Source organism: Nomascus leucogenys, chromosome 19 (genome assembly GCF_006542625.1).
Source record: "Nomascus leucogenys isolate Asia chromosome 19, Asia_NLE_v1, whole genome shotgun sequence".
In the NCBI taxonomy this organism is placed as follows: Eukaryota; Metazoa; Chordata; class Mammalia; order Primates; family Hylobatidae; genus Nomascus; species Nomascus leucogenys.
The window spans coordinates 35,129,407-35,201,495 of record NC_044399.1 but is presented as its reverse complement, the minus strand read 5'-3'; positions in this window follow the sequence as shown (position 1 = coordinate 35,201,495).

Genomic DNA, 72,089 nt, shown 5'->3' with positions numbered 1-72,089 from the left:
TAATAAGGAGAATGTGGTCATTTCTAGTAAAATGACATATGCAATTGCACTTTGACCAGCATTCCTGTTACCAGAAAGGGGTCCTGATCCAGACCCCAAGAGAGTGTTCTTGGATCTCACACAAGAAAGAATTCAGGGCAATTCCATAAAGTGAAAGCAAGTTTATTAGGAAGGAATAAAAGAATGGCTATTCCATAGACAGAGCAGTCCCAAGGGCTGCTGTTTGCCCATTTTTATGGTTATTTCTTGAAGACATGCTAAACAAGGAGTGGATTATTCATGCCTCCCCTTTTTAGACCATATAGAGTAACTTCCTGTTGTTGCCATGGCATTTGTAAACTGTCATGGCACTGGTGGGAGTGCAGGATGACCTAAGGTCACTCTTGTCACCATCTTGGTTTTGGTGGGTTTTGGCCAGTTTCTTTACTACCTTGTTTTATTAGCAAGGTCTTTATGACCTGTATCTTGTGCCGACCTCCTATCTCATTCTATGATTAAGAATGCCTTAACTTACTAGGAATGCAGCCCAGCAGGTCTTAGCCTTATTTTACGTAGCCCCTATTCAAGATGGAGTTACTCTGGTTCAAATGCCTCTGACAATCCTACCCTCTAAGAATCTATCCCAAATCCACAATGGCAAAAATACAAAACATATATACTCAGTCTATTTGATACAGCATGATCTGTACTAGAAAAAGGCTGGGCTGGGCACAGTGGCTCAAGCCTATAATCCCAGCACTTTGGGAGGCCAAGGCAGGTGGATCACCTGAGGTCAGGAGTTCAAGACCAGCCTGGCCAACAAGGTGAAACTCCTTCTCTACTAAAAATATAAAAATTAGCCAGGTGCAGTGGTGGGCTCCTGTAATCCCAGCTACTAGGGAGGCTGAGGCAGGAGAATTGCTTAAACCTGGGAGGCAGGGGTCGCAGTGAGCCAAGATCATGCCACTGCACTCCAGCCTGGGCAGGAGAGTAAGACTCTGTCTAAAAAAAAAAAAAAAAAAAAAAGAAGGAAAGAAAGAAAGACAAAGGCTGGAAACAACCAAAATATCCATCAATCAGGCTGATTGAATAAGCTGTGATCCACCTATATAATGGAGTACTATGCAGCTGCTAAAAGGAACAAGGATTATTTCTATGTGTTGCTTTGGGGCGATTGCCAGGATACAGTGTTACATGAAAAAAGTAAGATGGAGAAAATATGTTTAGTATACAGCCATTTATCCAAGAAAGGAGGGAGGGAACACACACACACACACACACACACACACACCCCACAGAACTTTTTAATCGGGAGGATATTTTTAACTGGTTACCTATAAGCAAGGGGAGGTAGAGAATGAGGTGGAAGGGCAAAGATAGAGTCTAGATTTCTCTGCAAGTGGTTCACAATACCATTCCCTCTGTAAATATTTGGAATCTTTCATAATGCAACTTTTTATTTTTAAATGATTTTAAAATAATGATTTTTAAATGATTTTTTTCATAATGCAACTTTTTATTTTTAAATGATTTTCCTTTCTTTACACTGGCCAGTGGACCAAATGGCATGGAGCAGAGCCACCACCAACCTAAAGCCTTACTATGGACTTTTCTGTGAGAAATAGCAAGCCTTTTCTTATTTCTTGTTTCTGTGACTGACTGACATCTATTTGTTCTGCAGCTTCGCTCACTCTAACTAACACACAACCCCACCATTTATCTTCCAGGTCTTACCTTGGCCTTTCCTTCCTGGCTCAAAACCTGTGGATTCACCTCACAGGTGAGCAACCTCCAGCTTGACCTCAAGTCCTTCTTTTACAATATGTTCTCAAGGAGACAGAAGCCAAGAGTCTGGGCCCTGCCTCTTCCTTAGCTCCGGCCCCAGGCTCACAAAGGAGTTGGAGGTACACTGGCAGTTCTATATGAATGCTGTCCACTTATTCTATGAGCAAGGCGACACTTGTTTTGGCCCAGTGGTTTTCAGTATTCTCCTTCTCCTCCTCTCCCTCCTCCTTCTCCTCTCCTTTCTCCTGCCACCTCCCTCCCCTCCTCACCCTCCTGCCTCCCCAACCTGCTGTTATATGTGACTTCTAGTAAGTCTCCTTAAAAGGAAGAGAGGATTTCCTTCTTTTCCCCTACCCCATCTCACTGCCTGAAATGTGGATGCAATGACTGGAGCTCTAGTAGCCATTTTGGACCCTGAGGACAAGAGTCACATCCTAGAAGTGACAGAGCAGAGAGCTGGAGAAAGCCTGAATCCCTGATAATTCTGTGGCGTCACCACACCACACCAGGCTCAGGCCACCTACTTCTGAACTTCATAAAAGATGTGATTGTGTGGTCGGGCGTGGTGGCTTGTGCCCATAATCTCAGCACTTTGGGAGGCCAAGGCAGGTGGATCACTTGAGGTCAGGAATTCGAGACCAGCCTGGCCAACATGGCGATATCCTGTGTCTATTAAAAATACAAAAATTAGCAGGGTGTAGTGGTGCATGCCTGTAATCCCAACTACTTGGAGGCTGAGGCAGAAGAATCGCTTGAACCCAGCAGTTGGAGGCTGCAGTGAGCTGAAATCAAGCCACTCCACTTCAGCCTAGGTGACAGAGTGAGACTCTGCCTAAGAAAATAAATAAATAAAAATAAAAGATATGATAATATTAGAGAAATTAACTGCTATTTAAGCCATTGTTATTTTATGATTAAAAAAACCCAAACAGTTTAATCTATCCTAATTGATAAGTCTTTACTCCCCAACATCAGCTCAGGTGTGCCTCTGCAGGGCCCCAGACTACACTGAATACTGTTCTGGCCATAGGAAAGTCAGCTGGTTATTGTGAACTGTGCTGACTCTTAGAGCTTCTGCCCAGAATGAAACGTGTCGACTCTGCTCACATCGTGTTGACCAAAGCAAGTCATGTGGCCAAATCTTATGGCAATGGGGTGGGGATATAGAATCCCCTCAAGGGGAAGGACAGGGAATATTTAGAAATAATAATATGATCCATCCTAACAGTGAACAAAACCAAGGCCCAAAGAAGTAAAGTGGCTTACCTGAGGTTTTACAGACTAGTAGCAGGCAGAGTTAGAATCCTGATTGAGGCCTAGTATGGTGGCTCATGCCTGTAATCCTAGCACTTTGGGAGGCCAAGTTGGGTGGATCACCTGAGGTCAGGAGTTCGAGACCAGCCTGGCCAACATGGTGAAACCCCGTCTCTACTAAAAATACAAAAATTAGCCAGGACTGGTGGCAGGTGCCTGTAATCCCAGCTAGTTGGGAGGCTGAGGCAGGAGAATCGCTTGAACCCGGGAGACGGAGGTTGCAGTGAGCCGAGACTGCGCCATTGCACTGCAGCCTGGGCAACAAGAGCAAAACTCCGTCTCAAAAAAAAGAAAAAGAAAAAAAAAAAAGAAGAATCCTGGTTGGGCTGATTTCAACTCTAATGCTCTTTCCTTTACACTTTACCATGTCTCAAAAGGAACACTTGATTTGGGAACACACAATGGCTTCCAAGAAGGCAGTGCTTGGTGAAATCAGGCTCACCTACCAGGTCTTATTTCTATGATTTATCCCTTTCCTGTAGTCTTCTTTGGGGCAGCAGTTATAATCGCCCTCTCTTCTCTTCCCCTCTTTTGAAGTCCAAGGTATCAAAATTTATTACTACAGTGGAGACTAGGAAGTGCACCCCTGCCCAACTTGAGGAAGGATAACAAAATGTGTGGAGGAATGTGTGAAATAGCCTTCACATGCGAACACAGATATTCCCAGAGGCAAAGGCAACACAGTGTGACCATATTGGGACCTTTCCAATGAATTCAGATATTTTAAGGATATAGACAAAAGTCAGGAGGAAAGGCATATTCCTAAGTGGTATGCAGGAAAGAATTATGGGATATTGTGGGTCTTTACATTTTTCTCTTGTGTTGTGAGCTCTTCTGGCTCCTTCATCTTCCAAACCACTAATTCGATTTTCCACATAACCAATCCACCTTTCAGTAGTCAATGTATTTTAAATATTTAAATTTGTACAGTATTTTTTACTCCCAGAAACTTTTTAAATGCTCTAACTGTATCTCCTCAAGAGTTTTTTTTTTCCCTTTTCAGTTAACTTTCTTGTGTAATTCTTCCATTAGTTCAATAGGAGCCACTTGTTCAACTAACAAAAAATGAGAAAAGGAAAAAGAAGGGAAAGTAAGTAATAAAAACTGTAATAAAGAAAAAGCATAAAATAAAATTGGTAGGAATAAAATTGAGAATATCAGTTATAATACCAAAAGACTGTCAAAGTAAATTTATAAAACAAAATATCATATATACAAGCATATACTTATAGAACAGTAAAAAGTGTAGAAAATAAAGGGATGGAAGAAAAATAAGGTAGTAGTGGTGATGTTTGTATCAGATAAAATGAAATTTAGGATCAAAGACATTCAATTGGTCAAAAAGGAACATTACATAATGATAAGATAATATTCTTTATAAAGAAGAGGTAGTAAACATAAAGCCTTATGAAGCAAACAATATAGCAGGTAAATATAATATTTAAGGCAAATACTCCTAATGATACTAAGAGAATTTAATACAAATTTAAGTATGGTGGAAAAATTTTAAATATTCCTTTAAGAATTTGACAAGTCAAGTAGTTAAAATATGAGCAAGGACTTATAGAATATGAGTGTTCTCATTGATAAGCTTGGTTTAATATGCTAAAATGTTTTAGTCTTTTTTTTTTCTTTGAGACAGAGTTTCGCTCTTGTTGCCCAGGCTGGAGTGCAGTGGCATAGTTTCGGCTCACCGCAACCTCTGCTTCCCGGGTTCAAGCGATTCTCTTGCCCCAGCCTGCCGAGTAGCTGGAATTACAGGCATGCACCACCACGCCTGGCTAATTTTGTATTTTTAGTAGAGATAGGGTTTCTCCATGTTGGTCATACTGGTCTCGAACTCCCGACCGCAGGTGACCCACCTGCCTTGGCCTCCCAAAGTGCTGGGATTACAGGCATGAGCCACTGCACCTGGCCTTTTTAGTCTATTATGAATTTTTTTATATTAATGACACAGCTACCAAAGTCAATTCTAAACAACTAAAAATATAATGGAAGCCTTGATAGCATAAAACCATCAATTCTTCCAAATTAATTTATAAATTTAATGCAATTTCAATGGTATCTTCAACAGTCTTTTGAAGAGGGAAGGAGTGATTTTAAAGAATAAATGTTCCAGAATAACCAACCAAATTATGAAGATGAAGAGTAGTAAAAGGAGACTTGTCTTACTACATGTTAAAAACTACTGTAATTGGCCAGGTGCGGTGGCTCGTGCCTGTAATCCCAGCACTTTGGGAGGCCGAGGCAGGCGGATCACGAGGTCAGGAGATCGAGACCATCCTGGCAAACACGGTGAAACCCCGTCTCTGCTAAAAATACAAAAAATTAGCCGGGCGTGGTGGTGGGCGCCTGTACTCCCAGCTACTCGGGAGGCTGAGGCAGGAGAATGGCTTGAACCCAGGGGGCGGAGCCTGCAGCGAGCCGAGATCGCGCCACTGCACTCCAGCCTGGGCAACAGCAAGACTCCAAAAAAAAAAAACAAAAAAACTACTGTAATTAAGCTGGGCATGGTGGCTCACACCTGTAATCCCAGCACTTTGGGAGCCTGAGGTGGGTGGATCACTGGAGGCCAGGAGTTCGAGACCAGCCTGGCCAACACTGTGAAGCCCCTTCGCTACTAAAAATACAAAAAAATTAACTGGGCCTGGGGGGCGCATGCCTGCGGTCCCAGCTACTCGGGAGGCTGAGGCAGGAGAATCACTTGAGCTCAGGAGGCAGAGGCTGCAGTGATCCAAGATCACGTCACTTCATTCCAGCCTGGGTGACAGAGTGAGACCCTGTCTTAAAAAAAAAAAACCTACTGTAATCGAAACAGTTTGATATAGGGATAGACCTACAGGTCAATGGAAGAGAACAGTCTAGAAATAAAACCAAATATACGAGAACTTAAAGTATGTCAAAGGTGATATTTCAATTTGGTGCGGAAAAGATTGTTTAGTTAATGAATGGTGCTGGCACAATTGGTTACTCATCTGGAAAAATTGCAAAAAGAACCCCTTACTATATTTGGAAAAACTAAATTCCAGTCAGATTAAAATGCAAATGTAAACAATATTATTTTAAAATTTAGCAGCAAATTTAAACATTTTGTGTAACTTTAGCAAGATAAGAAATCTGAATGTTGTAAAGAAAAAGATTATATTTGACTATGCAAAAATAAACTTTGTTCAAAAACATCACAAAAAAAGTCAATGATAGCACTTGGGAAAACTACTTTCAATATATATGATGAGTAAAGTATTAAATCGGTAACATTTCAAGTACTCCAAGAATTGATATGAAAAAGCCTGGGCATGGTGGCTCATGCCTGTAATCCCAGCACTTTGGGAGGCTGAGGCCGGCGGATCACGAGGTCAGGAGTTCGAGACCAGCCTGGCCAATCTGGTGAAACTACTAAAAAAAAAAAAATACAAAAATTAGCCGGGCTAATTCCCATGGCCTGGAGAGCAGCTGAGAGGATCCTGTGGGTCACTCTGTACTAGAATGGACTCCGTCTCAAAAAAAAAAAAAAAAAAAAAGAAAGAAAAAGACAAATACTCTGATAGAATAAATGGATGCAAATAGGCAAGTCTTAGAAGAGGAGCTCTAAATGGCCAATAAAAATGATGTTCAAGCTCTCTTGGAGTGAGGAAATGAAAATGAAAGGAACAAAGAAATAAAATCAGATTGGTAAAACAAACAAACAAGAACCCCAAATGATAAACTTCAATCTTGGTAAGGATGAGGAAAATTGGGTACTCAACATTGCTGGTGGGGAATGTTAATTGCTACAGCCTTTTTAGAGGGTGATCTGAATTGTGTATCTAATAAAATACACAATGCATATTCCACATGCCATGTTTGTATATACATGCTATCTCTGAAAGCATATCCGAAAAATTGGCATCAATGATCAGTCATCTCTGGTAAGGGGAACCATGTACTGGAAAACAGGGATGGGAGGGCAACCTGTATATCATGAATAGTCTTTTTACCTTTGGAACTTTATGTTGTATTTGTGTATATTTTTTAGCTAACAAATAAAGAAAATATTTGTAACATTTCGATTTGAGGTCTTTCCTCTCTTAAACATAGGCCATCTGCAGCTATAAATTTCCCTCTAGCAACTGCTTTCACTGCATTTCATAAACTTCAGTATGTTGTGTTTTTATTTTCATTCATCTCAAAATATTTTCTAATTTCCCTTGTGAATTCATCTTTGACCCATTAGTTATTTAGGACTGTGTTCATGTCCATATATTTGTAAGTTTCTCCAATTTTCTTCTATCATTGATCTCTAATTTCATTCTATTGCAGTTGAAGAAAATACTTTGTATAATTTCAATACTTTTAAATTTGTTAAATCTTGCATTATGGCCCAACATATAGTCTATCTTGGAGAATGTTCCATGTGTATTTGAGAAGAATGTGTATTCTGTTGTTGTTTGGTGGAGTGTTTTATAGATATCTGTTAGATATAATTGGTTTTAGTGTTGTTCAAGTCCATCTCTTTGTTGATCTTCTAGTTTAAGATCTAATTGTTCTACCTATTGTTTACAGTGGATAATTGAAGTCTCCAACTATTATTTTTGAATTGTCTATTTTTCTCTTTGAATACTACCAGTTTTTGCTTTAGTATTTTGGAGCTCAATTGTTAGGTGCAAATATGTTTATAATTGTAATATTTTCTTAATGGATTGACCCTTTTTAAAATTATTTAAAATTTCCTTTGTATCAAGAAACAATTTTTGTCATAAAGTCTATTTTGTCTGATGTTAGTATAGCCATTCTGGATTTTTTAAACTGTTTGTCGCCTTTTTACTTTTTTCATCCTTTTACTTTAAACCTTTTTGTGTCTTTGAATAACAGATGTATTTCTTGTAAACAGCATAGTTAGATAATTCTGCCAATCTCTACCTTTTGATTGAAGTGTTTTGTGCACTTATATTTAATGTAATTACTGATAAGGTAGGATCTACATCTACCATTTTGCTATTTGTTTTCTATATGTCATGTCTTTTTAATTAATTTATTTTTAATTTTTGTGGGTACATAGTAGGTATATATATTTATGGAGTACATGAGATGTTTTGATATGGGCATGCAATGTGCACCAATCACATCATGGAGAATGGGATATCTGTCCCCGAAAGCATTTACCTATTCATTCCTTTATTATCGCCTTTTGTATTAAATAAATTTTTTTTTTTTTGAAACAGAGACTTGCTCTGTCGCCAGGCTGGAGTGCAGTGGTGTGATCTCGGCTCACTGCAACCTCCGCCTCCCAGGTTCAAGCGATTCTCTTGCCTCCGCCTCCCAAGTAATTGGGACTACAGGCACGTACCACCATGCCTGGCTAATTTTTGTATTTTTAGTAAAGACGGGGTTTCACCATGTTGGCCAGGATGGTCTCGATCTCCTGACATCGTGATCCACCCGCCTTGGCCTCCCAAAGTGCTGGGATTACAGGTGTAAGTCACTGCGCCTGGCCTTAAATATTTTCTAGTGTACCATTTTAATTCCCTTGTCACTTCTTTGACTATTTTTTGAAAAATTATTTTCTTAGTGGTTGCCCTGGGGATTACAATGAAAGCTTTGCCCCTGTATATTCCCACTTCCTCTCCCCTCTTGTGCAAAAATTTAGACTATTAAAAATCTGTGTGAAAAGTTTTTACTCTTTGTGTAAAAATTACATCTTTTTATACTGTATGCCCATCAACACCAATTTTTAATTATTGTTTTATGCTGTCTTTGAAATCAGGACAAAAATGAGTTTCAAACAAAAAAATTTATACTGCCTTTTCTATTTACTTGTGTAGTTACCTTTACAAGTGTTCTTTATTTCTTTATGTTGATTTGACTTACTGCTCTGTCCTTTCATTTTAGCCTGAAGGAGTCCCCTTAGTATTTCATGTAGGCAAGTTCTGCTAGTGATGAATTCTCAGTTTTTATTTACCGGGGAGTGTTTTCATTTCTGCTTCATTTTTGAAGGATAGTTTTAGTAGATATAAAATTCTCAGTTGTTTTTTAAATTTCAGCATTTTGAATATGTTGTCCCACTGCCTTCTGTCCTCCATGGTTTCTGATGAGAAATAGTTGTCAATTTTATTCAGGATCGCTTGTATGTAATGAGTCATTTCTCTCTTGCTGCTTTGAAGATGCTCTCTTTGTCTTTGTTTTTCAACAGTTTTGTTATGATATATCTTCAAGTGTATCTTTTTTACTTAATCCTACTTGTAGTTTATTGAGTTTCCTGGAAGTCCAGATTAATGTTTTTCATCAAATTTAGGAAGTTTTCATCTATTCTTTCTTCAAAATTCTTTCTCTTCTATCCCCTTTATCTGAGATTCCCATGGGACCTTGAAGCTCTATTCATTTTTTTTTTGGAGACACAGTCTCGCTCTGTCACCAAGGCTGGAGAGCAGTAACATGATCTCCACTCACTGCAACCTCCACCTCCTGGGTTCAAGCAATTCTTGTGCCTCAGCCTGCTGAGTAGCTGAAATTACACACATGCACCACCACACCTGGCTTATTTTTGTATTTTTAGCAGAGATGGGGTTTTGCCATGTTGGCCAAGCTGGTGGTGAATTCCTGGCCTCATGTGATCCACCCATCACCACCTTCCAAAGTGCTGGGATTACAGGCCTGAGCCACTGCACCTGGCCAAAGAATTGAAATTAATTGGAAAAGCTGAGTGTGCTTTGGCTGGGAATCTTTTTCTTTCTGTCCCTCAGACTGGATAACCTCAATTGACATATCTTTAAAGTTCACTGATGTTTTCTTCTGCCTGCTCAAATCTGCTGTTAAACTCCTCTTAGTAAATTTTTCATTTCAATTGTAATTTTCAACTCCAGCATTTAGTTATTTTTAATATATAATTTGTTTCTTTATTGAAATCCTTTGTTTATTATCATACTTTCCTTTAGTTCTTTAGGTGTGGTTTCCTTTAGTTGTTGAGCATGTTAAAAATAGCTAATTTAGGCCAGGCACGATGGCTCACAGCTGTAATCCCAGCACTTTGGGAGGCCGAGGTGGGTGGATCGCTTGAGCCCAGGAGTTTAAGATCAGCCAGGGCAACGTAGTGGGACCCTGTCTCCAAAAAATATATATAATAATTAGCCAGGCATGGTGGTGCATGTCTGTAGTCCCAACTGCTCAGGAGGCTGAGGTGGGAGGATCGCTTGAGCCCAGGAGGTTGAGGCTGCCAGGAGCTGTGATTGCACCACTGCACTCCAGCCTGGGCAACAAAGCAAGACCCAGTCTCAAAAAATAATAAAATATAATAAAATAGCTGATGTAAAGTTTTTATCTAGTAAGTGCAATATGTGGGCCTCCTCAGGGAATGTTTCCATTAATGACTTCTCTCGTGTGTATGGGCCATGCTTTCTTATTTCTTTGCATGTCTCATGATTTTTATTGAAAATGGACATTTGATACAATGTAATGTGGCAACCCTGGAAATCAGATTCCCCTTTCCAGGGTTTGTTATTATTACTATTTCTTTAATGAATTTCTTGACCTAATTTTATAAAGTCTGCTTGTATTCTCTGTTAGGTGTGGCCACCAAACTTTCTGATCAGTTAACTTACTGGTCAGCTAATGACTGGACAGATATTTCATTAAATGCTTGGAACCAGAAAGTCTCCCAATCTTTGCCAAGGACTCTGTGTGAGTTTGGGGCATGCGTCAGTGCTCAGCCAAACAGTTTAGAATCCTACCTTAATCTTTACTTTCTGTTTGCACAGTTTCAAGGCCAGCCAGAGGTGAGGGCTCAGGGCCTTCTCAGGTCTTCCTTGAGCATGTGCATAGCCCTGGGCATGCACACAGTCCTGGGCACATGCATGGCCTTTTAGAGTCCCAGGAATCTATCAGAGCTTTTCCTAACCCTTGAGGATACCTCTTTCCTCAAATTTTCCTTTTAAGTTTTTTGGTTACTTTGTTGTTTGTCCTGTAATTACTGCCTCAGACAGCTATGATATTAAACAATAGCTACTGGGCCGGATGCAGTGGCTCACGCCTGTAATCCCAGCACTTTGGGAGGCCGAGGCAGGTGGATCACCTGAGGTCAGGAGTTTGAGGCCAGCCTGACCAACATGGTGAAACTCCCGTCTCTACTAAAAAACTACAAAAAAAATTAGCCAGGCATGGTGGTGCACACCTGTAATTCCAGCTACTTGGGAGGCTGAGGCAGGAGAATCACTTGAACATAGGAGCCAGAGGTTGCAGTGAGCCAAGATGGTGCCACTGTACTCCAGCCTGGGCGACAGAGTGAGACTCTGTCTCAAAATAATAATAATAATAAACAATAGCTACTGATTACTTTTGACAAATGTCCTCAGGAAAAAGGCTTTTTGTATTGAGCAAGTTCTACTTCAGGTCAAATAAAGAGAGCCTTGCAAATGGGGTTTTCCAGGGCACTGAGATACAGTTCAAGTAGGATAATTTTCTGGGAATGGGGCTTTGAAAGAGTGCCATTCCTGGCGTTATTTCTGAGGGGTGTGTTCTGTTCCATTGATCTATAGCTCTGTTTTGGTACCAGTACCATGCTGTTTTGGTTACTGTAACCTTGTAGTATAGTTTGAAGTCAGGTAGTGTGATGCCTCCAGCTTTGTTCTTTTGGCTTAGGATTGACTTGGCGATGCAAGCTCTTTTTTGGTTCCATATGAACTTTAAAGTAGTTTTTTCCAATTCTGTGAAGAAAGTCATTGGTAGCTTGATGGGGATGGCATTGAATATAAATTACCTTGGGCAGTATGGCCATTTTCACGATATTGATTCTTCCAACCCATGAGCGTGGAATGTTCTTCCATTCATTTGTATCCTCTTTTATTTCATTGAGCAGTGGTTTGTAGTTCTCCTTGAAGAGGTCTTTCACGTCCCTTGTAAGTTGGATTCCTAGGTATTTTATTCTCTTTGAAGCAATTGTGAATGGTAGTTCACTCATGATTTGGCTCTCTGTTTGTCTGTTATTGGTGTATAAGAATGCTTGTGATTTTTGTACATTGATTTTGTATCCTGAGACTTTGCTGAAGTTGCTTATCAGCTTAAGGAGATTTTGGGCTGAGACAATGGGGTTTTCTAGATATACAATCATGTCATCTGCAAACAGGGACAATTTGACTTCTTCTTTTCCTAACTGAATACCCTTTATTTCCTTCTCCTACCTGATTGCCCTGGCCAGAACTTCCAACACTATGTTGAATAGGAGTGGTGAGAGAGGGCATCCCCGTCTTGCGCCAGTTTTCAGAGGGAATGCTTCCAGTTTTTGCCCATTCAATATGATATTGGCTGTGGGTTTGTCATAGATAGCTCTTATTATTTTGAGATACGTCCCATCAATACCTAATTTATTGAGAGTTTTTAGCATGAAGGGTTGTTGAATTTTGTCAAAGGCCTTTTTTGCATCTGTTGAGATAATCATGTGGTTTTTGTCTTTGGTTCTGTTTATATGCTGGATTACATTTATTGATTTGTGCATGTTGAACCAGCCTTGCATCCCAGGGATGAAGCCCACTTGATCATGGTGGATAAGCTTTTTGATATGCTGCTGGATTTGGTTTGCCAGTATTTTATTGAGGATTTTTGCACCAATATTCATCAAGGATATTGGTCTAATATTCTCTTTTTTGGTTGTGTCTCTGCCCAGCTTTGGTATCAGGAGGATGCTGGTCTCATAAAATGAGTTAGGGAGGATTCCTTCTTTTTCCATTGATTGGAATAGTTTCAGAAGGAATGGTACCAGTTCCTCCTTGTACCTCTGGTAGAATTTGGCTGTGAATCCATCTGGTCCTGGACTCTTTTTGGTTGGTAAGCTATTGATTATTGCCACAATTTCAGAGCCTGTTATTGGTCTATTCAGAGATTCAACTTCTTCCTGGTTTAGTCTTGGGAGGGTTATCAGAAATAACACCACATATCTACAACTATCTGATCTTTGACAAACCTGACAAAAACAAGAAATGGGGAAAGGATTCCCTATTTAATAAATGGTGCTGGGAAAACTGGCTAGCCATATGTAGAAAGCCGAAACTGGATCCCTTCCTTACACCTTAGACAAAAATTAATTCAAGATGGATTAAAGACTTACATGTTAGACCTAAAACCATAAAAACCCTAGAAGAAAACCTAGGCATTACCATTCAGGACATAGGCATGGGCAAGGACTTCATGTCTAAAACACCAGAAGCAATGGCAACAAAAGCCAAAATTGATGAATGGGAGCTAATTAAACTAAAGAGCTTCTGCACAGCAAAAGAAACTACCATCAGAGTGAACAGGCAACCTACAAAATGGGAGAAAATTTTTGCAAGCTACTCATCTGACAAAGGGCTAATATTCAAAATCTACAATGAACTCAAACAAATTTACAAGAAAAAAACAAACAACCCCATCAAAAAGTGGGTGAAGGACATGAACAGACACTTCTCAAAAGAAGACATTTATGCAGCCAACAGACACATGAAAAAATGCTCATCATCACTGGCCATCAGAGAAATGCAAATCAAAACCACAATGAGATACCATCGCACACCAGTTAGAATGGCCTCCATTAAAAAGTCAGGAAACAACAGGTGCTGGAGAGGATGTGGAGAAATAGGAACACTTTTACATTGTTGGTGGGACTGTAAACTAGTTCAACCATTGTGGAAGTCAGTGTGGTGATTCCTCAGGGATCTAGAACTAGAAATACCATTTGACCCAGCCATCTTATTACTGGGTATATACCCAAAGGACTATAAATCATGCTGCTATAAAGACACATGCACACGTATGTTTATTGCGGCACTATTCACAATAGCAAAGACTTGGAACCAACCCAAATGTCCAACAACGATAGACTGGATTAAGAAAATGTGGCACATATACACCATGGAATACTATGCAGCCATAAAAAATGATGAGTTCATGTCCTTTGTAGGGACATGGATGAAACTGGAAATCATCATTCTCAGTAAACTATCGCAAGGACAAAAAGCCAAACACCGCATGTTCTCACTCATAAGTCGGAATTGAACAATGAGAACACATGGACACAGGAAGGGGAACATCACACTCCAGGGACTGTTGTGGGGTGGGGGGAGGGGGAGGGACAGCATTAGGAGATACACTTAATGCTAAATGACGAGTTAATGGGTGCAGCACACCAACATGGCACATGGATACATATGTAACAAACCTGCACATTGTGCACATGTACCCTAAAACTTAAAGTACAATAATAAAAAAAAAGAAAGAGTGCCATTCCCTGTTGTAACCCCTTCAGTAGCTGGAAGGCTGCTGACTTTCACCATGATTATAGCCTGTTCGTTCCCAAGGTTACCATGAAGCTGGAGAGAAGAGAACAGGAATAGCACAAGTTAATACCCAACTTATTTTTTTCCAGATGGCTATTCATTGTCCAAATACTATTTATTGCAAAGTCTGTCTTCCCACCCACCCCCTCGATTTGCAATGCTTATATGCTGTACTAAATTATCCTATGAATTAATTTCTCCTTTTGGACTTCCTCGTTTATTCTCTAAGTTTGTCTATCTGTTCATAGGCCAGTACCATATTGTTTTAATTATTAAGGCTTTGAATTATATTAAAATAGCCAGTAAGAATATTACTTTCTCATTGTTTTCCTTTTTCACAGTTTTCCTGGCTGTCCTTGGCTTGTCCGTTTTTCTGTATGAGCTTTCAAAATCAACTTGTCTGGTTAAAAACATATTGTTTGCATTTTTATTTAATTTCCACTGAATTTATAAGTTAATTATATATTAAGACCTTGTCTCTATTAGAAAAAGAAAAAGAAAATAAATTTTAAAAATCACAATAGGAATTAGAAACTATTTTGAACTGGATAATACAAAAATACTGCATATCAAAAGTTGTGGGATGCAGACATGCTTAAAAAGAAATTTATAACTTTATTTTTCTTTATTTATTTTTGAGACAGAGTCCCACTCTGTCGCCCAGGCTGGAGTGCAGTGGTGCAATCTCGGCTCACTGCAACCTCTGCATTCCAGGTTCAAGCCAGTATCCTGTCTCAGCCTCCCAAGTTGCTAGGACTACAGGCACATGCCACAACACCTGGCTACTTTTTCTGTATTTTTGGTAGAGACAGAGTTTCACCATATTGGTCAGGCTGTCTCAAACTCCTGACCTCAGGTGACCCACCCACCTTGGCCTCCCAAAATGCAAGGATTACAGGTGTGAGTCACCGTGCCCGGCCTTAGAAATTTATAACTTTAAATGCATATACAAATGCTCTTGGATTTACTACAAGGTTACATCCTGATACACCCATCATAAGTTGAAAATATTGTAAGTCAAAACTACATTTAATACACCTAAACTACTGAACATCATAGCTTAGCCTAGCCTATTTTATGCGTGTTCAGAACACTTAACAGCCTACAGTTGGGCAAAATCATCTGGCAACACAGCCCAGTGAAGAGTAACCCGTGTTTACCCTCAGGATTGTGTGGCTGACTGGCAACTGCCATTTACTGCCACTGCCCAGCCTTACAAGGGTATTGTAGGCATATTTCCAGCCTGGGAAAAGACCAAATTCCAAATTTGAAGTACAGTTTCTACTGAATGCATATTGCTTTCCACCATTGTAGAGTTGAAAAATCATAAGTAAACCCATTGTAAGTCAGGAGCCATCTGTATTAGAAAAGAAAAAAGACTGAAAAAACAAAATGTTAAGCGTTCATGTCAAGATGTCAACAACAGAACAACAGATTAAACTCAAAGAAAGTAGAAAGAAGAAAATAATAAAAAGCAGAAATTAAATGAAATTTAGAAAACAAACATATACTAGAGTATCAATAAACTAAATGATTATCTCTTTGAAAGAATGAGGCCAGGCATGATGACTAATTTCCTGTAATAACAGCACTTTGGGAGGCCATGGCAGTAGGATTGCTTGAGGCCAAGAGCTTGAGACCAGCCTGGGCAACTTAGTGAGCCCCACATCTCTACAAAAAATTAAAATATTAGCTGGGCATGGTGGTGAGTGCTTGTGGTCCCATCTACTCAGGAGGCTGAGGCAGGAGGATCACTTGAGCCCAGGAAGTTGAGGCTGCAGTGAGCCATGATCATGCCACTACACTCTAGCCTGGGCAACAGAACAAGACCCTGTCTCAAACAAAACAAAACAAAACAAAACAAAACAAAACGAAAATGGAAGGGACTGATAAACCCCAAGTAAGATTGATAAGAAAGAGATAGAGAGAGATACAGAAAAGGCATAAATAATGAATGGCAGCAACGAAAATGGGAATCTCACCATAGATTTCACAGATATTAAAAAGATAAGAAAAAAGATTGTGAGCAACTTTATACCAATAAACTTGAAAGATCAAATGAAATGGTCTGAGCAGGTGGGTTACACCTGTAATCCCAGCACTTTGGGAGGCCAACATGGGCGGATAAACTGAGATCAGGAGTTCGAGATCAGCCTCACCAAAATGGAGAAACCCTGTCTCTGCTAAAAATACAAAATTATCTGGGTGTGGTGGTGCATGCCTGTAATCTCAGCTACTTGGGAGGCTGAGGCAGGAGAATCATTTGAAACCGGGAGATGGATGTTGCGGTGAGCCAAGATGGCACCATTGAACTTCAGCCTAGGCAACAAGAGCAAAACTCTGTCTCAAAAAAAACATTAATTACATTAAATGTACAAATTCCTTGGAAAACACAAGTTAGTAAAGGTGACATAAGAAAAAATAGAAAACCTGAATAGTCATATAACTGTAAAACATATGTAATGCATAAAGTCAACAGACAAAGAAAACTTCAGACCTAGACAGCTTTACTAGCAAATTCTGCCAAACACCTAAAGAAGAAACAATGCCAATCTTGAAAATTCTTCCAGAGAATAAAATAAGAGATATTATTTCCCAACTTATTTTGTGAAGCCAGCAAGAGTTTTACAACAAAATCTAGCCAGAACATTTGGAGAAAGGAAAATTATAGGTCAATCCCATTCATGAATATAGGTGTAAAAATTCTAAACAAAATATTTCCAAGCCTATTTATGAATGACCAAGTTGGAGTTCTTCTAGGAGTGCAAAGTTGGTTTTTAACATTTGAAAATTAATCAACATAATTTATCACATCAACAGCATAAAGGTTCCAAACCATATTATTATCTCATTACATAGAGGGAAAAGAGTTTTGACAAAATTTAACATTCATTCATGAGTTTTTTTTTTTTTTTGGAGAGACAAGGTCTCTCCCAAAGAGAAGACCCATCTTCCCCAAGCTGGTCTCAAACTCCTGGCCTCAAGCAGTTCTCCTGCCTTAGCCTCCCAAAGTGCTGGGTGTGAACTACTCTACCCAGCATCATTCATGACTCTTAGCAAACCAGGAATGGAAAAGAACTTCCTTAACTTGAGAAGGGCACCTTAAAAAACCTACAGTAATTTTGATATGTAATGGTAAAATGTTGAAAAATTTCCCTTTGAAATCAGGAACAAAATAAGGATGTTTTCTATCACCAATTGTATTTAACATTGTGTTAGCCTAGTACAGTAAGACAAGAAATTATTGAAAACAGGCCGGGCGCGGTGGCTCATGCTTGTAATCCCAGCACTTTGGGAGGCTGAGGCGGGCAGATCACGAGGTCAGGAGATCGAGACCACGGTGAAACCCCGTCTCTACTAAAAATACAAAAAAAAAATTAGCCGGGCGTGGTGGCGGGTGCCTGTAGTCCCAGCTAGTCAGAGAGGCTGAGGCAGGAGAATGGTGTGAACCCGGGAGGCGGAGCTTGCAGTGAGCCGAGATTGTGCCACTGCACTCCAGCCTGGGCGACAGAGCGAGACTCCGTCACAAAAAAAAAAAAAAAGAAATTATTGAAAACAAAGAAATAAAACTGTCATTATTTGCAAATAATATGATATATGATGTATAGAAAAGTCAACACAGTAAAATCCATAAAGAAAAGCAAGATAAGATTTTGGTTTTTCTGGTTTTTTTTTTTTTTTGAGATGGAGTTTCGTTCTTGTTGCCCAGGCTGGAATGCAGTGGCGCAATCTTGGCTCACTGAAACCTCTGCCTCCTGTGTTCAAGCAATTCTCCTGTCTCAGCCTCCCAAGTACCTGGGATTACAGGCATGTGCCACCAGGCCCAACTAGTGTTGTATTTTTAGTAGAGATGTGGTTTCCTCATGTTGGCCAGGTTGGTCTTGAACTCCTGACCTCAGGTGGTCCACTCATCTTGGCCTCCCAAAGTGCTGGGATTACAGGTGTGAGCCTCCACACTCAGCCCAGTTTTAAGAATTAATAAATAAGTTTAGTAAGGTATTAGAAACAAGCTCAATATACATTAATTCCATTTCTATATTTCAGGAAAAAACATGAAATAAAATAGATGCCACATGCAATAGCATAAAAATATAAAATACCTAAGAATAAATCTAATTAAATATGTTACAAAGTAAATCGCCAAAGAGTATGAAAACCCGGAAAGAATATCCAATGGAGGAGTATACCATGTTCATGGATTGGAGGGCTCAGCATTGTAAAGATGTCTATTGTACTCAAATTATTGTATAGATTCAATGTAATCTTAATCAAAATCCTAAAGAGTTCCAAAAAAAAATCCTTTTTTGTGGAGCTTGACAAGCTGATTAAAAAATGCATCTGAGCCCGGGTGCAGTGGCTCACGCCTGTAATCCCAGCACTTTGGGAGGCCGAGATGGGTGGATCACGAGGTCAGGAGATCGAGACCGTCCTGGCTAACACAGTGAAACCCCATCTCTACTAAAAATACAAAAAAATTAGCCGGGCGTGGTGGCAGGTGCCTGTAGTCCCAGCTACTCGGGAGGCTGAGGCAGGAGAATGGCATGAACCCGGGAGGCGGAGTTTGCAATGAGCGGAGATGGCGCCACTGCACTCCAGCCTGGGCGACAGAGCGAGACTCCGTCTCAAAAAAAGAAAAAAAGAAAAACATGCATCTGAAAATACAAAGTACCAAGAATAGCCACATCATTCTTAAATGAGGAGAAAAAGATGGGAGAACTTTTTCTATAAAACACCAGGAATTATTAGAAAGCTAAAGCATGTAATACAATGTGGAGTAAAAACAGAAAAATTAATCAATGGAATAGGTTAGGAAAGCTTAGAAACAAACTCAGACACGTGTGTGTGTGTGTGTGTGTGTGTGTGTGATTTGCAACAAAGGTAGCATTGCAGAGCAATGTAGAGAAATGGCAGTTTTTCCAATAAATGATGTTGGAAATATACATTCTTTCAAAGAAAGAATATGTACTCTACAGTTCCATTTATGTGAAGTGAAAAATATGAGATAAATGTGGAAAGTGAAAGAAAGAGCAGAAAGGAAGGAAGGAAAGAGGGAAGAAGGGAGGAAAGCAAGGAGAGATGGAAATAACTTTTTGAGGTAACAGAGCTAAGGTTGTTCAACACCTCATGGGGGGAAACACTTTTTGAATTAGGTCAAAGGAGGTACCAGCCATAAATAAAATGATTGCTAAATTCAATTACATTAAAATTAAGAACTTCTGATTATTAAAAGATATTAATGGGATGAAAGGACAAGCCACAGTTGAGAGAAGATATTTGTAACCATAAACGGGTCACATTCATAACATATTTTAAAAATTCTTTCACATTAATAAGAAAAAGGCAAAGAACCAAAAAGAAAATTAAGCAAGGGATTTGAAAAAGAACTTTACAAAAGAGATATTTAAATGGACAATAAACAAATGAACAGATGCTCAACATGATTATTAACAAGAAAGATACAAAATAAAACACAATGTGATACTATTCCGTATCCACCAGAATGGCTAAAATGAAACTGACAATAACAAGTATTAGCAAGAGTATAGAACAATGTTCATCCTCCCATCACGACTGCTGATGGGGGTACAAATACTACCACTCTGGAAAACTGACATTATCTATTTATTTATTTGTTTTGGGAGGACAGAGTCTCACTCTGTTGCCCAGGCTGGAGTGCAGTAGTGCAATCTCACTGCAACCTCTGTTTCCTGGGTTCAAGCAATTCTCCTGCCTTAGCTTCCCAAGTAGCTAGGATCACATGTGCTTGCTGCCATGCCCAGCTAATTTTTGTATTTTTAGTACAGCTGGGGTTTCACCATATTGGCCAGGCTGGTCCCAAACTCCTGACATCAAGTGATCTACCCACCTCGGCCTCTCAAAGAGCTGGGATTACAGGTGTGAGCCACTGTGCCCAGCCTGGAAAACTGACATTACCAAAGCAGAATATCCACATAGCCTATGACCCAAGTTCATCCCTAGGCATATACTCAATAGAAATGCATGCACATGAGCACCAAGAAATATACAATGTCCACAGCAGCACCATTTATACAGCCAAAAACCAAAAACAGCTCAGATGGTCATCAGATATGGAATTAATATATACACTGTGGTATGTTTAGACAATGAATCAGCTATAGCCTCATACAGAACCATGGATGAATCTCACAAATGTAATGTGGAACAAAATAATCCAGCACAAAATGAATTATGTATAATTCCATTTATATGAGGTTCAAAACCAGGCAGAACTAAACTAGAGTTCAGGGGCACATGCATAGTGGGTAAAGTCATAAAAGAAAGTCAGGAAGAGATTAACATTGAGATTGTGGTTACTTACATGGGGAGGGAGAGGTAGAGATTGGGAGGCAATGTGAGGAGGCTTCTGGGGTGCCAGAAGTGATCTATTTCTTTCCTTGATCTCTGTGGGTCGGTGGGTTGGGGGGTGGTGGTACACTGCCGTTTGCTTTATGATCACCCATTAAAGTGTAGGTTTTTGTTTTTTTCACTTCACATAACTATGTTATCTTTAAAATATTTTTAATGTTTGCTATAGATAGTATTGCTGCCAATATTTAATAATAAAGGCAAGAATGAAAATCATGGACAAAAATCTTTGGTTTGATTAGGTTATATAATTATGAGCATTTTTAACTTGGATATCTGTTATCATTTTAGCATTTTCTCAAGTAAGGTAATGTCTAGATGAATATGAGTAACAAATAGTGTTAGAAAAGATAAATTAATCCAGAATAAGCTGAAGCCTGTGAAATACACCAAAGAAAACACAAAGGGATTTTTATTTTTATTTTTATTGTTTTAGACAGAGTCTCACTCTGTCGCCCAGGCTTGAGTCCAGTGGCGTGATCTCAGCTCACTGCAACCTCTGCCTCCTGGGCTCAAGTGATTTCCCTGCCTCAGCCTCCCAAGTAGCTGAGATCACAGGTGTGTGCCACCACACCCAGCTAATTTTTGTATTTTCAGTAGATACTAGGTTTCAGCATGTTGGCCAGGCTGGTTTGAACTCCTAACCTCAGGTGATCTGCCCACTTCAGCCTCCCAAAGTGCTGGGATGACAGGCGTGAGCCACAACCCCCAGCCCACAAAGGGATTTTTAAAGGTCTGTTCACAGAAAGGAAAAAAAAAAAGTCAAGGACAGTCCAAGGCTTGGGGATTTTGATATAACATAAACAGATAATGGGGAGAAAGCAGGACCACTCAGCTTTTATTTGGCTTCCATATTCATCAAGGAGAATAATTTTCAAGCAGGAAAAGAGAGAACAGACATCACAAAGGTGAAATTAAAGCCTGAGGTGTACGAAGAAACTGCCAAAATTTGCGATTGTGATCACAGAATATTTAACACTGTGAGAAATCAGACAACTGAAGAGGGGCCAGAGGCCAGAAGACAAGTCAACATAATCACAGCTGCGCAAAGGAGGGCCAAGTCAATGTACATCCCTGGCAAAAATCCAAAGCAAGGTACAGATTGTGGACAGTTCTAAAAAAGGGGCACTCATCTGGAGCCTCCAGTGAATCAGCAAGAACAGGTCTCACCAAACTGGGCTCATTTCATCCATTTGCACCATCAGAGGATTGAACATGTTGGATGTAGTTTATGTAGGGGTGCATGTGGGGATTTTTTTTTTTAATTTAGAGATAAGATCTCTGTCATCCAGGCTGCAGTGCAGTGGAATGATCATTGTCCACTGCAGTCTCAACTTCCCAAGCTCAAGCAATGCTCCCACCTCAGCCTTCCAAGTAGCTGGGATTACAGGTGCAGCCCACCATGCCTGGCACATGGGATTTTTATACATTTGATATGGTTCAGTAATTTTCTAGAAGAATGGGGAGATATTGCATATGGGAAGTTACCCCAATTTGGGGTCCTAAATTTTGACTGGGAAGACACAGGATCAATGAGGATAGGATAAGTAATGCTGCAATAACAATATAACTCCAAATTGCAGTGGCTTCAAGCAACAGTGCTCATGTCTCACGCTTGCTGTCCACCCACTGCACAGCAGCTGGAGGCTCTGCTCACGTCTTCCTCATTCTGGGAACTAGGATGAAGAAACAGCCCTCACCTGGAGCATGGCTGGTCCCTCTGGCAGAAGGAAAGAGACTATGGTGAGCCATATGTTGGCTCAGAAAACATCATCCAGGAGTAACAAAGCAAGTCTCACGGCCAAGCTTAACTTCAACGACAGTGAGCAAATGCTTGGGGAGGATGAGGAACCAGGAATGGGTGGTGACCAGAACTAATCACCCCCATGGACCTAGTCTGCCAGCCATCTGCAAGCCATCTGCTTGCACATCTTGGGTAAGTGCAAGCTTACCCAAACAGGCTTTGGGCAAGAAGAATGCTGGCAGTGATTCAGCACCTGATTGGTGTCCCAGGAGTAGGGGCAAGTCAGAAGTATGAACTAGACTAGCCCATGGCTCTGGATAAAGAGTGAGGGCAGTATTTCCTCACTTCCCCCATTCTGCATGCCTGTCCTTCCTCATCCCCAGTGCCTCTGTTTATCCTCACTTCTTGTCCTCCTCTTTCCCAGCCCTCATGGATTTAAGGCTCTGTAATGATGTATACCTGTTTTTACTTAGTATTGCCTTTGGCAGCCTCTATACCTCAAAAACACCATAAAAAGCCAGGCGCAGTGGCTCATGCCTATAATTCCAGCACTTTGGGAGGCCGAGGCAGGCAGATCATTTGAGGTCAGGAGTTTGAGACCAGCCTGGCCAACATGGTGAAACCCCGTCTCTACTAAAAATACACACACAAAAAAGTACTAGCCGGGTGTGATGGCACATGCCTGTAGTCCCAGCTACTCGGGAGGCTGAGGCTGGAGAATAGCTTGAACCTAGGGTGGGGGGCAGGGACGGAGGTTGCAGTGAGCTGAGATTGCATCACTGCACTCCAGCCTGGGTGACAGAGTGAGACTTCAACTCAAAATATATTTATTTATTATTATACCTGTTAAAAGAAAACTTTATTTTACACACACACACACACACACACACACACACACACACACACACACACATATATATTCAAGATGGAGTCTCATTCTGTTGCCCAGGCTGGAGTGCAGAGGCAGGATCTCAGCTCACTGCAATCTCTGCCTCCCAGATTCAAGCGATTCTCCTGCCTCGGCCTCCCGAGTAGCTGAGACTACAGACGTGCATGCCTGGCTAATTTTTGTACTTTTAGTAGAGGCAGGGTTTCACCATCTTGGCCAGGCTGGTCTCGAACTTCTGACCTCAAGAGATTCACTGGCCTCAGCCTCCCAAGGTACTCGATTACAGGTGTGAGCCGCCGCACCCAGCCAAGAAAAACTTGAGATGAATTAATTTTAACAGTGTTTAATGGGACAAAGAACAGTTTGTGAATTGGGCAGCCCTCAGAACCAGAAGGGATTTAGAGAACTCCACAACGTGGTCAGAGAGAATTTATGTACAGAAAGTGGAAGTGAGATACAGAAACAGCTTGACTGGTTACAGCTCTGAGTTCACCTTGTTTGAACATGGTTCGATCTGTTGGCATCCTGAGATTGGCTGAAGCTTGGCTGCTGTGATTGGCTGAGACTCTGACAATCGTTACACAAAATATTTACTCATAAGTTAGGCTTTCGGTTTGTTTACATACTGTTAGGTTGCAGTTTATTATGGGCTCAAGGTACAGAGACATCCTCAGCCTAAATTTAGTTCAATTTAACATATCACTGCCTCTGAATTTCAGCAAAGAATTTGCCAAGTCACTCAGGGTGTCAGGCCTCCGAGCCCAAGCTAAGCCATCATATCCCCTGTGACCAGATGGCCTGAAGCAACTGAAGATCCACAAAATAAGTGAAAATAGCCTGAACTGATGACATTCCACCACTGTGATTTGTTCCTGCCCCACCCTAACTGATATGATATATTCTCCTCCGCCCTTAAGAAGGTACTTTGTAATATTCTCCCTGCCCTTGAGAATGTAATTTGTATGCCTATCCCAAACCTATAAAAACTAATGATAATCCCACCATCCTTTGCTGACTCCTTTTTCGGACTCAGCCCACCTGCACCCAGGTGAAATAAACAGCCTTGTTGCTCACACAAAGCCTGTTTGGTGGACTCTTCACAAGGATGTGCATGACACAGGGTATCTTTCCAGGCAAATGGAAAAGTGTGACTGGTTAATAGTAAAATCATGTGAGGTCAAGGGAGGCAGAACACCTGCAAAGAGGAATGATTAAGGAATTAGTGTAAATTTTCAAAGCAGGTGTTTAGTGGTGTGCCCTTAAATATTCAATTCAGAACACAATAAAGTGATGCTCCAGATTAAGAGGAAAAAAAGAATGATTCAATTTTGTGAACACTTTGAGAAAAAAAGTAAAGTTAGAACTTCACCATAATATCCTATTCCATATCCTGAATCCCTCAGCGATTAAGGAGTTAAATGTGAAACACGAATTGGGGTCTGTAAGAAGATATAGATACACATATGGCCACAGAAACAATTTTAAGTCGTGTAAGGCTTTTTGATTCGTCTTCCACTCAGTGAACTATTAAGTGTGAGGATGGGGAGTTGGGAACAACTACTGTGTCCCCTCAGCAGCTCTCACACCCTGAGTGAGTGTCCTGGAGTTAGCATCTTGTTGAGCTGAGTGTGATTCTAACATTAAAAGACAGATCACGCTGGGTGCAGTGGCTCACGCCTTTAATCCCGGTACTTTAGGAGGCTGAGGTAGGTGGATCACCTGAGGTCAGGCACTCAAGACTAGCCTACCAACATGATGAAACTCTGTTGGGGATAGGACCCCAAATCTGGCCATAAACTGGCCCCAAAACTGGCCATAAACAAAACCTCTGCATCACTGTGACATGTTCGTGATGGCCATGATGCTCATGCTGAAGGTTGTGGGTTTACTGGAATGAGGGCAAGGAAACCTGGCCCACCCAAGGCAGAAAACCACTTAAGGCATTCCTAAGCCACAAACAATAGCATGAGTGACCTGTCCCTTAAGGACATGTTCTTGCTGCAGATAACTAGCCAGAGCCCATCCCCTTGTTTCAGTCCATCCCTTTGTTTCCCATAAGGAATACTTTCAGTTAATCTATAATCTATAGAAACAATGTTTATCACTGGCTTGCTGTCAATAAATATGTGGGTAAATCTCTGTTTGGGGCTCTCAGATCTGAAGGCTGTGAGACCCCTGATTTCCCACTCCACACCCTATATTTCTGTGTGTGTGTCTTTAATTCCTCTAGCGTTCCTGGGTTAGGGTCTCCACGACCGAGCTGGTCTCAGCAAGTGGTGCCCATACATGGGGCTCAAACCCAGATTGAAAGGTCACCAGAGTGACATTGGAGAACATGGAACTAGGCTGGAGGACAACTGAGTACTCTTAAGCAATCCCCATGGTGAGTAAGAAGCGGAGCTAGGAAGCATCAGGGTAACAATGGGACAAATGTAGGCTCTGGTTCATTCCACCTTGGAACCTTTACACACTGATGATGAGGAGGAAGGAGAGTATAATTAAGTAACAGCAGGTTTGTTTGCCAGCTAAAGCTCAAGCAGCAAAGGAGGGAGAGGTTTGTTCCTACCCTTCTGTACCCCCTCGTTATTTCAAAGAAAAAGAGTGGCCTGACCCTCCAGATCTTTCTTTTCTGGAGGACACTGGGCAAAAAGTAGTTGCCCCAGTGACTGTTTGAGCAGCGCCTCAAGTGACTGCTCTCAGTTCTATTCAGGCAGGAATCCAGCAAGCTAGAAGAGAGGGTGATTTAGAAACTTGGCGGTTCCCTGTTAGAATACACCCCCATGATGAACAGGGAAATATTATAGCTATATTTGAGCCTTTTCCTTTTAAATTACTCAAAGAATTTAAACAAGCTATTAATCAATATGGACCAGGTTCTCTTTTTGTAATGAGACTGTTAAAGAATGTTGCTGTCTCCAGTCATTTGTTGCCAGTGGGGATGATAGGATTACTTCTAGGTAGATCTAGTTTAAATTTAAAGGAGTGCAAGTACATACAGGAGTCACTGATTCAGATTACGATGGGGAAATTCAAATTGTTATATCTACTTCTGTTCCCTGGAAAGCAGACCCAGGAGAGCATATAGCACAGCTCCTGATTATGCCATATATGGAAATGGGGAAAAATGAAATTAAATGAACAGGAGGATTTGGAAGCACAAATAAACAAGGCAAAGCAGCTTATTGGGTGAACCAAATTACTGATAAATGTCCTACCTGTGAAATAACTATTCAGGGAAAGAAATTTAAAGGTTCGGTAGATACAGGAGTGGACATTTCAATCATTTCTCTACAGCACTGGCCATCCATGTGGCCAATTCAACCCGCTCAATTTAACATAGTTGGAGTTGATAAAGCCCCTGAGGACATATCAAGGTACTTATATTTTGCATTGTGAAGGGTCAGATGGACAACCTGGGACTATTCAACCAATTGTACCTACAAATTTGTGGGGAAAATATTTATTACAACAATGGGGTATGTCCCTGTTATGGGACTAGGAAAAAATTTGCAAGATTTGAAGGAACAGCTTCAAGTGGAAAGACAAAGTTCCTGCCAAGGTTTAGAATATAATTTTTGATGGCAGCCATTGTTAAGCCTCCAGATCCTATGCCTTTAAAATGACTAACAGATACACCAATTTGGATAGAACAATAGCCACTGAGTAAAGAGAAAGAGGAGGCTTTAGAGGACTTCGTTGCTGAACAGTTAGAAAAAAGACACATAGCCCCAACATTTTCCCTTTGGAATTCTCCAGTTTTTGTAATTAAGAAAAAATCAGGTAACTGGAGAATGCTGACAGATCTTAGAGCCATTAATTCAGTTATACAACCTATGGGGACATTACAGCCAGGATTGCCTTCTCCTGCTATGATTCCAAAAAATTGGCCTTTAATAGTCATAGATTTAAAAGACTGTTTCTTTACTATCCCCTTAGCTGAGCAAGACTGCGAACGGTTTGTATTTACAATTCCTACTGTAAACAACCTGCAGCCTGCTAAGCATTTTCACTGGAAAGTGTTGCCACAAGGCATGTTAAACAGTCCAACAATTTGCCATACTTATGTAGGGCAAGCAACTGAACCTATTCATAAAAAATTTTCACAGTGTTGCATTATTCATTATATGGATGATATATTTGTGCTGCCCCCACTCAAGAAATATTACTCCAATGTTATGATCACTTGCAAAATTTGATTTCTTGCACTGGTTTAATTATAGCTCCTGATAAAATTCAGACTACTACTCGTTACTCCTACTTGGGGACCTTAGTAAATGACACTTCCATTGTGCCACAGAAGGTAACCATATGTGGGGATCAATTGAAAACATGAAATGACTTTTGAAAATTACTAGGGGACATTAATTGGATACAACCTGCTCTAGGCTTTCCTACCTGTGCCGTGAGTAATCTATTTTCTATCCTTAGTGGAGATCCTAGTCTCACTAGCCCTTGGCAATTAACAAAAGAAGCTGAGGCAGAGCTGCAGCTAATCAAAAAGCAAGTCTATAAAGCTCAAATAAATAAAATAGATCCAGAGAAGACTCTAGATTTGCTATTTTTTTCAACTCAGCATTCACCTACTGGTGTTATTGTTCAAGAGCAAGATCTTGTAGAGTGACTTTTTCTTCCACATACTAATTCATGGACTCTGATTCCTTATTTGGATCAAATCACTACTATAATAGGAAATGGAGGAACTCAGATTGTTAAATTATATGGATATGATCCTGGAAGAATTATTGTCCCTCTCATGAAGGCACAAATACAGCAAACTTTTATAAATAGTCTTACTTGGCAAACCCATTTAGCTGACTTTGTGGGTATTCTCAATAATCATTTTCCTAAAACGAAATTTTTATTTCAATTTTTGAAATTAACTAATTGGATTCTCCCTAAAATAACTAAATTTAAGCCAATTGAAGGTGCTGAGAATGTTTTTACAGATGGGTCTAGTAATGGTAAAGCTTCTTATTCTGGCTCGAAAGGTAAAGTTTTCCAGACACCCTATACTTCAGTTCAAAAAGTGGAGCTTGTAGCTGTAATTGAGGTGTTGACTTCTTTTAATATGCCTATTAATGTGATTTCTGATTCTTCATATGTGGTTCATTCCACACGATTGAAAATGCTCAGTTATGATTTCATACAGATGAACAACTGATTATTTACCCAATTGCAAACAGCAGTTAGGAGTAGAATGCACATGTTTTACATCACTCACATTAGGGCTCATACACCTCTTCCAGGACCTTTAACTGCAGGCAATCAAATGGCTGACCACCTAGTTGCTACTGCAATATCTAATGCTAGACACTTTCACAATTTAACCCATGTTAATGCCGCTGGTCTCAAACGCAGATATGACACTACCCGGAAAGAAACTAAAGCTATTGTCCAGTGATGCCCAACTTGCCAAATGGTGCATTCCTCAAGTTTCACAGGAGGAGTTAATCCTCAAGGATTGGAGCCTAATTCTCTTTGGCAAATTGATGCCACACATGTTCCCTCATTTAGGGGACTAGCTTATGTACATGTATGTGTGGACACCTTTTCTCACTTTGGGCCACATGCCAATCAGGAGAGTCTTCTGCCTGTGTTAAACATCACCTTTTGGAGTGTTTTGTGGTGATGGACATTCCAGCTTCTATTAAAACAGATAATGCCCCAGGCTATACTAGCCAAGCTCTAGCTACATTTTTCTCTATATGGAATATTAAACACCTTACTGGCATCCCATCTAATTCTCAAGGACAAGCCATTGTAGAAAGAATGAATCCCTCCCTGAAACAGCAGTTGCAAAAGCAAAAAGGGGGAAACAGGGATTACAGGACACCTCATATACAATTGAGTCTAGCATTATTGACTTTAAATTTTTTGAGCCTGCCTAAAGGCCAGATGCTATCAGCAGCTGAACAGCATCTACAGAAACCAGCTGCAAAGACAGAAGCAGAACATCTGGTTTGGTGGAGAGATCCAATAACAAAACAGGTAAAATAATAACTTGGGGTAGAGGTTATGCTTGTGTTTCTCCAGGCAAGAATCAACAGCCAATTTGGATACCATCAAGACACCTGAAATCTTATCATGAGCCAAATGCCAAGAAAGAGATTCCGGGGGGCATCCTGAGGGCCCCCTGGTTGCAGTCATGTCAAGACTGATGCTGAGGAGGACCCCAACTATCATGAGCAACACCCATCAAACACAGCCACCTACCTTGGGACAGATCAAGAAGCTGTCACAGACGGTGGAAGAAAACCTGAGGAAAGCAGGATAACCAGTCACAATAAGTAATTTAATGATAGCTATGATACCAATACCATTGCCATGAGTATTCCTTCAACAAGGGCTGACACAGAGAACAATTATAGTTATTGGGCATATTTATCAATCTTGGCTGGCAATAATGCCTGGATGCAATCGCTCTATGACACAGTTACACGTGCTTTCTGATCTCAGTATTTACCATAATAAATCTGCTCCTATAATTGAGCATACCTCCCTCAAAAACCTATTTCTAAACAGAATTGGAAGATTGCATTGGAGAACAGGCAGAAATGCTGTGCAACAATTCCTATGGAATCATTATTGATGGGTCCCCTAAGGGAATGTTTAGCTTGAATTTCACCTCTCAGTCTGCATGACATGGCCACACTATGTTCAGCTGGTCTAAACAAAACGGTCAGATGGTAGAAATAGTAAGAAATACAGCAAGAGTTTCCATTATCTGGAAACATGATGGTACAGTGGCACCTCAACCTCAAATGATATGGCCTGCTGTAGGAGCTAAACATAAAGATTTGTGGAAACTATTAATGGCTCTTAAATAAGATCAAAATTTGGGAAAGAATAAAAAAGTATCTAGAAGGACACTCTACAAACTTGTCTTTGGATGTTGCAAAATTAAAAGAACAAATATTTAAAGCATTCCAGGCACACCTGACCTTAATGCCAGGAATAAGAGTGCATGAAGGAGCTGCAGACAGATTAGCAGCTATTAACCCATTAAAATAGATCAAGACACTTGGAGGCTCTGTGATTTCAATGATGATTGTGCTTTTTAATCTGTGTTGTTTGTCCTTTTGTAGTCTGCAGATGTGGATCCTGACTCCTGCGAGAAGTAGCTCACCATGACAAAACTGCCTTCGCTTTTATCACTTTGCAAAACAAAAAAGGGGACATGTTGGGGATAGGCCCCCAAATCTGGCCCCAAACTGGCCCCAAACTGGCCATAAACAAAATCCCTGCAGCACTGTGACATGTTCATGATGGCCATGACACCCATGCTGAAGGTTGTGGGTTTACTGGAATGAGGGCAAGGAACACCTGGCCCAGCCAGGGTGGAAAACCACTTAAAAGTGTTCCTAAGCCACAAAAAATAGCATGAGCGATCTGTGCCTTAAGGACATGTTACTGCTGCAGATAACTAGCCAGAGAGCCCATCCCTTTGTTTCCCATAATGAATACTTTTAGTTAATCTATAATCTATAGAAACAATGTTTATCACTGGCTTGCTGTCAATAAATATGTGGGTAAATCTCTGTTTGGGTCTCTCAGCTCTGAAGGCTGCGAGACCCCTGATTTCCCACTCCACACCCTATATTTCTGTGTGTGTGTCTGTAATTCCCCTAGTGCCACTGGGTTAGTGTGTCCACGACCGAGCTGGTCTCGGCAAAACTCTTTCTCTACTAAAAATACAAAAATTGGCAGGGTGTTGTGGCAGGCACCTGTAATCCTAGCTACTTGGGAGGCTGAGACAGGAGAATCACTTGAACCCAGGAGGCAGAGGTTGCAGTGAGCCAAGATCACGCCACTGCACTCTAGCCTGGGCAACAAGAGAGAAACTCTGTCTCAAAAAAAAAAAAAAAAAGGCATCATATTTCACATAGTGTGGCCTCAGTGCAAGCCAGCTACTTCCCCCAGAGCTTAACCAAAAAAACCATGATCCATTGCAGTAACTGAGGAAAAACTGGCTATGTTGTACTAAACACCAAACAATGTCTCCAGCAGCAGTAGTGCCTGCTGTGCATGGGTTTCAGCTCAGACTTTGGCTAAAAATCTGGTATCCGGCTGACCTTCCCACTCCTCTCCACTCTTCTCCAGCAGCCCTCTTCCCCCCTACCCTGCTCTACCTTTTTTCCTAAGTATTATTTGTCACTTTCTACCATGTTGTATAATTTACTTATTACATTTATTGCCTATTATCTGCCCCCCCATGGGGTTCAGAGCATGTCACCCCAAAATATGCCACTTTGGCATATTATTTTGAGCAAAAATAAATTGAGAGTCAGCCATTGCAGGAAAAGCTCTTTACTGCCCACTCTGATCAGTTCACTAAGCTGCCTAAAATAGAGATTTCCCTTTTAGTAAAGGAAATTGACTTTTATTTATTTATTTATTTATTTATTTAAGACAGAGTCTCACTCTGTTGCCCAGGCTGGAGTGCAGTGGCATGACCTCAGCTCACTGCAACCTCCACCTCCCGGGTTCAAGTAATTCTCTAGCCTCAGCCTCCCAAGTAGCTGGGATTACAGGCACCCGCCACCATGCCTGGCTAATTTTTGTATTTTTAGTAGAGATGGGGTTTCTCCATGTTGGCCAGGCTGGTCTTGAACTCCTGACCTTAGGTGATCCACCTGCCTCAGCCTCCCAAAGTGCTGGGATTACAGGCATGAGCCACCGCACCTGGCAAAATTAACTTTTTTTCTTTTTTTTTTTCTTTTTTCTCAAGACAGAGTCTTGCTCTGTCACCCAGGCTGGAGTGCAGTGGCGTGATCTCAGCTCACTGCAACCTCTGCCTCCTAGTTCAAGCAATTCTCCTGCCTCAGCCTCCCAAGTAGCTGGGATTACAGGCACCCGCCACCACGCCCAGCTAATTTTTGTATTTTTAGTAGAGATGGGGTTTCACCAGGTTGGCCAGGCTGGTCTTGAACTCCTGACCTCAGGTGACCCACCCACCTGGGCCTCCCAAAGTGCTGGAATTACAGGCATGAGCCACTGCGCCCAGCCCAGAAATCGACTTTTATAAAGGAATTTTTTTTTTTTTATTTGGAGTTTTGCCCTGTCCCCCAGGCTGGAGTGCAGAGGTGCAATCTTGGCTCACTGCAACCTCTGCCTCCTGGGCTTAAGTGATTCTCCTGCCTCAGCCTCCTGAGTAGCTGGGATTACAGGTACCTGCCACCATGCCTGGCTAATGTTTGTATTTTTAGTATTTTTGTCTTTTTGGTAGAGATGGGGTTTTGCCATTTAGGCCAGGTTGGTCTCGGACTCTTGACCTCAGGTGATCCATCCGCCTTGGCCTCCCAAAGTGCTGGGATTTCACCTGAGAGACTGCATAATTAGGCAACTTTTATTCATCATACACTCCACACTCCTCCCTTCTGTTTCCCATAATTTGTCTCTTCCCTGCCCCTCCAGAAGCCTCAAATTCTTGTTCCTTTCTGTAGCTTAGGATGACACATAAGCCTCAATCACCTGACTGCCTCCCTTATTTTTACCTTTTTTTCTCCCTTTTAATTTTTTTTTTTTTTTTGAGACGGAGTCTCGCTCTGTCGCCCAGGCTGGAGTGTAGTGGCGTGATCTCGGCTCACTGCCACCTCTGCCGCCCGGGTTCACGCCATTCTCTTGCCTCAGCCTCCTGAGTACCTGGGACTTCAGGCACCCGCCACCACGCCCAGCTAATTTTTTGCATTTTTAATAGAGACGGGGTTTCACCGTGGTCTTGATCTCCTGACCTTGTAATTCACCCTCCTCAGCCTCCCAAAGTGCTGGGATTACAGGCATGAGCCACCGCGCCTGCCTCCTTTTAATTTTAAGAGATGGTGTCTCACTGTCACCCAGGCTGGAGTGCAGTGGCTTGATCACAGGCTCGTTGCAGCCTCAACCCCTGGGCTCAAGAGATCCTCCACCTCCTCAGTTTGCAGAACAGCTGGGACCACAGGTGAGTGCCACCATGCCCAGGGGCTTTTTTTTGTAGAGACAGGGTCTCACTTTGTTGCTCTGGCTGGTCTTGAGCTCCTGGGATCAAGCGATCCTCCCGCCTCGGCCTCATAAAGGGCTGAGATTACGGGCGTAGGCCATTGCCTGGTCCTGGCTGCCATTTCCCTGCCCCCACACCCTCCAAGACGAGTTTGGCTCTTGTTGCCCAGGCTGGAGTGCAGTGGTGCAACCTCGGCTCACTGCAACTTCCACCTCCCGGGCTCAAGCGATTCTCCTGTCTCAGCCTCCCAAGTAGCTGGGATTACAGCCATGTGCCACCACGCCCTGCCAATTTTTGTATTTTTAGTAGAGACAGGGTTCCACCATGTTGGCCAGGCTGGTCTCTAACTCCTGACCTCAGGTGATCCACCCGCCTGGACCTCCCAAAGTGTTGGGATTACAGGCGTGAGCCACTGCGCCAGGCCACAAGGTTTCTCTTTTAACAAAAGTAGCCCCCAAATCATTTCTTTTCTAATAAAGAGCAGGCTGAAAAGTCGAGCTGCAGATATAGACAAGCAAGCTGGAAACTTGCACAGGTGAATGCCGGCAGCTGTGCCAATAGAAAAGGGCTACCCTGAGGGCCTGACATATTCAACATGGAGGCTCCAGCTTCCCTTTTCTTTGTCACCATGTGTACAGTAAAAAAGCAGGCAACATGGCCCTGGCCAGGTACAGAACCCATCTGCATAATACAAGATTCAGGTCGGGGACTAGCTTCTGCACGTGCTATGGCAACAACACACCTAGTCCTAACCAGTTCTTTTTGCACTATGCAGATGGCACACCTGGTCCAACAAACTTTTTGTGCCCTATGTAAATCAGACACTGCCTCCTCAAGCTCATCTATAAAACCTTCTGCATTTCACCACATAACCGGCCACCCATTTTCTCATCCCTCTCTGCGTGGAAAACCTTCTGCATTTCACCACGGAAGCAGCAACCCATTTTCTCTGGGACCCATCTCTGCGCAGAGAGCTCTTCTCTTTCGCTTATTAAACTTCAGCTCTTATCTTCATTCTGGTGTGTCTGCATCCTAGTTTTCTGTGGCCGTGGGACAACAAACCTGGGGTATTACCCCAGACAACCATGCTGCTTCAACATGTCATGCCTTTTTTTTTTTTTTTTTTGAGACAGAGTTTCACCGTTGTTGCCCAGGCTGGAGTGCAGTGGTGCAGTCTTTGCTCACTGCAACCTCTGCCTCCCAGGTTCAAGTGATTCTCCTGCCTCAGCCTCCCAAATAGCTGGGACTATAGGCACCTGGCACCTGCCCAGCTACTTTTTGTATTTTTAGTAGAGGCGGGGTTTCACTATGTTGTCCAGGCTGGTCTCGAACTCCTGACCTCAGGTAATCCACCTGCTTCGGCCTCCCAAAGTGCTGGGATTACAGGTGTGAGCCACTGCACCCAGCTATGTCTTGCTTTTTAAAACGGTTTTTAAAATTAATATGGTACCATTGTCAGAGGTGTTTGAACCAGAGTGACTCCATCTTGAATAGGGGCTGGGTAAAATAAGGCTGAGACCTATTGGGATGCATTCCCAGGAGGTCAGACATTCTTAGTCACAGGATGAGATAGAAGGTCAGAACAAGATACAGTCACAAAGACCCTGCTGACAAAACAGTTTGCAGTAAAGAAGCCAACCAAAACCTACCAAAACTAAGATGGCAACCAAAGTGACCTCTGGTCATCCTCACTGCTCATTACACACTAATTATAATGTATTCACATGCTAAGAGACACTCCCACCAGTGAAATAGTTTACAAATGCCATGGCAATGTCAGGAAGTTGTCCTATATGGCCTAAAAAGGGGAGGAACCCTCAGTTCCAGGAATTGCTCACCCCTTTCCTGGAATACTCATGAATAATCCACCCCTTGTTTTGCATATAATCAGGAAATGACCATAAAAGTGGACAACCAGCAGCTCTTGGGGTTGCTCTGCATATGGAGTAGCCATTCTTTTATTCCTTTCTTTCTTTTTTTTTTTTTAGATGGAGTTTCATTCTTGTTGCCCAGGCTGGAGTACAATGGCACCATCTCAACTCACCACAACCACCACCTCCCAGTTTCAAGAGATTCTCCTGCCTCAGCCTTCCAATTACCTGGGATTGAGAGGTGAAGCCAGCTGGACTTCCTGGGTCAAGTGGGGACTTGGAGAACTTTTCTGTCTAAAGGATTGTAAATGCACAAATCAGTGTTCTGTGTCTAGCTAAAGGATTGCAAATGCACCAATCTGCACTTTGTAAAAACGCACCAATCAGCATTCTGTGTCTAGCTAAGGGATTGTAAATGCACCAATCAGCAGTCTGTAAAAACACACCAATCAGCGCTCTGTGTCTAGCCAAAGGATTGTAAATGCACCAATCAGTACTCTGCAAAATGGACCAATCAGCACTCTGTAAAATGGACCAATCAGCAGGATGTGGGCAGGGCCAAATAAAGGAATAAAAGCTGGCCACCTGAGCCAGCAGTGGCAACTCGCTTGGGTCCCCTTCCACGCTGTGGAAGCTTTGTTCTTTCACTCTTCACAATAAGTCTTGCTGCCGCTCACTCTTTGGGTCTGCACCAACTTTAAGAGCTGTAACACTCGCCATGAAGGTCCACAGCTTCATCCTTGAAGTCAGGAAGACCACGAACCCACCGGAAGGAAGAAATTCCAGACACATCTGAACATCTGAAGGAACAAACTCAGGACACACCATCTTTAAGAGCTGTAACACTCACTGTGAAGGTCCGCGGCTTCATTCTTGAAGTCAGCGAGACCAGGAACCCACCAGAAGGAGTAAATTTCAGAGACAGGATTATGGGCATGTGCCACCATGCCCGGCTAATTTGTTTTTTTTTAGTAGAGATGGGGTTTCTCCAGTTGGTCACGCTGGTCTTGAACTCCCAACCTCAGGTAATCTGGCTGCCTCAGCCTCCCAAAGTGTATTCCTTTACTTTCTTAATAAACTTGCTTTCACTTTACTCTATGGACTTGCCCCAGATTCTTTCTTACTCGAGGTCCAAGAACTCTCTCTTGGAGTCTGGATCAAGACCCCTTTCCAGTAACACTGTCATGATGGAGTGTGTGATACACTGTCAAGTGAAAAGAACAGGTTCTAAAACATTGATCTAATGTTGTTTAAAGATGTGTAGAAAAACTGTAAGATTTTTTTCCAAGGGTAACCTGTCAGTAGATCAATTGTTGAAATGACAATTATCAGTACCATATTATTATTATTATTATTATTATTATTATTATTATTAATGTTGTCTGTAGGCATTCAGGAGATAGTACAGAGGTCCTGCCCAATAATCCAGAAATCCCTTCATATTTTCACTGATTGTCATAATTACTGCTGTTTTGCATTTTATTATGATGGTTTTTTAAAAAGTTTCCTATAATAGACGAAGCCTAGTGTATATATCTTCATTCTTCACTCTCTACCAGCATATTGTAAATACTTAGTATTTTTAACCCTAAAGAAAATATGAACGATACAAAAAAAAGTATAAAAAAGTATCTGAGGCCAAGTGTGGTGGCTCACCCCTATAACTGCAGCACTTTGGGAGGCTAAGTCCTGTGCAACATGGCAAACCCTGTCTCTACTAAAAATACAAAAAAAAAAAAAAATAGCTGGGCATGGTGGCACATGCCTGTAGTCCCAGCTGCTTGGGAGGCTGAGGTGGGAGAATCACTTCAGTCTGGGAGCTGAAGGTTGCAGTGAGCTGAGATAATACTACTGCACCCCAGTCTAGGCAACAGAGAAGGCTCTGTCTCAAAAAGAAAAAAAAAAAAAGAAAAAGAAAGCATGGAAAATAACACTAATGTTAGCTTGTCTTTGGACAATTCGATTATGATTGAGTTTTCTTTTGCTTCTCTGTATTTCATCATTTTTCTATAATAAACATTTACAGATTGAACATGAGATAAGTAATCTTTAACTAAAAATGAACAAATTAACAGAATTAAAAGGCAAACAAACTAAGAAAAATAAATGCAATATAGTATATGTAATTGACAAAGGATTATGACTCGTGACAGTTAATTTTACATGCCAACTTGACAGGGCCATGGAATGCTCAGATTAAACATTTCTGGGTGTGTGTGTGAGGGTCTTTCTGGATAAGATTAGCATTCAAATTAGTGGACTCAGTAAGGCATATTTCCCTCCCCTGCATTGGTGGGAATCATCTCATCCTGGCCTGAATAGAACAAATGGCAGAGGAAAAAGATCGGTTAAAAGATTAGTTTGGATCCTCTAGTAGATCTCTCTCTCTCTCTCTCTCTCTCTCTCTCTGTCTATATATATATATATATATATATATATAGACCCCCTCAATGATGGGGGTGTTGGAGAGCCCCAGTGGCCCAGAGCAGACTGTCAGATCCCAAACAGGGTGAAGATGGCATCCACAGAGAACTGGCCCATGTGGGGTGCTAGAGGCAGAGCAGGGCGAGGAGGGGGCCCATAGAGGAGGCCAGTGCAGCATGGGTGTGGGAGCCCACATAGAGTAAGGAGGATGTTCCCCCAAAGGGTGCCTGGTGCAAGAAGTCAGGCTTGAGAGGGGTGGTGTGGGGAGACAGGCTAGCAGGGCAGGGAGGGCATCCACACAGGGGGTCAGTCCAGCATATGGTATCAGATCCCAAGCATAGTAAGGAGTGTTTCCATGCAGGGGTGGGTCAGGGAGAAGCCCAGCATGGGAGCTCAGTGCCTGAGTGGGGTGAGGAGCATGCTAGGCAGTGGGAGGTGTGGCTAAACATGGGATGCTGGAGCCTGGTGGGGTGAGGAGATCGCCCATCCCCATGGCCCAGTGAGTGATGTTGAAACACAGGTGAGGGGAAGAGAGCATCTATGTAGGGAGGGGTCACTGGCAACTTGACACAAGATTTTAGAGCCCAAGAAGAGTGAAGGGGAAGGAGGCAGCACTGGTGATGGAAGAGTAACTACAAACAGGAGACTTGATCAGATAAAGATAACAGGAACCTGATTACTCTCTGACAGTAAAGACAGAGAATGGAGTTAAAATATGGAAGAAAGAAAATGTTAATGAGTCCAGGGGCACTGGATTGAAATTAGAGGTATTAGTGTGAATTCATGATTTTTCAATACACATGTTGATATATAAATATAAGTGTGTATACGTATATAACATATAACTACATAGTTCCTAGCTCTGGACTGGGAGCAGTAATGCCCTAAGAACAATGAGCACATGTAATGCCCAGATTTTGGCTTCTACATACCATTCCCCAAAAAAGGAACCGGATCTCCCTGGGAAAGTGGCTGATTCTAAGACTTGCAGGGAGAGTACAAGATGAGCCTGAAAGCGAAACGAAGTGCTCTAAGAATGAGAGATATGTCAACATGGCATAGCATTCACCTTCAAGGGCCCCTGCTAGCAAAATCTGTGGCAATTTAAGCATCAAAATAAATAATGAGAGCAACAGATTATAATTCTTTAGATAAAACAAGAAACTATGCATTTGTATGAATAGAAATGAATACATTGAAAGCCACTTCATAGGATGCAATAAGAACATGTTAGCACATTTGTGGTATCCCTGCCAAAGATACATAACTGAATCCCATCATGAAGGAACAACACGCAAACCCAAAGTGAGGCACATGCTGCAAAATAGCTGGTCTATAATCTTCAAAAGCATCAAGGTAATGTTACCGAAACACTGGGCATTTGGTCTAGGTCCTGCTCCTCGTGGCACAGAAAGGCAATCACTGAGACACTAAGTATTGCCAAGGAAAAAGGCTTTAATTGGGTGCTGCAGCAGAGGAGATGGGAGCTCAGCCTCAAATCCATCTCCCTGACTGACTAAAACTAGGGGTTTATATAGCAGGGAAGAAATGTAACAATGTGTAAGAAAACAAGAACTAGGGAGGGCCAAGGAGGTATCTGGTGGTGATCAGGTGAGTTTCAGTTCTTTGATCCTTTTCTTGAAAGGCCTAAAGGTCCTTTCCTGAGGAAGGAAGTTGGATAAAACAGATACAAATTTCAAGCTTTAACAGCAGAAGGGTCAATTTCTATATTTATCCAAAAACAACTGTCTATGGGCCTACTGGGCAAGTTTCAGTAATATGAGTTTTGTCAAGACAGAGGAACTGGTTCAGACTGGAGGAGACTGAGGTTGGTCCTGAAGTGGATCCCTCTACTATAAAGAATATTTTGATAACAGGAGGTCAAGCTTGAATAAAATCTGAGGATTCGATGGAAGCAGTGTATCACTCAAGCTATCATAGCTGAGTAACAGACCGCTTAGTGAAATTTAGCACCAGCCATTTGTGGGTCAGGAATTCAGAAAAGGCTTAACAGAGACAGTTTGTCTTTGCCCCAGGAGGTCTGGGGCCTCATCTGGGAAAACTTGAGCCTGGGGGTAATTCTATGGCTAGGGTCTCTGGAATCATCTAAAGTCTTGCTCACTCACCAGATGCCTTCTTGGCCCTCCCTACTTCTTGTTTTCTTACACATTGTTACATTTCTTCCCTGCTATATAAACCCCTAGTTTTAGTCAGTCAAGGGAGATGGATTTGAGGCTGAGCTCCCATCTCCTCTGCTGCAGCACCCAATTAAAACCTTGGCGATACTTGGTGTCTCAGTGATTGCCTTTCTGTATGACAAACTCACATGCCTGGTGCCTGGGTTGGGAAAACTCCAAGACCAAGACTGCTGACAGGGGCACCTACAGGTGTCCTCTCCATATATCCAGCTTCCTCACACCATGGTGGCCTCAGTCAGATTTCTTACATGGAGGCTGTGGGCTCCAAGAACAAATATTCCAGCAAACAAGGCAGAAGTTGCATCACCTTTCCTGTCTTGGCCATTGAAGCCATGCAGTGTCATTCCTGCTACATTCTGTTGGTTACAAGCAAGTCAAAAACGTGTCCAAATTAAAGAGGAAGGAGATACACACCCCCATCTCTCTATGGGAGGAGAGTTGAGGTCACGTTGAAAAAGAATTTGTGAGGTTTAACATACTGCTGCAGCTGTCTTTGGAAACTACAATCTGTCACAAATATCAATGTTCATTTCCTGATTTTGCCGGTAGGACTGTGGCTATGTAGGAAACATACAATGAAGTTTTTTGTTTTTGTTTTTTTTGATGGAGTCTCTTTTTGGCCAGGCTGGAGTGCAGTGGCGTGACCTTGGCTTACTGCAACCTCTGCCTCCTGGATTCAAGAGATTCTCCTGCCTCAACCTCCTGAGTAGCTGGGATTACAGGCACACACCACCACACCTGGCTAATTTTTGTATTTTTAGTAGAGACGGGGTTTCACCATGTGTGGCCAGCTGGTCTCGAACTCCTGACCTCAAGTGATCCACCTGCCTTGGCCTCCCAAAGTGCTGGGATTACAGGTGTGAGCCACAGCGTCCTTTTTTTAAATAGTGAAGTATTTGGAGGCAGGGTGGGGCATTGGATCTCAAGTGGTTCAGGAAATAAAAGACTTTACCCTGTATTCACAACTTTTCTGTAAATTTGAGATGGCTTCAAAATACAAAATACATACTAAAAGTTTGGTAGGAAAAAGATGGACATTCTGATAGAAATAGATGGATGTTTGAATAGACAAATCACAAAGGAATAAGAACAAGTAACTGATAAATGTTTAATTAAAATGTTCAGTTATAGTTACCAAACAAAGGCAAATTTAAAATAGCAAGAACGTGTCATTTTGCATAAATGTTTAAATGATAATACAAAATACTGGTGAAAGTGAAGGAAGGGCATTACCCTTCAGGAAAGAAATTCAGCAATGTATGTAATTCCCCAAGTAATCAAATGATCATTTATGACAACATTCCAAATGGCTCTATGAAACATCACATTACACATGTGCTGTAATTAATTCACCCAATGCCTTAATATTGACTAGTTTCTTTAAATACATACAAATCATACTGTGATAAAAATATTTATGTATCACCAGTTATGGTGGCTCATGCCTGTAATCTCAGCACTTTTGGAGGCCGAGGCAGGCGGATCACTTGCGGTCAGGAGTTCGAGACCATTCTGGCCAACAGGGTGAAACCCCTTCTCTACTAAAACTATGAAAAATCAGCTGGATGTGGTGGCGGGTGCCTGTGGTCCCAGCTACTCGGGATGTTGAGGTGGGAAGATTGCTTGAGCCCAGAAGTTGGAGGCTGTAGTGAGCTATGATTGTGCCACTTCACCCCAGCCTGGGCGACAGAGAGACTCCATCTCAAAAAAAAAAATTATATATATATAACTTCACACTCATCTAGAAGAGGAATTATTAAAGAGTAATCCCCTGGGGGACCTTGAGGCACTTCTGCCTTGTTACTGAGTCTGTTTTAATGTAAAATGTGTAAAATGTCTTTTAACATTTTTACATTTTAACAAAATTCCGCACTGGTCTGTTCCCCCTCAGGGATGCCCCTCTCCTCTGCCTGCCCTCCAGAAAAGTAGCACAGACCCAGGTGTCCGTGGCCCACAGTCTAGCCCAGCCTGGGAACAGAGGCTCTCAATTATAGGCTGAGCACCTTAAATGACTGGCTCCTCAAGAGTCTGACTGACACTTGGAGAGAGAGAAAACAAGCTGTGTCAAGTGGCAGGAGCAGCAGGGCTTACATGGGTGCCACCTCCCCAGCCTCCCTAGAGGGGCTGATTTGGGTCACTTTGCTACATTGCAGCATGAGCCTCACCCACTCCACTGGCACATGAGTCTTCCTGAGTCAGGGGCACCATTCTCTCAGGCCTTTTCTCTTTCCACAGGGCAGTCCTGCAGGCTGCAAGGGCTCCATGAGTACCTCATGCCATGAGCTCACATCACCACCTCAAAAGCCTCACAGTGGGCCGTGCACAGTGGCTCACACCTATAATCCCAGCACTCTGGGAGGCCAAGGCGGTGGATCACTTGAGGTCAGGAGTTCGAGACCAGCCTGGCCTACATGGTGAAACCCCCCATCTCTACTAAAAATACAAAAATTAGCCAGGCACGGTGGTGCACACCTGTAGTCCCAGCTACTCGGGAAGCTGATGCAGGAGAATCGCTTGAACCCGGGAGGTGGAGGTTGCAGTGAGCAAAGATGGCACCATTGCACTCTAGCCTGGGTGACAGAGTGAGACTGTGTCTCAAAAAAAAAAAAAAAAAGCCTCACAGTCAACTAATCTCCTTCAAATGCATCCCTCCCTGGAGACTTTTGTGGCCTGCATGTCCAGGTCCCAGTCCCTGCCCACCTCACTGATTCCCTGGTGCAGCTGCCAATCACTTCCCAGCCCCCTGGCTGACTCCACTTATACTCTCTATCCCAGCTCCTACCCTAGCCTTCTCCAGGGACTTTGGTATTTGTAATACATGAAATTGACAAAGGAGTAGCTCCCAGAATATATAAAGAACTCCAACAAATCAAAAAGAAAAGGATACATTGATTTTAAAATGAGTAACCAGGTGTGGTGGTGTAAGCCTGTAATCCCAGCTACTCAGGAGGCTGACACAGTAGAATCACTTAAAGCCAGGAGGTGGAGTTTGCAGTGAGCCGAGATCACACCACTGCCCTCCAGTCTGGGTGACAGAGCAAGACTCTGTCTCAAAAAAAAAAAAAAAAAATTGAAATGAGAAAATAATATGAACTGCAGGGCAAAGAATATGAAATGAAGACCATAGAAGAGAAAGCCCAATAAATGTCAATAAGCACATGAAAGGCTAACTTCACCTAGGAAATGAAATGTTAAACAACCCACCAGGTTGGCAAACATGTTTTAATTTGACAATACCAAGTACCAGGGAAGGATTATGGAAAGACAGAAACTTTTATATGCAGATGATAGTACTATAAATTGGAACATCTCTTTTGGAAGCAATTTGGCATTATTTAGTAAAGTTTAAAATGTGCAGGGGCAATGACCCAAGTGCAGTGAATTAAAGGTGAATGTAAATTCTTTGCCACTCATCGCAAAGACAGGTGGAGTCTATTTTCATTCTCCTTGAATCTGGGCTGGCCTGTAACTTGTTCTGACCAAAAGAATGCAGCAGAAGTAATGCTGTGTCACTGAGTCTCTCTCTCTTTAATTCTAGGATAATCCTAGATTGGGAGCTAATAATTTCATCTATTATAAGATGAATGATTAATTGCCTAAAATTGAAACAGCTCCTAGAAGATTTTATGCCCGGATTGTTTAGAATTTGTACTCTCTCGTGGGCCAAGATGCCCATCTAGTTCTCTGAATGAAAGCTTTCAGGAGCTTTAATTTCGAGGCCAAGCCCTAAGAGATCTGCAGCCTCCCACTTTGTGTTTAAATGGTCCTTCTTCTTGGAACTCGACGTCATGCTGTGAGGAAGTCCAAGCTACCCTCTGTGGAAAGACCACAGAGAGGAGCACGGAGGCACCAACCCTGTCAGGGAGGCCATTCTGGAACTTCCAGCTGTCCCAGTGCTCCAGCTGACACCACGTGGAACAGAAGACCCATCCACAGTAATGAATTATGATCACTGTGAGCTATAGGTTTTGAGGTGATTTGTTATACAGCAATAGGTAACTGAAACACAGCAATTCTTCTCCTAGGGATACACTCTAAAAAAAAATCCCTCCCATGGGCACAATGACACAGGTATATATATTTTTACTGAAACATCGACTGTGATGGCAAAAATTAGAAACAACCAAATGTCCATCAATAGGAACATGGGTAAATAAATTGTGGAATGGTCATGTGATGGAATACTGTGTAGCTCTTAAAATTAATCAGAACTACATAGTCAGCAAGTGTAGAGCTCAATAACAAAATATTGCATGAAAAAAGGAGAGTGCACAACATGATATCTTTTATGAAAAAGTTAAACTCATGCAGAACAATGCCATGTGTTGTTTACGAGTGCACGCATACATTTAAAGTACAAACGTGCAGAATGAGAAACAACAAATTCAGGATACCAGTCTCCTGTGGAGTGGGCAGGAGGATGGGGGTGAATGACACTAGGGAGGGCTTATGGAGAGCTTCAACTGTATCTGTGAGGTTATGTTCCTTCTATTTAGGATATGAAATAAATACGGTAAAATGCAGAAATTTGGCAGAGCTAGGAAGTGCTTGATATTCTGATGCTAAAAAGACTTCATTCTATGGAAAGAGAAGAAAAAGGAAAGAAAGGAGGAAGGAAGGAAGGAAGGAAGGAAGGAAGGAAGGAAGGAAGGGAATGGAAAGGAAGGGAGGAAGGGAGGGAGGAAGAAAGAAAAAAGCATGGGGCCTGGCGCAGTGGCTCACACCTGTAATCCCAGCATTTTGGGAGGCCGAGGTGGGTGCATCACGAGGTCAGGAGTTCAAGACTAGCCTGGCCAAGATGGTGAAACCCTGTCTGTACTAAAAATACAAAAAAAAAAAAAAAAAAATTAGCTGGTCATGGCGGTGGGCACCTGTAATCCCAGCTACTCAGGAGGCTGAGGCAGGGAATTGCTTGAACCCGGGAGGCAGAGTTTGCAGTGAGCCAAGATCACACCACTGCATTCCAGCCTGGGCAACAGTTGAGCGAGATTCCGTCTCAAAGAAAAAAAAAATTAGCTGGGCATGGTGGCGGGTGCCTGTAGTCCCAGCTACTCAGGAGGCTGAGGCAGGAGAATCACTTGAACCTGAGAGGTGGAGGTTGCAGTGAGCAGAGATAGTGACACCGCACTCCAGACTGACAACAGAGGGAGACACTGTTAAAAAAAAAAAAAAGAAGAGCATGAATGAATGAGCCTTAAAATGAGTCTTAAATGACTGTGCTATTCAAGATGACCCCCAAGCCTGGTGCTGAAGTGCTGTCTAGCATTCCTGAGCACAGGAAGATGGTGACATTCCTTACAAAGAAAAATACATGAGTGAGATCTACTCCATTCAGTCATGGATACCCATGACTGTAGCCTGTGAGTTCAATGCTAATGAATCAACAATATATATTGCTATAAGGTGTCTCTAAACAGAAACATGCAGCTGGGCACAGTGGCTCATGCCTGTAATCCCAGCACTTTGGGAGGCCGAGGCAGGGGGATCACTTGAGGTCAGGAGTTCAAGACCAGCCTGGCCAACATGACAAAACCTCGTCTCTACTAAAAATACAAAAATTAGCCAGGAACAGTGGTGTATGCCTGTAGCCCCAGCTACTCAGGAGGCTGAAGCATGAGAATTGCGGTTGAACCCTGGGAGACCAAGGTTGCAGTGAGCCGAGATGGCACCACTGCACTGCAGCCTGGGTGACAGAGCGAGATTCTGTGTCAAACAACAACAACAAACAAAACAAAACTGGAAACATGCAGAAAACAATGTTATCTGTTGACCAGCTGATGATAATGTTGTGACCAGAGGCTTGCGGGACCTAAGCCTGTATTTCCCCCTAGGAGCAATACTTCAGTATTTGTTAATTCAATGTTTGAGATGACTTTATACAACATATAGATCCCCTTCTATATTTGAGGAATTCCCCCCACTCTGGGTCTTGGAGAAGCAAGGAGCTACCCTTCACTATAGCGTCAGGGCAGGCCAGGGGGAGCCAGGCCCTGCCAATCAGACCAAGTCACACAGAGCTAGTGCCACATGGAAGGGAGGAGTTTGAGAGATGATCTGAAGCATCTCTAGTGGCGAAGATGGTGGCTCCAGCACCAGGCCATTCTCTGGGGCCAGTGCTAGCAGGGTTGGAGGTGCAAGCCGGTGCAAGCTGTGGTGCTCATCAGGTCCTATACCTGCTCTGAGGGGGCTGCCAGTCACTGTTGCTGGGTGCATAGCCTGAAACCTGGTTCCCCAGTTCTCTGGTCATCCTTGGGTGACCCAATATCTTTCTAATTAAGTCTTTCTGTGTCTAAATTAGTTAGAGTTAGTTCCTACTGTTTGCAACCAAGAACCTAGTATATGTGTGTGTGCATGCATGTGTAGGTATGTGTGGATTTAGTTGTTATTTTTGTGTTTATTTCTTTACAAGTAAGTAACTGGGGGTTAAGGAGAGTTGGTGGAGGAGGCTTCACAGAGGAGGAGGTCACTGTGCTGGATCTTGAGGGATGGCTGAAGGTTTGCCAGGGAACAAAGAGGAGTGTTATAGGCAGGGTGGACAGCGGGTGGAGGAGGCATGGAGGAACGATCTACATGGCACACTCAGGACATTATGAGGCATTCAGGGAGGCTGGGGTTGTGGGAAGGTGAAGATGGCAGTGGGGCAGCTACAAGTCAATGGCAATGGCTGGGAGGCGGGTAAGAAGCTGAGGCTCCCATTCTCTCCCCGTTGTTCCCTGAGAGTTCTGCTCCGCGCCCTCCCTGCTCTCATCTGCACCCAGCACAACTGCTTTCACCAGCCCCAGATCACATGCAGAGTCAAACCATATCAATCCATTCTTGAGAGTGGAGAAAGCCAATTCACCTTCCAGCAGTCCAGAGAGAAGAGGTGTTTTTTATAACAAATTACAGAAGCACCATGTGAGGACATCAGAGGTGAGTTCCTCCAGAGATGCCGAATGAGAGTGTGATGAACTCCAAGCCAGACTATCTTCATCTGCTCTGGCTGCCATATCAAAATACCATGGACTGGGTGCCTTAAATAACAGATATTTCTCATAGTCCTGGAGGCTGGAAGCTGAAGATCAGAGTGCCAGCAGGGTGAGAGCTCTCTTCCTGGTTTGCAGATCACTGCCTTCTTACTGTGTGCTCACATGGAATGGGGAAAAGGGAGAAAGAGATGGAGAGGGAGAGGGAAAAAGGGAGAGGGAGAGGGAGAAAGGGGGAGGGAGAGGGAGAGAGAGAGAGGGAGAAAGGGAGAAAGAAAGAGATCCAGCAAGAGATCTTTCCCTGTTCTTATAAGGCCACAGTCCTAATGGATTAGGGCCCCACCCTTGCAAGTTTGTTTAACCGTAATTCCCTCCTAAAGACGGTATTTCCAAATGAAGCCACATTAAGGGTTAGGGCTTCAACACATACATTTCAAGGGACACAATTCAGTCCATAGCACTGACCTTCAAGGAGCTTCCTTGAGTGGGATAGAGCATGAGCTGGAACCCACAGACCAGAGTTCCCACCCAGACTGGCAGCGTGGTTTGGGGCAAGTCACTGGCATTACCTGGAAAATAAGAAGCTTCAGCGAAACCTCAAAATTCCTTCTGTCACTACGATTCTTTGAAAGTCCCAGGGCTTTTTGCTTGAGCTAGGGTGGGGAGACTGTTCCTCAGCCCACAGCATCCCTCCAGGAAAAGTCGGGTCAGGAAGAGCTTGGCTGTTTTCTTCTCAGCTCTTGCATGAATATGCTTGGCATAGGGACTGTGTGTTCCCATGGTAAGAGCTTCTTGTGGTGCTGGGCCCAGGAGATCCACAGCAGGGACTCCAGTGTCATATGGGGAGGAGGTTGCTGTCAGAACAGAGAGAGAAGCCAGGTGATGGGGAGTCAGTGGATTCTAACTCAGGGAGAGGCCCAGAATGAACAGATTTTCTAGTGGCACTGGCTGAAGGTGGAATCTGGGGAAACAGGCAGGGATTTTGCAGTTTGCCAAGCCCCACCAACTTCACTGCTTTCTATTTAAGAATTTTGTTCTTTGTTACTTGACCACAAGTAAGGGATCTTTCCTTTCCTGCAAGAGTCAGCTCTCATAGGCTGGAAGTTTATGGAAACTCACGCTGGGAGGAGGGATGTGTGGAGAACAGCATGGTATAGAACCTCATTCCTCAGTGTGATCCTGGGCCAGTAGCATCACTTCACCTGGGAGCATGTTAGAAATGCAGAGTCCCAGGCCCCACCCCAGATTCACTGAATCAGAATCTGTATTTTAAGCAAGATCCTCAGGGGTTCGTGTGCATATTAAAGTTCCAGAAGCCCTGGCATGATACAAGGAATGTCAGCCTTGATGCCAGCAGACCTGCTCCTAGGGATGGCTTTACTACTCTACTGTGTGACTTTGGGCAAGACACCATTTACCTCTCTGAGATCCAATTTGTGTAAAACAGAGAGGCAAAAATAATTGTCTCTAAGGGAACAATTACCTTGCACTCAGAAGCTTAGCTTGGGATATATCAGTGTGTCCTGAGGTGAGGTCTCACCTGGCTTTGGAAACAATTACCCTGACTGCATTGCCCCTGTCACCTTGCAGGAATTTGGGGTTTTGTGAGCCACTGAGGGGGAGAAAGGCAACCAACGGTCTTTTGGAAACAGAGAGGAAAGGTGTTCATGAGACCACTGGTGGAATGAGACTGAGAAGTCAACGTATCTGGTCAAAAACAAAAACAAAAGCATATCCAGTCAAAAGGAAACAGGACCTCATTTTTGTGTGTGGAGAGGAGGTGGTGGGGCTTTCCCTGCAGACGAGACTGAATTCGCATCTCATGTCTCAGGGCAGTTAGTTGAGTAGAATGCTTCTTAAACTTGAGCATCATGCCTGGAATCTCCTGAGGGCTGGTTTTAATAGAGATCGCTGGGCTCCACCCCAGAATTTCTAACTTAGTAACTTAGTAGGTGCTAGGGAATAAATTGCACTCCCCCAGCTCCCTGTCAAATTTATATATTGAAGCCTTAACTCCCAAAGTGACTGTATTTGGAGATAGGGCTTTTGAGAGGTAATTAATGTTAAATGAGATTACAAGGGTCTAGTCCTAATCCAATAGGATTGGTGGCTTTATAGAAAGAGGAAGGCCTGGGTTCAAGCAATTCTCCTGCCTCAGCCTCCCCATAGCTGGGAACATAGGCGTGCCCCACCATGACCAGGTAATTTTTTTTTTTTTTTGTATTTTCAGTAAAGACAAGGTTTTGCCATGTTGGCCAGGCTGCTCTCAAACTCCTGGCCTCAAGTGATCCAGTCGCTTCGGCCTCCCAAACTGTTGGGATTACAGTTGTGAACCACCATGCTCGGCCAAGAATGTGCATTTCTAATCCAACTGATACAATGCTGCTGGGCTGGGATGACACTTTGAGGATTGTTGGCTTAGTGCTTGTGGACTGACTGTTTCTGCAGGGGAGTGAATTTAGTTGATGGACAAGAGGGCAAAGGCAAGTGTCAGCATGGGAGGTTGGGTCAGTCTACCCCAAATTGCTTCCTTGAGAAACTCAGAAATAAGTAAAGAAGGGCACCCAGGTGAGCAGGTCTCATCATGGAGGAGCAGGGAGCAGGGGACAAGGCAGGAGTGGGGCCAGGACAGCAATCCAGGTATGGGAACTGGGGTTCCCAGAGGGCTCAGTCCCAGGAACAAGGCAGATATTGTGGCACAGGGATCTGGCCCCAGGCTGACGGGTGCTGAGATGCCTGAGCCACAAAGATGGGCCCCATAAATGTCCTGATTGGTCTGAGCCCACAGCTGGGAAGCAATGTGGGGCCAGGCAGCTCATGGTTCCAAGTCTCTGGGAACCAGGAGCAATGGCTGAGGTGGGAACCCAGAAATGATAAAGCCCACTCCTGCTCAGCACGGACCTGGGGGATGTCACCCTTAGGCTTGATAAGTCACAGGGATAAAAGCCACAGGTTAATTCTCCTTCCCAACAAAGGCTTTCCATTTGCTGTCCTCCTGATTGTAGAACCTGGTGAATTCCAGTAAGACCTGAGAAATGGAATTGCTCTCCTGCAAAGGCAGGAAAACCTGTGCTATGCCAAGCTGGGGGCAGTAAGGAGGACATATTTCTGAGTGTCTCGAGCTCAGATGGAGCTCCCCACAGTGGGCAGCTTTCTGACCCTCAGTACTTGTTTGTTCACAGATAGAAGTGAGCCCACAAATCTTTGCCAGCTAAAGAGCCCTTATAGACCACCTAGTTGACTCCTCATTTTAAAGGTGTGGTTGATATGTTTGGGAGGCCTGCCCTATTCTCAACACCTTCTCTAGGAATTGTCTCTCCATTCCTTTAGTTTCTGCTGAAAAGGCAGCAGTAGGCAGCCATCTTTGTACCATGTGACTCACTACTCTTTCCAGAAATATCTGATTGAATGAGAGGTAGTCATCTGACCTAAGGGGAGGTGACCTAATAGGCAATCTATCCCAAGCCAGTGACCAATCAGATTCAATCTCTCTCTCTCTCTCAAAAAATTGAATTAATTTAATTTATTTATTTATATATTTTGAGACACAGTCTGACTCTGTCACTGTGTCTGGAGCTCAGTGGCATGCTTCAGAAACCTTGAACTCATTGTGTCACTTCCTTCCCCTCATTTACAACATCAAATCAATCATCACATCTTGTCTTCACTTCCTTAGTATCTCTCAGGCTCTGCTTCTCTCCCTACCCCTGGCAACCCCCTAGTCATGACCCCCCTATCACTTACCTGGGGCCTACAGTGGCCTCTCCACACCAGCTCCTGAGTCTGTATGTTCCCTAACTCCCTCTAGAGCCAGGATGATCTTTTCAACATACAAGTATGATCTTGTCGCTTTCCTGCCACTAGGGGTACAACCTCTTGCCTCTGCCTATCTCTCTACCTCCTCTCATGCCTCTCACCACTCTGTTCTCTGCACTCCAGCCACACTGGCCTCCTTACACCTTCTCCAATCTGGAATGTTCTTCCTCCCCCACCTACTACCTGAAAATGGATCCTTTGCAGGGTATGAGAGTAGATATGGAGAGAGACCTTGAACCCTGCAACATATACCTGCAGCATGCCCTACTCTTGCAAATTCCCCTTTGTTTCCAACCAGTGTTAACTGGGTTTTCAGTCATTCACAATGCAAAGAGCCCTAACTGACTTAGTTTGTCTCCTTCACTCTGCGCTCCTAAAATTGAAGCTTGTGCCTTATTCATTTCTACACTGCCACCCAGAGGAGGCACCTTGTTTCCTCTGATGGGAGGAAAAAGGTGGGAGTTGAATCCAGGCTAGGCTGATTAGGAATGGAAGTGGGATGGGAAATGGACTTATTTTGTGTCAAATCATATGCTAGATATTATACCGATATAACCCAGGAGGTCAACATTATTAATTTCTAGATGAGGAAACTGGAGATCAAGAGTAACTTGCCCAGGGTCCTGTTTCCAGTAATGGCAGAGGAACTTCTACAAGACCACAAATAACAACTATGAACTCTGGGCAAAGATTTAAGAGAAAAAAACTGCCTAAATGCACTGGAAAGTGACCGAAATCAGGCAAACATGAGAGGAAATCTGCTTAAGAGCAGGTTGAGGATGACAGAAGGAAGAGTCAATGAACTTGAAAATATGTCAATAGAAAGTATTCAATATGAAGAACAAAAAGGATTGAAGAAAAAGAAAAGAGGAAGAGCCTCAGGGACCTGTGAAAGAATATCAAAAGGTCTAACAAATGTACAATTGGAGTCTGAGAAGGAAAGGAGAGAATGGGACAGAAAAAAAGTTTAAAAAAATAGTGGCTGAAATTTCCCCATGTTTGGTGAAAGACATACATTTACATACCCAAGAATTTTAGTGTACCCCAGATAAGCTCAAAGTTGGATAAGTACAAAGTACACACCTAGGCACAAAATTGAACTACTAAATACCATACAAAAGGAGACAAGTTTTAAAATAGCCACAGAAAAAACAACATATTTTATACAAGAGAAGAATGATATAAATATTGCTGACTTCTCATGAGAAAGGAAGTCAGAAGGCAGTGGAACATCTTTAAAGCATTAAAAGAAAGAAGAAAACCTATCAACTCAGAATCATATATCCAGTAAAAATATATTTCCATAATGAAAATGAAACATTCATGGCCGGGTGTGGTGGCTCATGCCTGTAATCCCAGCACTTTGGGAGGCCGAGGTGGGTGGATCATGAGATCAGGAGATCGAGACCATCCTGGCTAACATGGTGAAATCCCGTCTCTACTAAAAATACAAAAAAATTAGCCAGGTGTGGTGGCACGTGCCTGTAGTCCCAGCTACTCAGGAGGCTGAGGCAGAAGAATGGTGTGAACCCAGGAGGTGGAGCTTGCAGTGAGCCGAGATCATGCCACTGCACTCCAGCCAGGGCTACAGAGCAAGACTCTGTCTCAAATAAAAAAAGAAAGAAAGAAAGAAACATTCATTCAGGTAAATGAATACTAGCAGTTTTCATCACCATTAGACCTGCATAAAAGAAATGCTAAAGGAAGTTCTTCAGATAGAAGGGAAATGATACCAAAAGAAACTTAGATTACAGCAAGGAACCAAAAGCATCAGAAATGGCAAACATGTGGGAAAATATAAAAGATCGTTTCCCTTTAATTTCTTTAAAATGCATGTGGCCGTTTGAAGCAAAAATTATAACAGTATATTGCTGGGTTTATAGTGCATGTAGATGTGATATATGTGACAATTATATATCACATAAAAGATGAGGGGACTTATGTTTAAAGAGTCTATAAACTTGCAAGGTTTCATATTCAACAAGAAGTACAAGTAACTTGCCAATGTCCTTTTTTTAATTTTTAATTTTTATTATACTTTAAGTTCTAGGGTACATGTGCACAATGTGCAGGTTTGTTAAATATGTATACATGTGCCATGTTGGTGTGCTGCACCTGTTAACTCGTCATTTACATTAGGTATATCTCCTAATGCTGTCCCTCCCCCCTTCCCCCACCTCATGACAGGCCCCAATGTGTGATGTTCCCCATCCTGTGTCCATGTGTTCTCATTGTTCAATTCCCACCTATGAGTGAGAACATGTGGTGTTTGGTTTTCTGTCCTTGCAATAGTTTGCTCAGAATGAGGGTTTCCAGCTTCATCCATGTTCCTGCAAAGGATATGAATGCATCCTTTTTCATGGCTGCATAGTGTTCCATGGTGTATATGTGCCACATTTTCTTAATCCAGTCTATCACTGATGGACATTCAGATTGGTTCCAAGTCTTTGCTATTGTGAATAGTGCCACAATAAACATACGTGTGCATGAGTCTTCATAGCAGCATGATTTATAATCCTTTGGGTATATATCCAGTAATGGAATGGCTGGGTCAAATGGTATTTCTAGTTCTAGATCTTTGAGGAATTGCCACACTGTCTTCCACAATGGTTGAACTAGTTTACAGTACCACCAACAATGTAAAAATGTTCCTATTTCTCCACATCCTCTCCAGCACCTGTTTCCTGACTTTTTAATGATCGCCATTCTAACTGGTGTGAGATGCTATCTCATCGTGGTTTTGATTTGCATTTCTCTGATGGCCAGTGATGATGAGCATTTTTTCATGTGTCTGTTGGCTGCATAAATGTCTTCTTTTGAGAACTGTCTGTTCATATCCTTTGCCCACTTTTTGATGGGGTTGTTTTTTTCTTGTAAATCTGTTTTTATTCTTTGTAGATTCTGGATATTAGCCCTTTGTCAGATGGGTAGATTGGAAAAATTTTCTCCCATTCTGTTCATGCCTGTTCACTCTGATGGTACTTTCTTTTGCTGTGCAGAAGCTCTTTAGTTTAATTAGATCCCATTTGTCAATTTTGGCTTTTGTTGCCATTGCTTTTGGTATTTTAGTCATGAAGTCCTTGCCCATGCCTATGTCCTGAATGGCATCGCCTAGGTTTTCTTCTAGGGTTTTTATGGTTTTAGGTCTAACATTTAAGTCTCTAATCCATCTTGAATTAATTTTTGTATAAGGTGTAAGGAAGGGGATCCAGTTTCAGCTTTCTACATATGGCTAGCCAGTTTTCCCAGCACCATTGATTAAATAGGGAATCCTTTCCCCATTTCTTGTTTTTGTCAGGTTTGTCAAAGATCAAATGGTTGTAGATGTGTGGTATTATTTCTGAGGGCTTTGTTCTGTTCCATTGGTCCATATCTCTGTTTTGGTACAAGTACCATGCTGTTTTGGTTACTGTAGCCTTGTAGTATAGTTTGAAGTCAGGTAGCATGATGCTTCCAGCTTTGTTCTTTTGGCTTAGGATTGTCTTGGCAATGCAGGCTCTTTTTTGGTTCCATATGTGCTTTAAAGTAGTATTTTCCAATTCTGTGAAGAAAGTCATTGGTAGCTTGATGGGGATGGCATTGAATCTATAAATTACCTTGGGCAGTATGGCCATTTTCTCAATATTGATTCTTCCTATCCATGAACATGGAATGTTCTTCCATTTTTTTGTATCCTCTTTTATTTCGTTGAGCAGTGGTTTGTAGTTCTCCTTGAAGAGGTCCTTCACATTCCTTGTAAGTTGGATTCCTAGGTATTTTATTCTCTTTGAAGCAGTTGTGAATGGGAGTTCACTCATGATTTGGCTTTCTGTTTGTCTGTTATTGATGTATAGGAATGCTTGTGATTTTTGCACATTGATTTGGTATCCTGAGAAGCTTTGCTGAAGTTGCTTATCAGCTTAAGGAGATTTTGGGCTGAGATGATGGGGTTTTCTAAATATACAATCATGTCATCTGCAAAGAGGGACAATTTGACTTCCTCTTTTCCTAATTGAATACCCTTCATTTCTTTCTCCTGCCTGATTGCCCTGGCCAGAACTTCCAACACTATGTTGAATAGGAGTGGTGAGAGAGGGCATCCCTGTCTTGTGCCAGTTTTCAAAGGGAATGCTTCCAGTTTTTGCCCATTCAGTATGATATGGGCTGTGGGTTTGTCATAAATAGCTCTTATTATTTTGAGATCCGTCCCATCAATACCTAGTTTATTGAGAGTTTTTAGCATGAAGAGCTGTTGAATTTTGTCAAAGGCCTTTTCTGCATCTATTGAGATAATCATGTGGTTTTTGTCTTTGGTTCTGTTCATTTGATGGATTATGTTTATTGATTTGCATATGTTGAACCAGCCTTGCATCCCAGGGATGAAGCCAACTTGATCGTGGTGGATAAGCTTTTTGATGTGCTGCTGGATTCGGTTTGCCAGTATTTTATTGAGGATTTTTGCATCGATGTTCATCAGGGATATTGGTCTAAAATTCTGTTTATTTGTTGTGTCTCTGCCAGGCTTTGGTATCAGGATGATGCTGGCCTCATAAAATAAGTTAGGGAGGATTCCCTCTTTTTCTATTGATTGGAATAGTTTCAGAAGGAATGGCACCAGCTCCTCTTTGTACCTCCAGGAGAATTCGGCTGTCAATCCCTCTGGTCCTGAACATTTTTTGGTTGGTAGGCACGAATTATTGCCTCAATTTCAGAGCCTGTTATTGGTCTATTCAGGGATACAACTTCTTCCTAGTTTAGTCTTGGGAGGGTGTATGTGTCGAGGAATTTATCCATTTCTTCTAGGTTTTCTAGTTTATTTGCATAGAGGTGTTTATAATATCCTCTGATGGTAGTTTGTATTTCTGTGGGATTGGTGGTGATATCCCCTTTATCATTTTTTATTGCATCTATTTGATTCTTCTCTCTTCTTCTTTATTAGTCTTGCTAGCGGTCTATCAACTTTGTTGATCTTTTCAAAAAACGAACTCCTGGATTCATTGATTTTTTGAAGGGTTTTTTGTGTCTCTATCTCCTTCAGTCCTGCTCTGATCTTAGTTATTTCTTGCCTTCTGCTAGCTTTTGAATGTATTTGCTCTTGCTTTTCTAGTTCTTTTAATTGTGATGTTAGGGTGTCAATTTTAGATCTTTCCTGCTTTCTCCTGTGGGCATTTAGTGCTATAAATTTCCCTCTACACACTGCTTTAAATGTGTCCCAGAGATTCTAGTATGTTGTGTCTTTGTTCTCATTGGTTTCAAAGAGCATCTTTATTTCTGCCTTCATTTCGTTATGTACCCAGTAGTCATTCAGGAGCAGGTTGTTCAGTTTCCATGTAGTTGGGCGGTTTTGAGTGAGTTTCTTAATCCTGAGTTATAGTTTGATTGCACTGTGGTCTGGGAGACAGTTTGTTATAATTTCTATTCTTTTTACATTTGCTGAGGAGTGCTTTACTTCCAACTATGTGGTCAATTTTGGAATAAGTGCAATGTGGTGCTGAGAAGAATGTATACTCTGTTGATTTGGGGTAGAAAGTTCTGTAGATGTCTATTTGGTCTGCTTGGTGCAGAGCTGAGATCAATTCCTGGATATCCTTGTTAACTTTCTGACTTGTTGATCTGTCTAATGTTGACAGTGGGCTGTTAAAGTCTCCCATTATTATTGTGTGGGAGTCCTAGTCTCTTTGTAGGTCTCTAAAGACTTACTTTATGAATCTGGGTGCACCTGTATTGGATGCATACCTATTTAGGATAGTTAGCTCTTCTTGTTGAATTGATCCCTTTACCATTATTTAATGGCCTTCTTTGTCTCTTTTGATCTTTGTTGGTTTAAAGTCTGTTTTATCAGAGACTAGGATTGCAACCCCTGCTTTTTTTGTTTGTTTGTTTTCCATTTGCTTGGTAGATCTTCCTCCATACCTTTATTTTGAGCCTATGTGTGTCTCTGCACATGGGATGGGTCTCTTGAATACAGCACATTGATGGGTCTTTTTTTTTTTTTGAGATGGAGTCTCGCTCTGTTGTCCAGGCTGGAGTGCAGTAGCACAATCTTGGCTCACTGCAAGCTCTGCCTCCCAGGTTCACGCCATTCTCCTGCCTCAGCCTCCAGAGTAGCTGAGACTACAGGCATCTGCCACCTCACCTGGCTAATTTTTTGTATTTTTAGTAGAGACGGGGTTTCACCACGTTAGCCAGGATGGTCTTGATCTCCTGGCCTCATGATCCGCCCACCTCGGCCTCCCAAAGTGCTGGGATTACAGGCGTGAGCCACCGTGCCCAGCCTCATTGATGGGTCTTGAATCTTTATCCAATTTGCCAGTCTGTGTCTCTTAATTGTAGCATTTAGCCCATTTACATTTAATGTTAATATTGTTATGTGTGAATTTGATCCTGTCATTATGATGTTAGCTGGTTATTTTGCTCATTAGTTGATGCAGTTTATTCCTAGCACTGATGGTCTTTACAATTTGGCATGTTTTTGCAGTGGCTGGTACTGGTTGTGTACCAGCTTAGTGCTTCCTTCAGGAGCTCTTGTAAGGCAGGCCTGGTGATGACAAAATCTCTCAGCATTTGCTTGTCTGTAAAGGATTTTATTTCTCCTTCAATTATGAAGTGTGGTTTGGCTGGATATGAAATTCTGGGTTGAAAATTCTTTTTTTTAAGAGTGTTGAATATTGGCCCCACTCTCTTCTGGCTTGTAGAGTTTCTGCCAAGAGATCCACTGTTAGTCTGATGGGCTTCCCTTTGAGGGTATCCCGACCTTTCTCTCTGGCTGCCCTTAACATTTTTTCCTTCATTTCAACTTTGGTGAAACTGACAATTACGTGTCTTAGAGTTGCTCTTCTCAAGGAGTATCTTTGTGGCGTTCTCTGCATTTCCTGAATTTGAATGTTGGCCTGCCTTGCTAGGTTGGGGAAGTTCTCCTGGATAATATCCTGCAGAGTGTTTTCCAACTTGGTTCCATTCTCCCCGTCACTTTCAGGTACACCAATCAGACGTAGATTTGGTCTTTTCACATAGTCCCATATTTCTTGGAGGCTTTGTTCATTTCTTCTTACTCTTTTTTCTCTAAAATTCTCTTCTCACTTCATTTCATTCATTTGATCTTCAATCACTGATACCCTTTCTTCCACTTGATCGAATTGGCTACTGAAGCTTGTGCATGTGTCATGTGGTTCTTGTGCCATGGTTTTCAGTTCCATCAGGTCATTTAAGATCTTCTCTATGCTGTTTATTCTAGTTAGCCATTCATCTGATCTTTTTTTCAAGGTTTTTACCTTCTTTGCAATGGGTTCGAACATCCTCCTTTAGCTTGGAGAAGTTTGTTATTACCAATCATCTGAAGCCTTCTTCTCTCAACTCGTCAAAGTCATTCTCCATCCAGCTTTGTTCCATTGCTGGCGAGGAGCTGTGTTCCTTTGGAGAAGAGGTGCTCTGATTTTTAGAATTTTCAGCTTTTCTGCTCTGGTTTCTCCTCATCTTTGTGGTTTTATGTACCTTTGGTCTTTGATGATGGTGATGTACAGATGAGGCTTTTGTGTGGATGTCCTTTCTGTTTGTTAGTTTTCCTTCTAACAGTCAGGACCTTCAGCTGCAGGCCTGCTGGAGTTTGCTGGAGATCCACTGCAGACACTGTTTGCCTAGGTACCACCAGTGGAGGCTGCAGAACAGCAAATATTGCAGACCAGCAAATGTTGCTGCCTTGTCCTTCCTCTAGAAGCTTCATCTCAGAGGGGAACCTGGCTGTATGAGGTATCAGTCGGCCCTTACTGGGAGGTGTCTCCCAGTTAGGCTACTCAGGGGTCAGGGGCTCACTTGAGGAGGCAGTCTGTCTGTTCTCAGATCTCAAACTCCGTGCTGGGAGAACCACTACTGTCTTCAAAGCTGTCAGACAGGGATTTTTAAGTCTGCAGAAGTTTCTGCTGCCTTTTGTTCAGCTATGCCCTGCCCCCAGAGGTGGAGTCTACAGAAGCAGGCAGACTTCTTGAGCTGTGGTGGACTGTACCCAGTTCGAGCTTCCTGGCCGCTTTGTTTACCTACTCAAGCCTCAGCAATGGTGGGTGCCCCTCCCCAGGCCTCGCTGCCACCTTGCAGTTCAATCTCAGACTGCTGTGCTAGCAGTGAGTGAGGCTCCATGGGTGTGGGACCCTCCAAGCCAGGCTCGGGATATAATATCCTGGTGTGTCATTTGCTAAGACCATTGGAAAAGCACAGTATTAGGGTGGGAGTGTCCTGATTTTCCAGGTACCATCTGTCACAGCTTCCCTTGGCTAGGAAAGGGAATTCCCTGACCCCTTGCCCTTCCCTGGTGAGGCAATGCCACACCCTGCTCCATGGGCTGCACCCACTGTCTGACAAGCCCTAGTGAGATGAACCCAGTACCTCAGTTGGAAATGCAGAAATCACCCATCTTCTGCATCGCTCACCCTGGGAGCTGTAGACTGGAGCTGTTTCTATTCAGCCATCTTGGAACCTCTGATCACTGCCAATATCCTTTAGTCAGGAAGTGGTAGAAAAAAGTGTGACTGATGTCCAAATCCATCATTCTCTTTCTGCTACAAGAGACAAGAAAAGTGAATGGGTAGAAGGAGAATTTGAGACAGGGAAGAGACTTGGGCAGCTTCAAGTAGCCTCAGGGGCCCAAAAGTTGCTGAACACAGAGGATTCCTAGGCCTCAGAGTCTGACCTAATGAATGACAGGGCATAGGGATGAGGAGGCAGGATGGGGCCAAAGCGAAGACTCACCTTCCCATTAAGCCTTGCAGTCAGACCTTGGGTCTGAGCAGATGTGCCTGGTAAAGTGACTTCCAGATGGGTTAGGAAGGTCCCTATTGCCAAAGTGAATCCTGCCCTTGCTCCCTGGCCAGGGAGCAGCTAATCCTCCATGCCATCTATCCAGGCTCCCTGGAGTCTTTGATGAAGACTTGGACAAGGCAGATTGCAATTCTCATGGGAGGGAGCTGGGGTGGGGCAAACGTGTTCCTCCAGCACTCCTAAAGCCAGCCTCAGCCAAGTGTGGCAGCTCATGCCTGTAATCCCAGCACTTTGGGAGGCCAAGTCAGGAAGACTGCTTGAGCCCAGGAGTTCCAGACCAGCCTGGGCAACATGGTGAAACACCATTGCTATAAAAAAATACAAAAAAATAGCTGGTCTTGGGCAGCGTACACCCGTAGTTCCAGCTACACAGGAGACTCAGGCAGGAGAATCAATTGAGCCTTTGAAGTCAAGGCTGCAATGAGCAGTGATTGCACCATTGCACTCCAGCCTGGACAACAGAGGGAGACCCTGTCAAAAAAAAAAAAAAGCCTGCCTCGTGGCTTCAGTTCCTGCAATGTATCTGATGTATCTGGGCCAAAAGCCTGGACTCTGGTCCCAGCTCTCTATCCCACACTACAGTTGACGAAAGAGATCAGAGAAAGGAACAAAGGATAGATTTGGGTCTTGATTCAGGATAACCCAATTCTTTGCCCACAGGAGTAGAAAAGATGGAAGATGTGCCCACTATTTCCCTAGGGTCCCTCAGCTCTGAATCCCCCTTCTACACTGGCTCTGTGATGCCGGGCTGGGCTGCACCTCTGCAACTACAGTGCCCAGACCCCTTTGCCAGCTGGCTTTCTATTTGGTGCTATCTATCCATAGGAGGTCCTGGAGAAGGATCAGAAGGCAGGAGAGGGGAGAAGGTGCTTTTCACTTCCCATTTGTTTGCTGTTCCTCTCAATGCAGCCCAGCAGTGGCAGCTGGTCCAGTCTCCAGCGTCCTTCAGCATCCCGGTGCCAGCCCTCCTCTGCCTGCTCAGAAAGAAGAAGCCTCGGAGCTGGCCAGCACCGCTCTTAATGCCCAAGCTCCACTCTTCCAAGCTCTTAGTTTACTGTTTTCTTCCCTTTCATCCCCCCAGCCCTAAAGGTGATGGCTGCTTTCTATAGTTATTTTCTCTGAGTTTTCCTCAGTATTCTCTTTCTCTTTCTACTGGTTGTAACCAAATCCTCATATTAAACTTCCCCTGTTGAGATCCTGGCATGATTTCTGTTTTCCTGACTGGCTCCTGCTGATTCAGAAAGAAACAGAGCTGCTTCTCCAGGGAGCCTGCCTTGTTTTACAAGACACAGAGTGGGACTGAGGGCAGGGGAGGGGCTTTGGGCTAAGGTGGTCCCGAGTCCAAATCCCTTCTCTGATTTTACCCCCTGAGTGACTTTGGGCAAGCTACTTAATTTCTCTGCACTTCAGTTTCCTCACCTGAAAATCGGGTTAGTAACACAAACCTGATTAGTCTTCAGTACCAGAGACAAAAAACCAATTTGAACCAATTAGGCAAAAGGATGAAATTATTCTGGAAAGTTTCCAGAAAAGTAACCATCAAGTGCAAAGGGCAAGAAGGCAGGAGTCTGGCTCACCTCTCCTAGAACTGGAATCAGGAACTCAAACGCATTGAGGATCTCTCTGCCCCTCAGAGCTGCTTCCCAGTTTGTGGTCCCGATTCTTATCACAGAGCATCTTCTCCGTGTGGTGGAAGAAGATGGCCTCTCTCAGTTTCCAGACTCTTGCCCTCACAGCTTTGCCCACAGAAGAAACTGCTCCTCCTGACCACTCTTCCCGTTTCACAGATGAGCAAGCTGAGGCTCAGAGAAGGAGGGGCTTGACCACAGTCATGTGGCTTTCATCTAAATCACAATACCGGATATGATGTCATTAAAAATCAGGTTATGGCCGGGTGGCTCATGCCCGTAATCCCAGCACTTTGGGATGCTAAGGCGGGAGAATCAGTTGAACCCAGGAGGCAGAGGTAGCAGTGAGCTGAGATCACGCCACTGCACTCCAGGCTGGCAACAGAGTGAGACTCCATCTCAAAAAACAAAACAAAAAACAAAACAAAACAAAAAAACAGGTTATTAGCTGGGCATGCTGGCACACACCTGTAATCCCAGCACTTTGAGAGGCTGAGACAGGAGGGTCACTTGGGGCCAGGAGTTCAAGACCAACATGGACAACAAAACGAGAACCCATTTCTACCAAAAAGAAAAAAAAATTTTTTTTGAGACAGGGCCTCACTCTGTCGCCCAGGCTGGAGTGCAGTGGCGCGATCTCAGTTCACTGCCCCCTACACCTCTCTGATTCAAGCGATTCTTGTGCCTCAACCTCCTGAGTAGCTGGGATTACAGGCACACGCTGCCATGCCCGGCTAATTTTTGTATTTTTTGGAAGAGACAGGGTTTTGCCATGTTGGCCAGGCTGGTCTCGAACTCCTGGCCTCAGATGATCCACCCGCTTTGGTCTCCCAAGTGCTGGGATTACAGGCATGAGAAATACTCTTTTTAATTAGCTGGGTGAGGTGGTGCATGCCTGTAGTGGTAGCTTTTGGAGAGGCAAGGCAGGAGGATCACTTGAGTTTAGGAGTTTAAGGCTGCAGTGAGCCGTGATCACACCACTGCACCTCAGCCTGGGTGACAGGGTGAGACCTTATCTCAAAACAAAAAAACCCGAGATAACTGGCAGCTCTGCAGGCTTAGAGGAAAGCAGCTGGATGTGGCTGGGCGTAGTTTAGCAGGCAAGGAGGGGAGAAGGCTGCATTTGCTTCATGCCTACAATGTGCCAGGCACTGGAGGATCGACGCGGGAGAGCCATGCCTCCAGTGTCTACCCTGTTTTGAAAAGAGAAGAAAATGAGGTTCAGAATGGTTCCATACCGAATTCCAGGCACCACAGCTTAGAGGCAGGGCTGGAATTCAAACCCGAGACTTGCGGGTTCTGTGCATGACTCATCACAGTAGCTGTATGCCCATGCCCCTCAGGAAGTTTCTGGCTATTGGACAGACTCAGATTGGATGACATTTCCTGGCTCCGTTTCCTCTGGTTTTAGATGCCAGCAGAATACAGGTCCCTCTGGGCATCGTGGCATCCGAAAAAATGCAGGGAAAGGGTCCAGAGAAACTAAAAACGATGATCAAGGGGCAGAAAGGGTTTTCTGAGGAAACGTAAAGACAAACTGGGCTGTTGCATTGCTGGTGACCGGCTGCCTCTGGCTTGCTGTGTCAGAATCACCTCAGGAGTGATTTCAAGATAGTCAAGCCCAGGCCCTGCTCTGGGAGAGTCTGACTCAGACGCTGGAGTGTGGCCAGATGTCAAAAATAAGTAGATGCTCCAAGTGCTTGTGATGCTCAGCCAGGTGTGGAGAGCACTGAGGTGCAGCCCTGGAAGGCAGGACCTTCTCCTCCATACCAAGGCCTGGCTCAGAGGAGTGCCCAGCGAGTGTGGAAGGAACGAAGGGAGTGTGTCTGGAATTGGTTCCTTCCTGTGGGTTCTTGGTCTCGCTGACTTCAAGAATGAACCTTCGTACACTCGCCGTGAGTGTTATAGTTTTTAAAGATGGTGTGTCTGGAGTTTGTTCCTTCTGATATTCAAACGTGTCCAGAGTTTCTTCCTTCTGGTGGGTTCGTGGTCTCGCTGACTTCGGGAGTGAAGTTGCAGACCTTCACAGTGAGTGTTACAGCTCTTAAAGGTGGCGCGTCTGGAGTTGTTCATTTCTCCCAGTGGGTTCATGGTCTCGCTGACTTCAGGATTGAAGCCACAGACCTTCGCAGTGAGTGTTATATCTCTTAAAGGTGGCACGTCTGGAGTTGTTCATTCCTCCTGGTGGGTTCGTGGCCTCATGGGCTTCAGGAGTGAAGCTGCAGACCTTTGCTGTGAGTATTATAGCTCATAAAGGTAGTGCGGACCCAAAGAGTGAGCAGTAACAAGATTTATTATGGGGAGCCAAAAAATAAAGCTTCCACAATGTGGAAGGTGACCAGAGGGGTGGCCAGCTTTTATTCTCTTATTTCGCCCCACCCACATCCTGCTGATTGGTCCATTTTACAGAGCACTGATTGGTCTATTTTACAGAGTGCTGATTGGTCTGTTTTTACAGAGTGCTGATTGGTGTGTTTACAAAACTTTAGCTAGACACTGAGCACTGATTGGTGCATTTTTACAGGGTGCTGATTGGTGTGTTTACAAACCTTTAGCTAGACACAGAGCACTGATTGCTGCATTTTTACAGAGTGCTGATTGGTGCATTTACAAACCTTTAGCTAGACACAGAGCACTGATTGGTGAGTTTTTACAGAGTGCTGATTGGTGTGTTTATAAACCTTTAGCTAGACATGGAGCGCTGATTGGTGTGTTTACAATCCTTTAGCTAGAAAGAAAAGTTCTCCGAGTCCCTACCTGACCCAGAAGCCCAGCTGGCTTCACCTCTCAGGAGGGAGGGAGGGAGAAAAAGAGAGAGGGAGGGAGGAGGGAAGGAAGGCAGGGAGGGAGGGAAAAAGGAAAGAAAGGAGGGAGGGAGGAAGGAAGGAAAGGGGGGCAGGAGGGAGGAAGGAAGGAAGGAAGGAAAGGAGGGAGGGAGGGGAGGATAGGAAAGAGAGAGAATGAAAAAATAGAACGAAAGAAAAATGGGGCCGGGCACGGTGGCTCACGCCTGTAATCCCAGCACTTTGGGAGGCCAAGGTGGGCAGATCACCTGAGGTCAGGAGTTTGAGACCAGCCTGGCCAACATGGTGAAACCTCGTCTCTACTAAAAATAAAAAAACTAGCCGGATGTGGTGGTGGACACCTGTAATCCCAGCTACTGGGAAGGCTGAGGCAGGAGAATCACTTGAACCCAGGAGGTGAGATTGCAGTGAGCTGAGATGGCACCACTATACTCCAGCCTGGGTGACAGAGTGAGACCCTGTCAAAAAAAAAAAAAAAAAAAAAAGAAAAGAAAAGAAAAAAGAAAGAAAGAAGAAAAAGAAAAATGGGAGGAAGGAAGGAGGAGGGAGGAGGGAGGGAGTGGGGAGGAAGGAAAGGAGAAAGGTGAGTGGAGACAGGTGGGAGGATGAAAATGAGCATGATCCAGGGATGAGCAGAAAGGGGCAGGAAGCTGAGGTCTTGGGTGTCATGCCTCTAGGCCATTCTACCTCACCCCTTGTTGGCAAAGATGCCACTTCTAAAGTTAGACATACCAGGGTTTGAGTCCTGGTTCTGCCGCTCACCAGCTGTGTGTGCCTTGGCAAGTCACTTGACCTCTCTGTTTTCTCTGCTTACAGGTGATAACTGCTGTGCCTGCCTCACCACAATGTTCTCAGGATTTAGCAAGCTCTTACGATAGGCACCTTTCAAGCATTTGTATGCACGAGAAACAGTGGGGGATTTGTGAAAATCTAGGTTCTGACTCGTTTATTTTGGGCTGGAGCCTGGTACTCTGCAGTACAAACAACACTCCAGGTGGAGTCTGTGCTGCTGGTCTGTGGACCAACTTTGAGCAGTGAGGATACAGATCAAAAGTCAGACAGCTTTCCTCTCAGGGAACTTACCTGATTCTCTGCAACAGGTTGGGAATGAGGCCAGGAGTGCCCCTTTACAGAGCATGTTGTGTGTGCCAAACCTGGTGCTCAGCCCCACCACACCCCCCTCACTGAGCTGGGAGGCCCCCGTTTTCTCAGAACTTGAGCAATAAAGATCATGCGTTGTTCAAACCACACTGAGTTTCCTATTTCAACTGTAACAAGTTTTCATAAACTAGGTGGCTTACACAGCACATTTATTCTCTTACGCTTCTGGAGGCTGGAAGTATGAAATGAGCCTTAGGGGCTCAAATCAAGGTGTCTGTAGGGCTGGTTCCCTCTGGAGGCTCTGCGGGGAGTCCACTCCCTGACTCTCCTAGTGGCTGCTGGTGTTCCTTGGCTTGTGGCCACATGACTTGGATCTCTGCTTCTGTTGTCACATTTCCTCATTCTCCTCTCTCTGACCTCCTGGCTCCTTCTTATAAGGACCCTTGTGATTACATCGAGTCTATCTCCCCATGTCAAGAGCCTTAACTTTCTTATATGCAAAGTCCATTTTACCATGTCAGGCAACACAGTCACCAGTTCTGAGGATTAGGGAATGGATTTCTTTGGAGGCCATTGTTCTGCCAACCACAACTGTCCAGGCCTCTCATCAGAACCTCCCAGGCTAGACCCTGACCACAGATCTTAGGATGCACATCCTCTCCCTGGAGGAAATCTCCCATCATGATCCCTTTGCAGTCCAGGCTCTGAGCTGAAGCGGTGGCCGTGAGAAGGACTCATTCCTTAGCGTGTATGCTCCCTCTCCATGCATTGATCTCCCAAGGGTCAGAGGCTGAAGGAGCAGGGCCAAGGTCATGCTGTCCCTGGAGCCCCGGAGCACATGCTTGCTATAAAGCACACTGCTCATAAGAGCCAGGCCAGAGGTGACCTCTCCGGCAGCAAATCCATCAGGAGAAAATTGACAGGCAGGCCAGCCAGAAGACGGACAGCGCATTGCTAAGGAGGCAGGAGTGGTTGGACATTGGCAAGGAAAAGGAAGTTGAAAAAATCCAGCCTGACTTTTTCCTAAAACAATTATTCCCTTAAACCCATGGTCCCTGACACAGTGGGACGAGCTGGGCTGACTGGCCAAGGGGTCACATATTCTGAGCCTATTAATGGCTTTTGGAGGCAAGTTGGGTGACAGGTACCCATTCCTGCCCAGTGTCTGGGTCAAAGGATGGGCCCACAGGGCAAACAGCTCCACCCCTTGGCTTGCCCACCATGGCTGTCGGTGCAAAGACAGTGCTTTGGACTTGGAGGTAGGGTGGCCAACCATCCCGATTTTCCTGGGAATTTGATGGGAAAACTGGGACACGTTAGTCACCTTACATGTAGGAAGCTGTAAAAAACCCAGCAGTGGGCTTGGTTGCTGCCTACCCTCCAGCCCCAGGCAACTTGGCGGGCCTCCTAACACCTTCAGCTGGCAGGGCCCATCACTGTTACAAAAGATTCTCCAAGTGAAGCAATGCCAGCAGTGACAGCTGGAGCTTAGGGGCTGCTGGAGAGGACAGCCCTCTCCATTGGGGCTGCTGAGTCACACTGGTTCAAGGTCTGGGTGATTCCAGAGCCTGATTTCTCTCAAGTCACTAGCAATGGGCAGAGGTGGGGCTCAGGCTGGAAGGAGAAAAGGGAGGAATTAAATCCCAAAGTTAAGATTCCGCTGCAAAAGCTGAATGCCCATTCAGAAGCCTGCAATGAGGGCATGGCTTTTCAGGGTCAAAGGTACCCATGCTGGGGGCCCTGGAGCTGCTACTGGGAGGAAGTGTGCTGTGGTGGGAAAGGGGATGCTGGGGCTGGACAGACCCTGGATTTCCTGCTTCCCAGCAGAATGACCTTGAGCAAGCCCCCTAGTGTCTCTGAGTTTTTCTCACTGGAAAAAAAGAGGCTAATAACACCTCTGTGCAGAGTTAAGACAAACAATAAACAACCAACGTGTGAACTTACCTAATACCCAGTAGGTCGCTCCTGTCCTCAGGCCCAGACCAAGGTCAATAGGAAAACAATTTAGTAACCAGAGGCTGCCTGGTGAGCCTTGAATTAGAGTAAAGGGAATTGGATAAACCCAGGGCTGTTTTATCCAAGCCCTGGACCCAGGGCCCTTCCCTCCTCTTCTCTCTCTCTTTCTCTCTGCTGCTCCTTCTTCAGTGTTTCTTTTATTTTTATTTATTTATTTTTTTTGAGCAAGGGTCTCACTCTGTCACCCACACTGGAGTGCAATGGTGCAATCAAGGCTTACTATAGCCTCTGCCTCCTGGGCTCAAGCGATTCTCCCACCTCAGCCTCCCAAGTAGCAGGGACTACAGGTGTACACCACCATGCCAGGCTAATTTATATATTTTTGGTAGAGATGGGTTTTTGCCATGTTGCCCAAGCTGGTCTCAAACTCCTGTGCTCACCTTGGCCTCCTAAAGTGCTGGGATTACAGGCATGAGCCACTGCACCCAGCTCTTTTTCAGTATTTCTTATGAGTCCCCTGGCCCTCCCATCCTTCCAGCAGTCCCTCGTGTTGCCTGTGTTGCAGATGATTTGATTCTAGCTCCATTATATGACACACAGACACTCCACTAGGCTTTTTTAAATTTTTTTAACATAAGTGATTTAATTTGACCATCCAGCAACACTTCGGGGGTAAGTATTGCTCTCCCCATTTTACAGATGTGGAAACTGAGGTTTGGAGAGGTTGAGGAAATATTACTTAGGGTCATACCAATTCAGGCTCACACCTCCAGGTTTCAAATTCAATGCTTTCTCCCCATGAAGCAGACCCCACAACAGGGGTCATGTGAGTAGGGTGTCCCCTGCAGAGGATTTAAGGGGGCAGCCCACCCTAGCTGAACTGCCATGTTCACACAGTGCCAGGAAGGCACCATCATCCTTTGGGCCACTTCCTGATTACAGGACTGGTAGAAGGTTCTTTTCTAAAGAATATGGGCTCCTTCTCAGTCCCCAATCAGCTGCTGACAGAGAATGTCCCAGTTCTCCCATCTGACTTATCACCCCGATCCCTCACCTCGGACAGTGTGGGCCAACTCCCCTCCACTGCTAGAAATGGAAGTGACAACCGTAACTTGCTTTTGTGAGAGAAAAGGGAATTTATCACATTAAGTAGAAAAGGGTATACTCAAGTAGGAGTACGACACGTAGAGAGTCAGGGAAAAGTCCCCAGTCTGAGTCATTTCTGTTTTACTGACTAAACTCTTACTGTTACACGAGTTTGAACACACTCATATGCTATCTATCTACACACACACACACACACACACACACAGAATTAATAAACATGCATTAAATACAACAATAGCATCTACACTGGGAGGGAGTTAGTGGAGTCAAACTGATTTAAGAGTCATTGTTTTGGAGGAAGGTGAAGGTTTTGATCAACTTTTGGCTTTGGTAGATTGATAATGCATGTTGCTGGGTGTGGTGAGACACCTGTAGTCCCAGTCACTCAGGAGGAGGATGAGGTGGAAGGATCACCTGAGCCGAGGAGTTTGAGACCCTGTCTCTGAAAATAAAAAAGAATGCGTGCTGTATCTTCTGAGGTAATCACTAAAAAAATGGGAAAAGATGTTTTTACAAATTAAAATTAATTTTTTTTCTAGAGTCAGTTACTCCCAAGAAAAGGGCAAGAAAGGGGACAAAAAGCAATATGGGGCAGGCAGGACAAATAGAAAACAAAATTTAAACCCAAAGATACATAGTATATTGATTATATAATTATTCCAGTTAAAGGGTAAAGATTATCAACATGATTTTAAAATAAAAATTCAACTATGCACTTTTTACAAAAGATACATAAAAATACATAAAGGGTAAATGCAGAAGGATAGAAAAATATAAACCACGCAAATACTAACCAAAACAAAACCTCTGTATAGTATGTTATTAAAAATATCCATGTTATTAATAGCTGACCAAGTAGACATTAAGTTAAAAGAAGTTACAAAGGCCGGGCGCGGTGGCTTACGCCTGTAATCCCAGCACTATAAGAGGCTGAGGCAGGCAGATCACAAGGTCAGGAGGTGGAGACCATCCTGGCTAACATGGTGAAATCCCGTCTCTACTAAAAATACAAAAATATTAGCCAGGTGTGGTGGCGGGCACCTGTAGTCCCAGCTACTCGGGAGGCTGAGGCAGGAGAATGGTGTGAACCCAGGAGGCGGAGCTTGCAGTGAGCCGGAATCGCACCACTGCACTCCAGCCTGGGCAACAGAGCGAGACTCCATCTCAAAAAAAAAAAAAAAGATACAAAAGAAAAGAGGATCACTTTGTAATGGTAAAAGGGTCAATTCACCTAGAAAACATAACAATTATAAGTCATGTGCAAAAGAATTGGAAAGAAAAACCAAAACTGTCATTATTTGCAGGTGATATAAACTTCGTATATAGAAAATCCAAAAGGATCTATAGATGAATTATTAGAATTAGTAAGAAAGCTTGACAATATTGGTAGATGCAAATTTAATACAAATAAAATCATTCACATTTTGGCATATCGGCAACCAGAAGTAAAAAAAATGTTTTTAAAAAAAATTATTTACAGGATCATCAAGGATAGTAAATTACTAGGAATAAAACTAACAAAAGGTGTGCAATCTGTTTGTGGCATAATTATAAATATGTACTGAGAGATATTTAAAAAAGACTTCAAAAAAGCAGAAACATACCTTTCACCACATACAAAAGTTAACTCAAAATAGATCCCAAACCTAAATGTAAATACTGAAACTATACAAAGAAAACATAGTAGAATGCCCTTGTGACTGGGGTTAAGCAAAGATTTCTCTCTTTTTTTTCTTTTTTTTTTGAGACAGTCTCACTCTATTGCCCAGGCTGGAGTACAGTGGTGCCATCTCGGCTCACTGCAACCTCTGCCTCCCAGGTTCAAGCCATTCTCCTGCCTCAGCCTCCTGTGCCCAGCTAATTTTTGTATTTTTTGTAGAGACAGGGTTTTGCTATGCTGGCCAGGCTGGTCTCAAACTCCTGACCTCAGGTGATCCGCCTTCATTGGCCTCCCAAAGTGCTGGGATTACAGGTGTGAGCCACTGCACCCGGCCACAAAGATTTCTTAAATATAACAAGAAAAGCACAATCCGTAAATGAACAAATTGATAAAATGAACCTCATCAAAATTCAAGCTCTTGCTCTTCAGAAGGCACACAAGAGAATAAAAGGACAATCCCAGACTGGGGGAAAAAATCTTTGCAAAGCAAATATCTAAAAAATGAGTTATATCCAGAATATAAATAATTCTCAAAACTCAATAATAAGAAAACCACCCAGTTACAAATAAGCAAAAGATTTGAAAAGACACTTCACCAAAGAAGATATATACAGATAAGTTTACACTTTGAGAGGCCAAGGTGGGTGGATCACTTGAGACCAGGAATTCGAGACCAGCCTGGCCACCATGATGAAACCCTGTCTCTAAAAATACAAAAATTAGCTGAGCATCGTGGTGTAGGCCTGTAATCTCAGCTACTCGGGAGGCTGAGGCAGGAGAATCACTTGAGCCCGGGAGGCAGAGTTTGCAGTGAGTGGATATTGTGTCACTGCATTCCAGCTTGGGCAACAGGGTGAGACTCTGTCTCAAAAAAAGTAAAAATAAAAATTAAAAAATAAAGGTGCAGCGCGGTGGCTCACGCCTGTAATCCCAGCACTTTGGGAGGCCAAGGTGGGTGGATAATGAGATCAAGAGATCAATACCATGCTGACCAACGTGGTGAAACCCCGTCTTTACTAAAAAAAAAAATACAAATATTAGCAATCACGAAACTCTGTCTCATGAAAAAAGAAAAAAGGAAAAAAGTTCAATATCATTATGAAGGTGAGGGTGGGGTGCGTTGGGGAGGAGGGATTATACTGGGGCAGGAAGAAATCTTAGCCTCTGATGGATATGTTCATTATCTTGATGGTAATGTTGGTTTCATGGGTGTATACATATGTCAAAACTTATTGAATTGTACACTTTAAGTATGTGCATTTTATTGTAAGTCAAGCAAACCCCATTGAAGCTATTTTTTTAAAGGACTTCAATAAAAGCAGAAATATACTTTGTGGGCTGGCAAACTCAACAGTCTTCCCAATCTGATTTATAAATTCAATACAATTGAATTAAAATCTCTGCTACTTATCTTTTATTTTGTGGAACTTGATGCGCTCAGTCTAAACATTATATGAAAATGCAGAGGAACAAGAATAGTTCAGAGACCCTTGAAATTTCCCTCACAAGGTAGAAGAATTTGATTCACCAAATATAAAGATTATTATAAATCTGTAGTAATTAAAACAATGTAGTGTTGGCTCAGGGATGGACCAATAGACCAACGGAACCGAAAAGAGAGTCCAGAAATAGGTTAATGCTAATATGGACACAGTGTATGATAGAGATGAATTGCAGAGAGGGAGAAAAGGGGGGACTTTGCAATAAATAAACAGGTCTCGAGTAGCTGAGTATTCATATTGCAGGGAGGGGGTGAAAATTGTACCCTTATCTCACACCATACACAAAAATCAATTCCAGATGGAATAAGAACCATGATATATGTCAGAGGCATATTTTTTATCTTATCTTTTTTTGTTTTGAGACAGGATCTCATTCTGTTGCTCAGGCTGGAGTGCTATGGTGTGATCATAGTTCACTGCAGCCTCAAATTCTTGGGCTCAAGTGACTCTCCCACCTCAGCCTCCTGAGTACTGGCACTACAGGCACCTGCCACCACGCCTGGATAATTTTTGTACTTTTAGTAGAGACGAGGTTTCATCATGTTAGTCAGGGTGGTCTTGAACTCCTGATCCACTTGCCTTGGCCTCCCAAAATGTTGGGATTACAGGCATAAGCCACCATGGCTGGCAGAGAAGAAATTCTTAAACACATTCACAAAAAGTACAAATCATAAAGGAACACATTAATAAACTCTACTTCATTAAAATTAAAAACTTCTGCTCTTGAAAGAGGGAAAAAACAATTCACAGAGTGAGGGAAGATATTTGCAACTCAAAGAATTGACCAAAAACGTAATAACAAGACTATAAATACAACCCAACAGCAAATTGGAGGCTAGACCCAGTAGCGCACACCTGTAATCCTAGCACTTCGGAAGACTGAGGCAAAGCAAATCACTTGAGCCCAGAAGGTCCAG